The sequence below is a fragment of the Mercurialis annua genome, linkage group LG3 (genome assembly GCF_937616625.2).
Source record: "Mercurialis annua linkage group LG3, ddMerAnnu1.2, whole genome shotgun sequence".
Taxonomy (NCBI): Eukaryota; Viridiplantae; Streptophyta; class Magnoliopsida; order Malpighiales; family Euphorbiaceae; genus Mercurialis; species Mercurialis annua.
The window spans coordinates 10,621,009-10,693,097 of record NC_065572.1 but is presented as its reverse complement, the minus strand read 5'-3'; the positions used below and the strand labels follow the sequence as shown (position 1 = coordinate 10,693,097).

Here is a 72,089-nt window from a genome sequence, read left to right as displayed (position 1 = left end):
AGTTGGTATTTCCTTGATTTCAAAATTGGAAAATTGTATTTTTTTTAAATTTTTTGACAAATTAGATAACTTTGTCCGCGAAATAAACTAAATAAAATAAAATTTAACCGAGATTAGATAATTATATGTTAGCATTATCATATTGACATGTTGTTGATTTCTTGTTGATATTTTGTTAATTGTCACAGTTTTTCAAAAAATTATGTTTTATTTTATTCCTTATGTTGATTTATTGTTGATATTATGTTGATATGTATTTCAAATTTTTTTGATTTTCAATTTTATGTTGACATGTTGTTGATATACTGTTGATAACATGTTGATTTTTCAATCATTGAAAGAAAAATAAAGTTAGTCTTAAATTGTTGTATTAATGAGCTATTGACGTGTTTTTGATAATATGTTGATTTTTTGACTTAAATCAATCAATGTTCTCATTTTACAAATATCTTGACTAAATTAGCATTAATTGTTGATATCATGTTAACATTATGTTGATAATTTGTTAATATGATAATAGTAATTCTATTAAAGAAGAATAAACGTACAAAAAGTTCAAATAAATGAACCAAAATTATCAGAATAATTACTCAAAACAATATGAAAAAACAACAACAATAATTCAAATAAAAATGCAAAATCATCCTTACAAATAAAAATAAAATAATATTATACATACAACCAACACAATAGTTCGTAAACTAAAAAAATCTATTTCAAAATTTTTTGCTTCCTCAATTCTCTTTGCAGCTGAACAGTTACTTCAACTTCACTTGTGTAATTGTTTTTCGTCTTCCATCTCTCCTACTTAACCAAACTTTGACAAATTCGGGTACGATACAATTCCATTTCACAAAATAGAAAAGATGAAATACCTTAATAAAGACATCATCCAAATCCTTTTCAGGTTTACTATAAGGTTTCTTTTTCGAATAACTAGAAGTTGACTTAGTTTTAAGTGACTGTTACAGTCAACATCATATCAACAACATGTCAACAAGTGAAAAGATAAAGATTAAAGTCTTTCAAAATCAGCAACCTGCATATAAAATCAAACCATTACAAAATAAAAAATATACAAATTAAAAAACTAATTTAAAACATAAATTACTATAAATAAAACATAAAAAAAGAAAGATAAACACAAGCTTGAAAATGCAATATACAACATCAACATAAAATTAACAACACTGTAACATTACAATAATTCAACAATCAATAATCATCAATAAATCGTTTGCAGAATAAAAAAAACGCAGAAATACAACAAAACACAAAAAAATTCAGAATAAAATAATTTTATTACATAAAATCACAAAATTATATACATAACATGAAATAAGTATTAGATTATTTTGAAAATACTTTTTATACATATTTAATGGTGAATAAACAGTAAAAGATAAACAAATTATAGATCTGAAAATGAAAAAAAACAACAAAAAATTTCAGATCTAAAATCAAAAAGATAAAAGAAAGATGGTGCGTCGAGACAAAGGCGGAACGACGGAGGCGAAACGACGGAGATGGAAAAACTAAGGAATAAGAACGTGGAGAAACTGTGCTGGAATCGTAGAGAAGAAGAACGAATCGCCAAAATTCAAGAGGAAAAGAAGAAACAGTAGAAAAATAAGAATTTAAAGAAATTAGGTTAAAATTTTAATTTTGGATCGTATGAAATATAAATTTTAGCTTTGAACTGTATAAAAGTAAATTTAGGCCAATTTTCAGTATATTGGGTAAAAAGTCCTTATAAATACTTGGCCTGACATCTGTTTGATGCTTTTTGCTTTATGGTGGAATGAAGTCACCCAAAATTTGTTGCTAATTCTTTCTTGAAGATGGAAGTTAAATTAGGCTGAGAATTTTTCATTGGTTTGATAACGAAGTTTTACACATTGGAAAGTTGATATCAATAAAAGGCTTAACCTATTTTAAGGACTCTGTACTTTTTATTTTTTTTTACTTCGTCCCTATGCATTTTTATTTTTTTAATTGATCCGTATTTTCGAAAATAATTTTATAAAATTCGTTTGTTTCTTTACTTAATCCATGTACTTTCAAAAATAATTTTATTTGGTCCCTCGTACTTCTTCACTTTTATTAACAAAGAGACTTCATAAAATTATTTTCAAAAGTACAAGAATCAAGTAAAAAAACAAAAACGCCTAGAGATAAAGTAAATAAAAAATGAAAAGTACATGGACCTCAGGATATATTTTGCCTAAATTAAAGCTGATTTATAAAATTAATTAGATATAAGTTATCTCAAAGATATGAACTAATGGTAATACTCAATTTGGTCAGAATCAATGAAAGAGTTCGGTTGATCCTCTCAATTATATAAGTGTACTAGTCGTAAGCCCCCCATATTTACGCGAAATCAAATTAATATTTATTTAAATAATAAATTTATTAAAAAACATTTATAAAAAAATGCAAAAATAATTTCACATGCAAACTAATAAAATAAATCTCTATTTTAATGTTAGTAATAAATTATTTCGAAATACTGACTATCTCTAATATTAATATTCTTTTAATGATAACTTTTATATTCCGTAAAAATAAAATAAACTATAATGTTAAAATAAGAAACATTAAATAAGTATATTATATAAAATGTGAGTTTGTCAAAATTTTAGAATAATTTTATTTTTTAAAAAATGTTATTTAATGAAATAAATGATTTATATATATTAGAAGTTAATATATATTAAGAACACTATAATGTGTAAAGATTATAAGTTAATATAGATTACAATACTCACTATAATAAATATAATTTAAATAAGTAATTTAAAAAAACACAGAAACTAATAGAAATGCTATATTTGGTGAAAATGAATTTGTTGAGAATCAATAAACGGACACCATTGGACCTCTCAATTATATAAATGTATAGATATAGATATAAATATATATAAATATAGATATAAATACAAATATAGATATATATAGGTAGATAGATTTATATATATAGACTTTGTTATGTTATGCTTATGTCTATGACGACCAAGTAATATCAGCTTACAAAAATTGAAATAGATTATGCCGTGAAATACCAAATAATCTCAACTTGTTGATTCAGACTAAAAAATCACACAACTCTTGATTTTTGTTGCTTTGAGTGCCTCCATTTATAGTTGCTACTTCTTAAAGAAAATATATAGTTACGTATAAAATTTAGGCTTAATTGCGTAAAAAATTACAAATTTTAGCGTGTTTTGCAAATTTAACATAAACTTTCAATTTTGGCAAATTAATACACAAACTTTTGATTTTTGGCAATTTTAGCACCGATCAATTTTTCGTGAAAAAAATGCTGATGTGTACACCGGAATAACCACTATTCCGGCGTCCACATCAGCATTTTTCTCTATGTTTTTGAAAAAAAATGATCAGTGCTAAAATTGCAAAAAATCAAAAGTTTGTGATTTAATTTGCCAAAATTGAAAGTTTATGTTAAATTTGCAAAACACGCTAAAGTTTATGATTTTTTACGCCATTAAGCCTAAAATTTACCATAATTATCACAATGTAACTATTTCATTTTCTATCAATAAGCAGTACCTCAAATGCAAATAGGCGACGAAAATTGTGTCCAAGATGTAGGGGAGCTGAAATTATAGACCATGTTTTTAAAAACTGTACGCGGGGTGAGAAGATTTGGTTTGCTTGTTCCATGAGTCGGGACACAAATCGTCTGCCAGATGAAGGTTTTTTTAGCTGGACTGATTTTTACGTGCGTAATAGAGAAGTGGAGAGTAGTGAGTTGCTCTTGGTGGCGTGTTGGGCCGTTTGGTTTTCTTGTAATCGATTTTTTTTTCCAGAATAATGTCATGCCTTTTGAGTCGATTTTGCAACTTGCTTCTAAAATACTCAATGATTTCCAAAGTGTCAACTCGAGAGGAAATGAGACTGGTATAAAAAAAAAGATAAAGTTTGGGTTCGTCCTCGGAGTGCCTGGATTACGATGAGTACAAATGCTGGTAGAGTTTGGGGTTTGTGTGTCGTGATAGTAACGGTGAGGTGAAGAAACTGGGCAACAAAAAGCTCAGATAATGTGCCGGTGTCGTTCATGAGAGTAGAAGTGGAAAGTGATAATTCTCAACTGATTTTTGCTTTATGTAATGGTACATTATTATTTAACTAATCTGGGTAATATTTTGGACGAGATTAAATCTATTGTATGCGGTTTTAACGAGGTTAGATGTTTCTTCTCGTGATTCCAACGATCACTCTGGATATAGTTCTTTTAATATCGTGACATTATTTCTTTTCACAATTGCTAGTTTTTTTAAGTGATAAAAAATATCCTGCTTGTACACATAGTGTTAGAAAAAAAAACATATATAATTCACATGGTATAATAGCTAGATAGTAATCTGCTCGGCCATGTATAGATTGCTCCCACAAACACTGCCCTTCACCAATAATAAAAAAAACATATTACCTTATCTAAAGGTACCCATCAATTCGTCTTTATAGTAAAAAATATCAAACTCAGACAATTTTTAAAAGGAATAAAATTCATATCTAATAGAAAATATAAGACTCAATTTGATTTGATTTTTCAATTTTCCAAAGCCATGCTTCTTTATTTTATTTTTAAAAAATAAGAGATGTTAAAAATTAGAATTCAAATATAAGTCTAATTGTAATATTTCATATATCATATTTTAGTCCTCTGGCTCTTAAATAATGATATTATTTTCAAAAATATTACTCCAATTGTACTAATTATATGTATCAACCATTAATGTATTTATTTATTATGTAATATGTCAAAGTATCACTATCATCTTTTTCTCTATCACAAAAACTTTTTTAATATTTACTCCTCATAAGCCATATTATGTGATAAAAAAATAATAATACTAATATCGTTTTAATGCGAGTAATATTTTCGATAAAAAGAGAACAAATAGATGGAAATAAAATTACAATTGACAAAGAAAAACATTAATTTTCACATTTGACAAGTCAACTTAGTTAGAGGTATGACTGTTATTTAGTGGGGTCCTTTGAAGGCTAACAAGTGAGAAGTAAGCTCCAGTGGGTCCCTTTGCCAACAAGGACGAGTGGGACCCTTGCTCTACAATTTGCCCTTTACTCAAAACGGCAATCGTGTCGCAGTTTTGTATGGTACTAAGCCTATGTGCAACCACAACACTCGTCCTTCCAACCATCACGCGCTCAAGCGCGTCTTGCACCACTTTCTCCGATTGACTGTCCAGCGCACTCGTTGCTTCATCTAATAACAGAATTGCAGGATTTCTCAGTATTGCACGCGCTATTGCAACGCGTTGTTTTTGCCCACCTGAAAGCTGAACTCCTCTGTCCCCACACCACGTGTCGTATCCATCTTTCAATGCTGCGATGAAATCGTGAGCGTTGGCTGCTTTAGCGGCCTCGATTATTTCTGATTCATCTGTACTGTCTGATGTACCGTACGTGATGTTATCCTTTATAGTACCAGCAAACAATGTTGGTTCTTGACTGACTAATGCAATGTGCTTCCTTAGTGATCTTAGGTTAAATAACTTGATATCTCGATTGTCTATTTTTACGGTCCCTCCGATCGGATCGTAAAATCTCTCGATTAATCCAATGATTGTTGATTTGCCGGACCCGCTTTGTCCCACCAATGCTGTTGATTTTCCCGCTTCGATTTTGATTGAGAAGCCTTTAAAGATCATCACATTGGGCCTAGCCGGATACGCGAAGTCCACGTCTTTTAATTCGACATGGCCCGTAATCTTTTCGGGCTCGTATCCTTCCGGGTCATCAGGTTCAATCCTCGTGAATCGGTCTAACACGGCGAATACGGAACCAACAGCGTCCGCACCTTTAGCTAGGTCAGTCGTCATGCTTCCGGCATCGGCTATGACGCGACCCGTGCTGACCAAGATCATGAACGTCTCAAATAGGGCTTTCGAGGAGATATAGCCTTTCGAAATGAGCCTACCGCCGTACCAAAAGTCGAGAGCCCAAGTACATGACATTAGGCATTGAGAGGTACCAAGCCCAAGACCAGCATACAATGATTGCCTCATGCTCTCTCTCTGCGGACCTTCTTGGGATTTTTCGAGCATTTTTAGGATCCGATCTTGCGAGGAAAAGGCGGTGATGGTTCGGAGATTGGAGACGGCCTCTGCAGCTAGCTTGCCACTTTCATCTTGGGCTTTAATGGCTTGTTGAGACATGCTTTTGATTAGGACACGCCGGCAATAAAAGCAGATAATAATGAGAGGCTGGACTGCTATCATAACAACAGCAAGCCTCCAAGCAATAACAAGGCCCATTGTGCAGGCTATGGTCACAGCTGAGACTGTTTGTATCACAAGAGCTATTCTGTCACCCACCAATGACCTCACCTGCCCATCAACAAGTCAACACTTTTATTAGTTCTATGCAGTACTAAAATATATAGAGATTGTTTTAGAAAAAAAAATAGACAATTTACAAATATATGCAACTTTTAATAATTAAAAAGGGCTTAATTACTTAAAAACCACCCACCTTGAACTTTTTTTTCGTTTATACCCTGAACTAGGAAAAAATTCGTTTATACCATGACGTATGTGTTTATGTTTCACCTCTACCCTGAGGCACTAAATTAACCTTTTTTCATTTAGAAAAAAGTTTAAAATAGTCCTTCATTTAGAGAAAAATTTATTTATAATTAAATTCTAATTAGCTTAGGTTAAAAATGAAGAACTATTTTAAACTTTTTTCTTAATGAAAAGAGGTTAATTTAGTGCTTCGGGGTAGAGATGAAACATAAATACATACGTCATGGTATAAATGAATTTTTTCCTACGTCAGGGTATAAACGAAAAAAAAATTCAAGGTGAGTGGTTTTTAAGTAATTAAGCCAATTAAAAAGAGTACTAACACAATAAAATATTTTTCCTAAAAATAGAAAACAATATGTTTATGTTAAAAATATCTTTGCCGGAGTCAAGCCACCGGTGAATTTTTGATAGATTTTAATATTTTAGTCATGTACAATTTAAAAATCATTTAAAATACTCTTAAGATCTACACATATAATATTTGGTGAAAAAGACAACAAATGTTAACGGGTTAACAATCAACATACCACCATAATTGACCACGTCGGCCGACTACAATTCCGACCAGAATTCAATTCTAGTCATTCCGGTGACCGGCCACTACTTCCCGCTTCCGGAACCACCACTATCCCATTTTCATTAAAATTATAAAAAATAAAAATAAAATAAAGTTAAAAATGTTTAAATCATAAAGTAGGATGTTTGATTTTTGAAAGTTTAAAGTATATTTAATAATAAATTTTAAGAAGGGGGAAACCTATATTTTTCCTCAAATAAAAAAATTCAAAACATCAAAGACTCTATCGAAATAATATTTTTATACAAATATAGTATCGTTATAGAAATACAGAAATGCTTTTAGTACAAAAAAATGAAATGTCAGAATGTTTTAGGCAAGATTTTGCATAAGGGGGTCTTACTAAACTAGTTTTTCATATTTCATGCATATAAATTCCAATAAACAAATTTCCAATATGTGACATTCAAACAAGTTAGAAGAAATTTATTTTAAACAATTTAAAGGTTCCCAAATTAAAAAACAAAATTAGAAAAAGGGAAAATGAACTGTAGTTCTGACTAATCGATATTTAGATGTGGATTTCATGAATCATCATCAATTTAAAATAATAGCATTGACTAAATCTATGATTATTAAAGTAAGAAACAAGTAGTAGAAAGTAGTACTAGTTAAAATCAATAATTAAAAATATACTAGTAAAATTCGAGAATAAAATTAGAAAAGTAAGAGAAAAACTAAAGAAAATATTATAAAAATAAATAATTATAAATAATTGACGATTGAGGAATTTTATGAATATAATTAAGGTGCAATTATTAGTTGATGGAAGACAAAAACTAGGATATTATAAGTGGAGTCCATATAGTATAGGCTTGTCTAATTCATACCCAACAAAGCTAAACCTCAAAGCTCAAATCAAGTTGACTTCCTACATTTATATGTGTTATTGCCATGTTCTCTACATATCCTAACTAATATCAAACTTTTTTTTTTATTAAAAAAGTTACCTCTTTATGTTTATTTAATGTTTATTTTTTTCACCAAGATAAAATCCTAATTTTAATTTAGATTATATATCTATATGAGATAACATATTCAGGAACAAAAATAATCTTTCTGAGTTGTACATTCATTTCAAACTTAACCAAATTGAATATAAAATTAAATTATCAAAATCAAATAAAAAAATTAGATGAATCTAGAACATTTCAAATCAAATTAAATTGAACCGATTACTTTGGTTTACTTTAAAAGTGAACTAAATTATTTTTATTTTAAAAATTGAACCGAATTAAAAGATAATTTTTAATAAATTGAAGATACGTACCACATTAGCATCTTTGGCAAGTCTAGCGCAAATTGCACCACTAGAGTTCTCATCTTGATCGAACCATCCAATTTCAAAAGTGAGCAACTTCGAAAGCATTCTTTCTCTGATTCTCTTCGTTAGCATCTCACCCATATACGCAAAATTATAATGCTGAACAATGTTGATGATCAATGAGAAGATCGCTAACCCCAAAAAACATAACGAGTAAATCCGTATTTGCTCCTTGATTTCATTATGATCACTCAAAAAATATATCGATATCATCGAACCCATCACAAATGCGTACAATGGCTGCACTCCGCCGAATAGAATTGCACCTAAACATCCGAAACTAGCTTGTTTCCATTCCGGCGAGTTCATTGCTAACAATCTTCGAAACGACGGTCTTTTAACACTCTCCTCCGCGAGATTTTCTCCATTATGTTGATCTCCGCCAAGTGAACCTCTGTTTGGAGCCGTCATTGAAGAATCCGCGGAGCTCGACCTACTAACAATCGACAATCTTCGACTACTAGCGTTGTTCATGTCCATTTTCGACATCAATGAAGAGAACGACGTGGCATGATGATCATCATCGTCTTCGACGGTTTTTTCTTTTTCTGTTTGTTGAAGACGGACTAATGACGTGTATAGACCATCTTCGTTTTTAATTAATTCGTCATGCGAACCGGTTTCCATGACCTGGCCAGTTTGAACTACCGCGATTAGGTCAGCATTGCGAATGGTGGAGAGACGGTGCGCTATGATGATCGTGGTTCGACCCACGGCAGCCTTGTCTAGGGCTTCTTGGACTATACGTTCAGATTCGGAGTCTAATGCACTTGTTGCCTCATCAAGAAGGAGAATTTTTGGTGCTTTGATTATTGCTCTTGCTATGGCAATTCTTTGCTTTTGTCCTCCGGACATTTGAACTCCTCGTTCACCAACCTGTTAATCAAGCATGTATATTTTATTATTATAGTGATCAGGAAAAATGAATTTACAAATCTAAAATTTTAATGAATTTATTAAATATATCATAAATAAATTTTTGATTGTTTGTTCCAGAAATTTTATTATTTGTATCAATTATTTTTAAGTAGTTAAGAAAAGAGATTATCTGATAAAATAAAATATATTTAGTTAATTAATTTATTTTTATGATAAATTAGTCCATATGAACTATTTTCTCATACAAATAACTTAAAAGATTGAATTTTATCATATTTTTATCGGTTAGATACTTCTTTTATTCATAAAAAATATACTTTTTTTTATTTATTTCTTCAATATAATTAACCCAACATGTAAAATTGCTAGACCAAATTATTCATTACTTTAATAATATTTATCGCTTATAAGTGTGAATATTTTAATTCATTTTATCTAATAGTTATGCAGGGAGAATTGGTTCACAACTTAACATTATAGTACTTATATTTAATTAATAACATATTGTTGGATTATTTATCAAAAAAACAACAACATGTTGTTAGATTTTTAATTACTTTTTTGTACCTTTTATATTTCATTTTTGAAAAATCTTTATAATGTATATTTCACTTCTATATTTTTTATTTATTTTATCATATATTTATCAAAGTTTTATCATAAATTAAAATTAAAATTAAAATTAAAATAATAATTATTATTATTTCTATATAGCTTATTAATGTTTATAATAGGGTATTATAAGACACTAATAGAATATGTATTTTACCATAAGGGACAAATGGAACTTCAAATTTGTTTTTTACTGCAAAATAGATAATTCAAATTATATTTTGAAGCTGTTCTTAAATTATGAGTTAGATTTTTCAATTATGAAAATAAATTTTACTAACTCTAACTGAAAATTTAAAAAATCAAATTGATTGGAAAAATTAAAATTGCAACGGAATTATTAAATTGAGATAAATGTAGAAACTGTAAATTATTTTTGAAAAAATTATAAGCGCTGGCAGCAAACTGTTAGGTCGTGGGTTCGATTCCTCCCACAAGCGCTCCCTCCTCCCCAATTATAAAAAAAAAGTTAAATTTTTTTAAATTTTTGGCAGTCGAGTCAAAAGGTTTTAAAGTTAGAAAAATTACAATGAACAAGCTGATTTAAAGAAATAGATATATATGATGTGTGACATTTGTGCACAAATACTGAAGTTGAAATGCATAAATGGTTTGGTCATAAATAGCTTGCAAAGCAAGAGATATGGTGTGGGTGATTCCTATGTTGGTCCAACTTAGCATTTATTTGTGGTGGAAGGATGACCCAAAACAGGTTCCCACTTTCAAAGGCATGTATTCTTTATCTTCCCTTTAATAATTTCATTACACAAATTCTTCCATTAATTTTATCCCTTAATTTTTTTCATCTATTAAATATTAAAAATAATTTTATCTGTAGAAATTAAATTTAGAGTACATTAATTTTAATTATCCCTTTATTAAGAAAGTACAACTTATCAATATGTTTTAGAAAATTATTTTCAAGTTAAATTTTAAATATTTTTAAAGAAAAATAAATAAAATGATTATATTTCAATAGTATTTTTTTTTTAAAAAAAAGCATAGTACTCTTAAATTTCTTAAAGTGAAAGTTGCTTAGATAAAGGTTTTCCAAAGAGAGTAAAAAGAATTATGAGTGGTGGTAATAGAGATCTAAAAAAAGTAAAGGAAGACACATGGGCGCCCATTTTTAGGACTTGGGAAAGCAACAATTCTTGCAGAAGAGGAATGGGGAAAAATTTAATAGTTCGTGGGTCCATACATTACATAAACAAATAAATTGTTGTCATTACCTGAAATAATCTGATAAGGTATCCACAACAACGTGTTGCTTCATTGGTTTCAATTTGAGTTTTGCACGATCAATCGAATTCGATTCCAAATTAAATCCTTATCTAATCAAATACTATATAGTTGTTGTAGTAACTTATAAAATGTGATACATATATTTAAAAGCAATTTTAGTTATTTTAAAGTTCTTTTTCAAATTTATTTAAATATTTAACCTTTTCTAATTAAGACGAGGTATGCTAATTAAATTAAATTTTAGAAACAATTATTATTAAGAGGTGTTTATGCCAATAGTCTGGTTTATTGAACTTAACTATTGTTATGAATAAAGTATAGTTATGTAAAGAATATTATTTATACGTTAGTTCAGTTAAATTTTGTTACAAAAAGATGTAAATCGAGGATACTAAATTACATCTTTTGTTTTAAAAAGTATTCTAAATTATATCTATTTTTGTAATTTCAACATTGCCATGTAAAAAAGCGTTGCATGTAGAACACTCCGTTATATATGGGTGACCTCCTTTTATGAAAAAAAAAATGCAAAGACGAGTGACCTTTTTTATAATAACTCTTTTTATAACAAGAGGTAAGTCTAGTGATCCAGAGTTAATATCCATTTTTCTGATATTTTATTTCCATACACATTAGTCCGACTTCATACACTAAATTTTAAGACGAAAGGATCATTTCGTTTTGAATTTATGTACTAGCTAGGATCAATTAATTCACACTTAATTCACGCGTTAGGATCAATTTATTTGTTCATCATCAAGCAAAGAAAATTATATGTTCTAAAATGAGAAGCAGAAGAACTAACCTGAGTATCATAGCCATGAGGCAACAAACTGATAAAATCATGAGCATTAGAAGCTTTAGCAGCTTCAACAACTTCCTCCATGGAAGCATCTTCTTTCCCAAAAAGTATATTTTCTTTAATGGAAGTTGCAAATAAAGCTGGTTCTTGACTCACTAATCCCATCTGTGCCCTCAGCCACTTAACTTGCAATCTCTCAATTCCAATCCCATCAACCAATATTTCCCCATCAAGTGGATCATAAAATCTTTGTAATAATGCAATCACTGTTGATTTGCCTGATCCACTACCTCCCACTAAGGCTATGGTTATTCCTGGTGGGATTTTTAGGTTAAAGTTTTTGAGAATTAGGGTTTCTGGTCTTGATGGGTATGCAAAGTCTATGGTGTTGAACTCTACTTCTCCTTTTATGTTTTGTAGTATTTCCCCTTCTGTGTTTTCTATGTCTATTTTGGGTTTTCTTTTTATTACTTCCATTATTCTTTCTCCTGCTGAACATGCTTCTGATAGGTATTTCACGTTTGATAATCCAGCACCCAGGGATCTGATCAACCAAAGAAATAAGGAAATTACTTAAGATTTTTAAAAATAATTTAAAGTTTTTAAACTCATTTATTAACAATAAATGTGAAAAATGAGGAAATTTTCAATGTTTGTCATCATGCAAGGCATTAATTAGCACCTAGAAAACAGAAGCCCCACAACTAGTCTTTTTATATTATTATTATTATGTACTTGATCTCTTACTATTATGATAGAATGAAAAGATAACCCTTCAGCATGAAGCTGTCCATTTTTTCTCAAAAATATAATAAAAAAAAAAATATTTCCTCCGTTTCATTTACAAGTCTTATTTTTATTTTTAGAAATTTTTTATATTGAAATTCTTTTTCTCTTCTTTAAATCACTTTAAAAGACCTTAAAAGAAATGATATGTAAAATTTCACTATCATTAATAAATGCGAAACAAGAAAAAACATAGTAATTAATGTAATTTTTGCGTTTTTTTAATTTTTATGTAAAATGAAATGAGATTTCTAAAATTAGACGGAGGGAATAATTGATACTGTAAATTCTATAATTTTTCTCTATATTTGCCATTATATCTTTATCTAATATCGTCAGTAATTATTTCTTGACGTATTTTAATAAATAATAATAAATTGCGAAAAAGTGAAAGAAATTAGAAATGAACTTACAATCCACCCACAGCAATAGACGCACCAACAGCAAAAACAGTACCACCACGAGAATTATCATACATCACCATTCTACTCCCATAGTATGACATAAATGACCAAATTGCAAACACAACTCCATTACTTCCGATCGCCAATCCTTTAGCCAAACCCTGCCTCAACCCTAATTTCACCGTACAATCCAGAGCTTTCGAGTATTCCGATATGGTTTTGTTTTCGCCCACAAAAGCATACACGGTTCTTATAGAAGATATTGCCTGTTCTGCTATTGTTCCTGCTTTTGTGTACTCATCTCTCATTTTCCGTGCTAATCCCATCAATGTTCTTCCGTACATTAAACCGGGGATTATCAGAAGAATTATAAATGGAAACCCGACTATTGCGAGCCTCCATAGCAGTAAGAACCCGACTAGATAGCAGCCGAAGAACATTGAAGCGTTCATCAAGAAATTTGGCACCTGAATTCACCAAAACAGAAGTTGGAATTAATTTATTTGCTGGGTAATTGATTCTAAGGGTGTCAAACTATCGATTTTTAACTTTTTGATAACCAAACTTTAATTCATTTTAAATTTGATCCTTTTCAAGAAAAAGTTTTCGATCAAAAAATGCATACATGTCCGTTTAATTTTCTTTTATTTTCTAAAAAATTGACATATATGCATAATTTGCCTGGAAGACTTAAATAACAATATTTTAAAAAGAAAATAAAGTAAAAACCATGTGACGAGGCTGTCACCTCAGTAGCCAGAAAAAAATAAAATTAAAGTCTAGCAACCAAAAAGACAATATATAGTAAAGGTATCAAAATATAATAAAACGACATTTTGGGTATCTTAAGAATTTTTTTTGCCAAATCTTAAGAATTAATTACCTTTTATTTGTTAAGTAGTACTATAATTTATAGTAAATATTTTTAGAATAGTTGTTAGTGTATTGTACCTTTTCACTTAGAACATCTTGAATGACAAGGCTATCATTGGAAACACTTGTGATGACTTCTGCTGTACTTGTGACATGCAAATCAAAATAACCAACTTCTTGTCTTAATACTGCTTTTAAATATCTTGCTCTCATTCTCGTTGCTTGTCTCTCTCCTGTTCTTGTCCAACAATATCCCTCTGAAAAAAAAATCCAATTGATCATACTTAATATTAAACTAAAAAACTATAATCAATTATTAAATATATTGCATAGAAATTTCTCGAATCTTAGGTTTCAAAGTTTCATTTTCCTACCCAAAAACGCTTTTAAAATCCTAAAACTCTATAATCTATATTTTGTATTCATGAATAGTCAAAATGTTTTTATACACCCATAAATATATGGTCCATTCATTAAATATATTACGATTTTAAAATTATACCAATTTGATCAATTATTTAAATATATATATGTCTCCTTTGCAATACCAACAAAAATACTATTTGGAATGATTTATACTTAAATCATGCTCAAAGAAAGTAAAATATAGAATAAATAATAAATTAAACTGGCATAATTTAAAAATTATTTTATATTTAACATATATAGTATAATAATTTTAACTTGCCTTACAAATATTAGTAATTCAAGAAAAGGAAATTTACCCACCAAGAAAACAAACAACCCATTGTCCACAAGCCACGTAACAAAGAGACAGAGCATTCTGCAATTCAAGAAAATCAAGATTGAAACCCTAATTTATGAGAGAGAAACAAAGAGTTAGAGAGAGAAGTAAAAAAAGTAGTACCATATTTATGTTATGAGAGAAATCAGAAGAAGAAGAAGAAGAACCGCCAAGATTATTCATCAATTTACTAGTAACAAACAACACAATCGGTGTAGAAAATCCATCACCAACAGATCCAATAAACCCAAGAATCATCAACAACCAGTCTATATAATCTGCATGCATCAAAATTGTCCCCATAGACCAAATATTATTACTTCTCTTCTTCTTTATGTTGCTCGAACCCATTTCTTGAACAAAATTTAAACTCAAAAAACAATTTTTTCTATGGAGAGTTGCAGAAACTGGGAAAAATAGAAAAGAAAATGAAAAATTAGAGAATATCAGCAGAGAGAGGTCTGGTTTTGGTGTTTCCTCTCCTGAAAGGGTTAATAGAGAAGTTGTATATTTATAATGGTTTTCATAGCCATGTGTTTGTTGAACACCTGAGTGTGACCAATGAAATATAGTTGACTATATTTATAGTAGTATCTATCCATCATGGTAGATTTAAATTATTTGAAAGTAATATCTAATCAAGAAAACATATTTTGATGATTGATTAGTACCCGAAAAATAAAATTAAAATAATTTATTCATTCGGTATAAATTGATAAACAGTTTAAACAACTAGTACAATTTAACAACTTAATTTAGAGTAAATTAATTATTCTTATTATAATTTACGTTTTTATCCCTCTTATTTACTATTTTATTCTCTATTTTTGTTCCAGTAATGTTTTAATTTTTCTGTTTATTTTTAATATAACTCAACTAAGTCAAATGATTTTATTAAAAAAAATTTAATTTGCTTTTTATCCACAATACTATCTTGTTCAAGAATATATCTGCGACTTGGCTGATGTAGCATTCCATGGTTTCTATAGAATTGAGCATCAAATTTAGCTCTATTGTCTGATATCAAAACTTTAACAGCTTTTGAGAATTGAGTTTGTACAAAATTAATAAAATTTTACAAATGAACTCTAATTTCTAATTTCTTCTTTATAAAATAGCTATGTGAATTTAGAATGATCATCAACAATTGTTTAAAAATATTTTATAACTATTTATATTTTTTTTAGTTTTAAAAAATAAATAAAGTAAAAAAATTAAAAAATAAGAAAAATTAAAGTTAGAGAAAGAAGAATAGTTTTAAACTTCAATTCCTCTCTTCACGTAAGAATTTCTCCCTCTCTTGATATATTGTTGAACCTAACCATGTCTATTAAAAATAAATAACACTTTTAGATTACACAATAAAAAAATTATTTTTCAATTATTTTTTGTTTAAAACTTTTTAAATTAAATAATTAATACTAGTTCCATATTCACCTCGATAATAATTGATGGATTTCTTATGATTTGTTGAGTCGGTTTCTAGTTCTAACTTGAAAAATTAATTAGAATCTAATATCCAAAGTCCATTCCAATAGTTTGACTTTTTTAATTGCATTCCTATACTTAAATTAGTAAAAGTCAGCAATAAATTATAGAAAAAAATTAGACAAATACCTAATTAGAGAAAAAATTAGTATTTTATATCACTCATTTAATAACTTTATTATTGTAGCCTAGCGTATTCCTCGATTACTTTTTTCTACCCGGTACATTTAATTTTTATACCTAAATTTTACTCCACGTGTTTTCCTTTCTTACAAACTTCTTCTCCTCTAAAAACCTTCAACTCATTTTCAGCTCGTTATTTCTGTCAAGATCTTCATTTTTATTATCAGCGATTTATTTCTTCTATATTCTTTCAGATCCGATCTCCAAAAATAAAGAAAACTATAATTTATTAATTTATTTGTTCTCATTAAAATTTATTAAAAACGGTTTCAAACAGTTTCAAACACAGTTTCAAATGCAGTTTTAAACGGTTTCAAAAGATTTCTAAAACACAGTTTTATTATCATTTAAAAAAAGTTTATAGAATGGTTTCAAACAGTTTCAAAAAAAAAAAAAACAGCTTCAAACAATTTACAAAGGTATAAATTACAAAAATTTCAAACAATTCTATACAATTTTCAAAATCACAATTTACAACCTTTATCTAAACACAATTTCAAACAGTCTCAAATATTTTATAAATATTTCGAACAATATATAGAGATTTCTAAAAACAATTTCAAACAATCCTAAAAATAACAGTTTCAAACGGTTTCAGATAATAGTTTTTAACAGTCTACAAAGGTCAAACAGTTTAAAATAATTTCTAAAAACAATTTCAAATAGTTTCAAAAATAACAGTTTCAAACGGTTTACAAAGATTTCAAACAATTTCAAAAGGTTTCTAACATCAAATTAAAAAACGTTTAAAAACCAGGTTAAAACATCATTAATGAAGAAAATGACGATTTCATAATTTTTTTTTGAAAAAATACCAGAAAACGATATAAAAAGAGGGGGAAGAAGAAGATTCTGAATAACAGGATATGTGATAGCATGGCGGACAACTTCGTTATTTCAATTTTTTGAGACGAATCTGATCGATTGTTTCATCGCAAATTCTTCTTTACTTGTATTTTTTTCTTGTGTTATAAATCGAAAATATAGATGAATTTTAAACGTATTAGATAAAATTTGTTAAGAAATTTCATTAGAATGAAATAAAAGAAGAAAAAAAGAAAAGATGAGGAGGAAGAAAAAGAAGAAAAAAAAAGGAGAGAGAAAATGTTGTATAAAGGTTTTAAAAAAAGAGAATAAACATGCTAATAAGTTAAATTTGGTTGAAGATACAACTAAAAACAATTAAAAAAATCAGGTAGAAAAGCAAATTTTTAAAAATGAGGTATTCATATAAAATAAACTAAAAAAAGAATATTTTATATAAATTACTCAATGATATAAGCATCAGATAACAAATTATTATGTCGTGTGTTCAAATTCTCCCACAAGCGCTCCCCTTCTAAATTATATAAAAAAGAAATCAATAAAAGTCTTAAAAAATAATAAATAAATAATCAAAATTAACTTTGGAAAATTAAATAGTCATCTTCTATGATAAGGGAGCGTGTTTCTAATTTGTATGGAGGTTTTCATCATTTATAATCCCACTCCAAATCAATAAACTTTAGATTAACAATATGTAATTCCGGAAATCTATTAGGGTATACGAACAATTTTAATTTATATTTTACAATTAAACGTGGAGTTATACTTTGAATTGCTAATTTTTTATAATCTTAATTGTTGAAAAAATTCATGTTTTTAAAATTTTGTATATACATATTTAACAATCCCAATTGTACAAAAGTCATCAACTTTCGCACGTTTTTGATATTTAATATAAACTTTTTTTTGGTATATTTAACATTAATTTTTATTTTTTGGCATATATGTCCACGAGACCGTTTTAGATATAAAACGATGCCGTTTTGTTTTAAAACGACACATATTTTCAAAGGAAACGCAATCATGGACAAATATGCCAAAAAATGAAAATTAATGTTAAATATGTCAAGAAAAAAATTTAAGTTAAATCAAAAACATGCAAAAGTTTATGATTTTTGGTGCAATTAAATCTATTTAAAATTTATTAGTTAATTTTATCAATAAAATATTCTAAAGAATAAGAAATGTTTAAATACAGTAAATTTTAAAAATCAGTATCAATAGTTATCATTAGGAGTAATAGAGTACAAATTTGGTAGAGATACTGTACAACAGTAAATTGACTCAATTGTTAATTTAAATGACATTAAAATTGATAAGTCATAGAAATTAAAGTTTTAATTTGATTTTAATTGTAAAAATATAGATATACATATACTTTTTAAAAGATATCAAATAAAATATTAAATACTTTTTAGGCTTAAATGCACAAAAAATCACCAAATTTCGCGTGTTTTTGGTATTTGACACGAATTTTGAATTTTGGCATAAAAATACATGAACTATCAATTTTTTGCATATATGACCAAGTTTCCATTTTAGATGAAAAACGGTGCCGTTTTAGGTATAAAACGTTGCCGTTTTAGGTTAAAATCGGTGTCATCTTATGTCAAAAACGGTACTCGTGTTATATATGCAAAAAATTAATAGTTTGTGTATTTATATGCCAAAATTAAAAGTTCATGTCAACTACCAAAAACACGCGAAAGTTGGTTATTTTTGGAGCAATAAAGCCTACTTTTTAGGATAGATTAAATTATTCATATAAAGTAGGCCATATTCTCAAAAAATACAAAACCTTTGCAATTTTTGTCAGTTATGACCAAATCTTTCAAAATTTATAAATATAACCCTTTTGTCAAATTATATTTTTTTATAGCCATTTTTGAATCGGTTTGTTTTTTTTATTGTGATTAAATCTTTTATTATGACATAACACATAAAAGTTTGATATTTAATGTGATTAAATCTTATATACATGGTTGTCATGTTAGCAAGAAAATCGGTTTGGTTCGAATTCGCTATAAAAAGAGCATAATTTGCCAAAACGGATTATATTTGCTAATTTTAAAAGATTTGATCATAACTGATAATATTTGCAAAAGTTTTTTTTTTTTTGAGGATTTTTGCCTATAAAATAAGGAATATAAATATATTGATGTAAACTCAATTCCGCATACTAGATATGATGAGTCGAGTCTTATAGCATTCGCTTACCGAAGCGAACCTCATTACTCGCCGAAGAATAATAAGTTAAGACGAGATGAACTCATAAATAGAAACTAACTCATACTGGCGAGGCCGAGTCCAATGAGACTCGCCCGTTTAGAACGAAGTCTGTATGAGTTCGCTAAAAAAGCAACGACCGAATCTTATAGGATTCGGTAAACATGGATAACTCCAAAGTATAATAAGATCTAATATGAATTTTATTCGAAGATCTGTAATCCAATTCAACTATAATATAGATCTGAAGATTCTAGAATACTCTTATCTTCTAGAAGAACAAGAAAGACATTCCTATTCGGAAACACAATCTTATATAGGAGTATATTCCTATTCGGACTCATACCCTTTATAAGAATCCTTTTCCTATTCAGATTCTATTAGGTATTCCCCCATTACCACTATATAAGAAGTTTGAGGCGTGCCTATACGCACACATTATTATAATTACTCTAAACTCTCTTAACTTCAATACTAACTTAAGTATCAGAGTGCTCATCAGACAACCATCGTCTTCTCAGCAGTATAACCTTTATTTTGCAGGTTAACCCGTCGCGAAGACAGACTCCATCAATTGGCATCGTCTGTGAGAAAGTTTATAAAAACTTCATTGAAGGATCTTTCAACGACCTAAACAAATTATCATTAATAGATAGTCCGACGGGACTGACCCTAAGAAAAAACAACTGATGGGAGCAAATAACTCAAAGATGATTCCATTACTAGTAGAAGGAACATTCAACATGATATCAAGCAATTATCATCACGAAAAGAAACGAAGAAAGGAGAAGCTAGATTTAATGAAATTACAATTACCAATAATAACTTTCAACACGGAAGGCTTTGAACATGTTAAAAGTCCACATAATGATGCCCGGTGGCAAAGATGATCATCGAGAATTAGAACATGGAAATGATGTTGATAGATGAAGAAAGCGTAATAAAATTAATAACAAAAAAGGAATCATCATAACAAGAATAAACAAAGTCTTCATCCCACTCTCCGGATTCAGAAGACCACCGATTAACCCTCTGGATATAATAGCCCTAACAATAAAAATTGGAAAAGAAAACAGGGACAAGAAAATCGCCAGACTAAATAATTTCGTTGATATCAATCTCCCTTACAATGCCATTGTGGGGAAGCGTTTTCTCCATAATTTGGCGGCTGTAACCAGCATAAGGGCACTCGCCATGAAATTATCAATTGAAAAAGGAATCATCACAATAAGGAGAGACTCATGGATGACCAAAATAAGTTAAGAAAAATCAATGGAGGAATCCTACGAGACTCTACCGATCGAAGAAATTCTAAATCATGAAATCAAAGAGAAGGATTGGGAACCTAAAGGCCAAATGCTGAAACTAAGTTGGGTGAAGAAAAAAAAAGTAAACTTGAGGGTCGGTATAGCCCCAAAGTTCAAAGATGGATGTTTTAAAGAAAAACATTGGAACATTCACCTCAAAAGCCTAAGAAATTATTGTTATTAACCCGCATATTATAACCCACGAGCTTAATATAAACGAAGGTGCAATGCTTGTGAAACTAAAGAAATGAAAATTCTCAGCAGAAAAACAAGAGACAATCACCGATGAAGTAGAAAAATTGATGAAAGCGAGATTCGTTAGTGAAGTTCAGTACCCAAATGGGTAGCCAACGTGGTGATTATAAAGAAAGCAAACAGAAAAAATTGGATGTGCGTAGACTACACCGATCTGAGCAAAGCATGCTCAAAGAATAGTTATCCGCTACTAGACATAGATCGGCTTGTTGACTCAACCGCAAGACACACCTTGTTTAGCCCAACGGGCGCTGCATAAGGCTACCAGCAAATCTCCATGAAGGAGAAAATCAAGGAAAAACATCATTCATCACCGATGAGGGAACATATTTCTATAATGATATGCCCTTCGGTTTGAAAAATGCTGGCACAACATACCAAATACTCATGAATTAAATATTCAAATATGAGACTGGGAAGAGAGTTCAGGTGTACGTAGACAACTTGATAATAAAAAAAAATAAAAAAGCAGAAACTCATGCAAAAGACTTAGAAAAAACATTCAAAATTCTAAACAAATATGAAATGAAACTCAATTCAGAAAAATGTGTGTTCTGGGGTTCATGATATCCCAAAGGAGAATCGAGATGAACCTAGAAAAAATCAAAGCCATGGTGGACATGAAACCCCCAAAAAATATTAATGAGATCAAGAAACTTAATGGGCGAATAACCACCCTCGGGATTATGTCATTCTCGGCAAAGAGATGCCTGCCTTTCTTCAAGGCACTTAAAGGCTCTCAGAAATTCAAATGGAATGAAGAGTATCAAGAAACATTCGAGGAATTGTAAAATTCTTAACTTCTTCACCTCTCCTAAGCCGACCAATATCGAAGGAGACTCTATACTTGTACATCTGTGCAAGGAAGAAACAATCAGAAATGTCCTAGTCAGGAAAGAGGACGAAGACCTAAATCCAATCTACTACATTAGCCGACTGCTAAAAGGAGCATAATTACGACACTCGGAGATAGAAAAAAAAGGCGCTAGCAGTCATAACTACTGCGAAAAAACTAAAATACTACTTCCAGGGCCACACAGTGGTAGTAAAAATAAATCAGCCCCTAAAAAGCACTTCAAAGACCCGAGACCTCTAAAAGGCTTTTCCATTGGTCGATTCAACTAAGCGAACACAATACTCGCTACGAACTAAGGCAAACATTGAAAGCTCAAACGCTAACAGATTTTGTGGCTGAAATCACGCAAGGAGAAAAAAGAACTAAACTTAGACCTCCTTTGGGAGTTATACGTCGATGAAGCTTCAAATAAGAAGGGAGCCGGAGCTAGGGTCATCTTGAAATGACCCTGGAAAATTAGAATAGAATATGGAGTTCACATGAAGTTTAATGCAAGCAACAATATCGCAGAATATGAAGCACGAGTCACAGGACTCGGCCTAGCACTAGAAACAAAAAATGAAGTCCAAAAGATCCATAGTGATTCACAATTAGTGGTAAATCAAATCAAAGGTAAATTTCAAGCTAAGGAACCTAGAATGAACAAATACTTGACTAAAGTTAAGAAGATGCTCCAAAAGTTAGAACAACAAGGAGGACAATGGGAGATCCACCAAATTCCATGAGAAAAGAAAACAAAGACTTATTCCAAAGCCAAATCTGCCTCCGAACTAGGAGATTTATTCAGTAAAATGCAGGTGAAGGAAACATTGGATTCACCAAGTACCGAAGAAGTAGAGGTCATGGCGATTGACGAAGAAGAAACATGGATGACACCAATTATCAAATATTTAGAGAATGAAGAGCCACCAATTAGAAAAAAAATGAAGCCATCTGGATCATCCGAAAAGCTGCCAACTATTCATACTACGACAAAGGTCTAACGAACCTTCCTGACCCATTCGTGGTCAAAATGCGTATCACCTTAAAATGGGGAACTGATCCTATAAGAAATTCATGATGGAATATGCAGAGTTCATGAAGGGTCTAGCAAAATTTTATAAAAAACTAATGCTACAAGGCTATAAGTGGCCCATAATAAAGAACAATGCTAAAACACTAGTAAAAAATACGACAAATACCAAAGGCAAGACAATGTAAGTTACCAACATACCACACAACATGGTTCATTAGAAAGCCCTTGGCCGTTTTCCATCTGGTGGATGGATATAGTTGGACCTTTTCCAACAAAAAAAACCATAAGAAATTCCCTATCATTGCAATCGACTACTTCACCAGGTAGAAGCAGTCTTCATGATAACTAAAGTAAGAATGGAAGAATTCTTCAAAACAAAAGTAATATTCAGATCCCATGATAATTTTAAAATTCACATTTGAGGCGCCCCCGCAGACCAACATAATGACAGAAGTCACCAACCAAACCCTAGTGCAAGGAATCAAGAAGAGGCTAGATGAAGCCAAAGGAAACTAGGTGGATGAGCTGTATTGTGTCCTTTGGGCATATAGAACTACACCAAGAAAAGGAACGGGAGAAACATCATTTAGACTTGCCTACGTAACAGAAGCTGTAATTCCAATAGAAATCGGAATGCCGAGCCTAAGAGTAAAATATCTGGAAGAATCATTGAACGAAGAAAAAATAAGACTATTCATTGACTTGTTTGAGGAAAGAATAAATCAAGCTAGAATTTGAGATGAAGCTTACTAACAACAGGCTGCTCGATGTCATAAGAAAAATTAAGTCAAGGAAATTCGAAATAGAAGACTTGGTCCTACGAAATGCCGAGATTGGAAGAGGCAACGCTGGGGTCAAAAAAATCCAACCAACCTGGGAGGGACCTTATCTGATTGAAGAAATAACAGAAAAAAGACTTACAATGTAAAGATGTTAGGAGGATCACCAATACCAAGATACTGGAATATTGAACACTTGGAAAGATATTATCAGCAGGTATATAAAACCTACTTGTATTATTTGTTAAGTTAATATTTGTACTCTCTTAAATTAGTTTGTACATACATTCCTATCAATGATAAAATATTATTTTCCCCTGATAAAATAGACTCACCGAAGTCTAGACTAAAAGACTCATCAGTCTTAAGGATTATAAATTCAGAAATCATAGATAAAATCTAAATTGATTTTAAACAAAAGGTTTAAATTAACCTTAAAATTTAGAGTTTATACTAACAAAACAAAAAACAAACAAAGAGTTTATATTAACTCTATAGTCGCAAAAGTCAAAAAGAGATCTTCATTAAAATATTTGAAAAAAATACAAAGGCAACCAAACTAGATTAGCCTAAAAAAAAATACAAAAACAAAATAAACTACGAATTGGCCTTTGTCTATAGAGAGCATCAATTTTCTTTTTTTCCAGCTTCGCCATCAAGGTTTTGGCCAAGTCTTTGGGATTCAGCTGACGCACGCCAGAAAGTTCCACCCCCGAGTTCTGCTCTTATAGTTTCGCCCCAATGGCGGTACTCAAACACCATCTCCGAAAAAAGGACCCGGTATCCGAAAGCTGTATATGAAGCTTTTCCACTTTGGACTTCAACATGCCTCTTTGCGAAGTAACTGAAGATAAAGAAGCCTTTAAGGACTCAATATCTTTAGTGAGAGCTCTAGTACGAGCCTCTAAAGACTCAACCCAATTCTCACATTGCGAGTATGCTGCTTTTAATGTTAAAAGAAGAGCATCACGTTCATTGGAAGAATACTAAAGGTTCGCCTTCTCAAATTCAGAGTCGGCAAGAAGTTTTTTTAATCTTTGCCAACTCAGCTGTAGCAAACTAGCAACATCCTTAAAAAAACCAATATTTTATGGACCAACTAAAACGAAAGAAAAAACAATTAGTAAAAAAAGAGAAACTAATAATATATAATAAGCAAAATACAAAACATATCTAGAGACTGTTGAAACAGGCAGTGCGAACAAGATCCTCACTATTTTTTCGATCTATATTTTTTATGTTCTCGGTTTTGGATAAATTTTCCATGTAAGCGTTGAGGACATCATAGTTGGAGAGTCTAGGCCGATCCTACCTTTCAACCCACCATGCCAGATTTAGCATCCCATCCAAGAAGGGCCCTCTTTTCTGTGATTTTTCGCAAGTTTTTTGGGATATTAAATTCCCTGGGTCACTAGGTTTACCTTGAGTTACAAAATGATCAATAAACTTTATTTTATTACAAAATGGTCACTAAACTATACCTTTTGTTACAAAGGGGGTGTCACTCATATAAAACTGCAATGTTTTTGCTTTCATGGTAAGCCAAAATTATAAAAAGAGACATAGTTTTGTGACCTTTTTATAATTCATGAAAAGTTTATTATTCATTTTGAAGAAAATTTAGTGTGAAACGGTGCATTTTATATGGGTGACACCCCTTTATAACAAAAGGTATAGTTCAGTGACCATTTTATAAAAAAATAAAGTTTAGTGATCTTTTTGTAACTTAAGATAATCTTAGTGATGTAGGGAGTTTACTATCCATGTTTTTTGCGTCTCTTTGGAGCATGAGGTTCCACTCCATCATTGAAATTAGGGCGAATAAGGCTAGGAATGGGGTTAGGAAGATTGAGCTCGTCGGAAACAGACTACCTTAGATCAACATGAGACTCATTAGGAACTTTCGAAGCTTCTTGAAGGGTTCATCAGTGAAAAGGTCAGCTTGAACCGGAGGAATACTGCTACTTTCCTCTCCCATAGGAGTAGACATGTATGCTTCAAAACTAGAAAGAAGATCGTCAAGATTTATAGTCATCCTTGGAAATGAAAATAAAAAAATAAAGTTGGAAAGAATACTTTCAGGGTTATCACAAGGATCCACTAAAAACAAAACCCGATGGCTGAGATAACTATCTACCAAAATAGAAAATGAAGGCTTATTTGCCTTACATTTTGACAGCAACTCAGAAGTAAAATTAGACTCATCATTAGCCGTGGAAGACAGAGTAAGTGAAGCATTTAAAAGGAAAACACCTTGAAGAAATTAACAAAAGAAGAGTTACGTTTAACAATGAAAATTTTAAAAGTCATGTTCTTTAAAAACTGGGAAGCTTGAACAAGGATCGCCCTGGTCTACCACCGGCATAATTAAACCTCTCATCTTTACATTTCGAAAAGACATAAAAATGGTTAAAAACACTCAGCGAAGGGATTTGCCCTTGAGCCCTATAAGATTCCAAAAAAGAAATGAGGATCAAGACAACGTTAGCGTGAAACTGCCCAGACGAGATGCCTAAATCAAGCAGACTTCAATAATAAAGAGCTCTAAGGGGTGCCTAAGTCCAGCAACGAAACATTCCTCAAATAAAACCATCTTATTTGACAAACCCGGACAATGATGAGCCCTAAAACGTTTATTAGGTCTCATAAGCTCATACTCTACTAGGAAATCATACATAGAAGAAATTTCTTGTATTTGCTCAAAAGAGAAATAACCAACAATATGGTCTATATCATTCCTAGCATTTTGAATTTTTTCGGCATATCAGCCATTTTAAAAGTTGAGAGGGAAAAAGGGAATAAACAGCAAAAGTCAAAAGTTTACAAAGACTGATGGATCAAAAATCACAAAACTGATGGAAAAACGAAAAGAGAAAATCTAAAAACATCAAGAACACGAAGAAATAGAGATTCAAATAAGAATAACAAGGAAAAAGCCACAAACAAAAAAATAAAATACCTGGCGATAAGATATATTGATCAAATGAGAGGTATGGAGCAACTTGGAAACGAGAAAGCTTGAAGTAGAAAGATTTAAATTTAAATAAAAAATTTCAGTTTAGAGAGAAAGCTTGAGAGAAAGTTTGAACAGAAATGAAGAAGAAGACCAAGGAAGAACATGAAATATATATGCCCACAAATTCAAAGTCAAAGTAATGATGACTGTTAAAGGTTGAAACCCTACGACACACATGTACATTTCTAAAAATAAAGAACATATGGTAATCATCTGGACACGTGCCAAAGATCGGGGAACCATCACAACACGTGTCAGGTGATGGAAGCATTACGAGAATTTGAAGAGACTCGCCGATAATTTGTAAAGACTCGCCAAATAGAACCAGGAAAATCTCATAGGAAAAGTTAAAAATTGAACAAGACATAAATACCAGACAATTAGATTTCTTGTGGGGGAGCTAATGTTGGCAACTCAATTCCACGTACTAGATATGATGAGCCGAGTCTTGTAGGATTCACATACTGAAGCGAACCTCAGGACTGGCCGAAGAATAATAAGTTAAGACGAGATCAACTCACAGATAGAACCTAACTCATACTGGTGTGGCCGAGTCCCATGAGACTCGCCTACTTAGAACGAAGTTTGTATGAATTCGCCTGAAAAAGCAATGACCGAGTCTTATAGAATTCAGTAACATGAATAATTACAAAGTATATTAAGATCTAGTACGAATATTATTCGAAGATTTGGAATCCCAATTCAACTGCAATACCATTGATTCCAGAGATTCTAGAAGACTCTAATCTTCTGGAAGAATAAGAAAGATATTCCTATTTGAGATCATATTACTATTCAGGAACACAATCTTATTTAGGAGTTATCTTCCTAGTCAGGCTCATATCTTTAATAGGAATCCTTTTCCTATTTTCATTCTACCAGGTATTCCCTCATTACCACTATATAAGGAGTTTACGCACACATTATTATAATTACTCTAAATCTCTTAAGCTCAATATCGATTTAAGCATCAGAGTGCTCATCAGACAAACACCGTCCAATTAGAAGTCTAACCTCTGTTTTGCAGGTTAACCTGTCGAGAAGACAAACTCCATCATATATCATAAAAAGTTTACGGTAAATATTTCATTATAGAAATTGTTTTAGAGTAAAAGTATAGATATTAAACGAATATTTTTTATTTAAAGGTATGCTACTTACTACACTAAAAGTTAAAAAGAAAATAAAATAAAATTTTGGTTTAAAAGTTAAATTACGGATAAATTGGTCTTATGTTATTATTATGGGTTGTGATTACAAATCAATATTATCAAACTCGGCCATACCATTTAACCGGCGATAACAGAGAGCAAAGGGTTAGAGGTTCAACCGATTGTCAAAAAGAATAATATATCTAATAAATGTTGATGTAATTCTATGAGAAATAAATATTTTATATGATAAAATGTATCTAAAAATAAAATTGTATACTGCATAAATTATAATATATTATTAAAATAATAAATTAGATTTTTTATCGGAAGAGTTAAATACAAAACTTCAAACAATCTCTAATTAGAATTAAAATCGTATTATAGAGGGTTAAGAATTTAAGATCAAACCGATATTAAATTCGCATTATAAAGTAGGTCAAATACTACATATAATGAAAGAAGTATGTGGATTAAAAGAATCATTAATATAATAGATATTATATAAATAGAATCATTCGACATATAAGACACCAGCTACTTTCATTTTTTAATAAGGATTTTATATGTTTTTTTGGTTATCCGACCGTATCGGAGCCAGGTTAACTGGTTTAGTTGTTTTATTTCCACATATATCTGGCCGGTTTGATAAGAAAAAAGCGGATCTCTGTTATTGATGCAACCTGAACCGAAAATTTGATCAGTTTCTGGTTGTTCGAGACAACCGGCCGGTCCAGTTTGGATTTACCAACCATATATAAATAAATGCAATTGAGGTGAAAATTTCCACCCGTTTATTTTTGTGAAATTTTTAATAAGGTGCATGATAGAAATATATTAGTAATAAAAATAGTCACTAAAATAAATAAAAAATCTGATTGACTTTAATCATTCTGTTTATATATTTTTAGTTTTATTTTATTGGAAGCACCCTGTTTATCTGATAATCAATAGATCGTCATTAATGACGCCTACTGGATTCTTGAGCATTATTCAGCTAACCCAAAAAGTTGATAATGAACCAAATAATGAAATAATTAAATATTGAATGCCACATCGTGTTATAAAGACTCATGAACAATAATATTTTATTAGAGCAAAAAGTTAAATTGAATACTTATAGTTTGGGCTAGCTTACAATATTTAACTTTTTATCAGAAAAAAAAGCTTACAATATTAAACTCTTTTGAAGAACAGACCGTAGAAAAAAATACCAACCCATATTCTCCAAAAAAAAAAAAAAAATACCAACCCATAATGAACTCATATGAATGCTATTAAATAAGTTTAATGGCAAAAAAACCCAAATCTTTACGATTTATTGCAATTATATCCAATTTTTTAATTTTTACAATAATATCTAAATTGCATTATTTTGTTATAATAATAACAAAATTGTATTTTTATGTGATTTTTTTTGAGTTTTTTTTACTATTTTTTGGGATTTTTACTATATTATTATACTTTAAAACATAATAATAGCGTAATATCTTAATTGAAAACAACAAGTTTAGCTATCAATTTGACTATTATTGCTACAAAAAATGCAATTTGGATATTATTACAACAAAAAAATGCAATTTGGATATTATTGCAAAAATTAAAAGGTTTGGATATAATTGCAACAAATCGTAAAGATTTGGATTTTTTTTACCATTAGACCTATTAAATATTATAATATTAAAATATATAACTAAATCACTTAACATGAGTGTTTGATAATAAAAATATTTGTTGTTATTATTATTATTTAAGTTTTTTTTGAGGAATCTATTATTATTTTTTAAGTTGATGAATGGTATATACATTTGGTTTAGACGTAATCACCAGAAAATGCCAAATTTATACATTTTGTGTCGGTTATAGTCAAAATTTTAAAAATCACTAGATTTAACCAAATCTTATATATATATATTCTGTTTTGTTTAGCTATTTTTAAATCGAACCGGTTTTCTGACACTCTGTCGTTCACGTCAATGCCACTTAAGCAATTGTCTGACATGACAACTGCCATGTTTAAATTAGATTTGGCTAAACTGACAAAAAATGCATAGTTTCAGTATTTTAAGGTGAATAAATCTAATTTTAAAATCAAACTAATTTTTAAATTTAATAATTAATAAATTATATTATAATAAAATTTATATATATTAAAAATTAATATTTTTTATTTAGGCCTAATGCATTAAAAAAATCCTTCACCTTGTAGCCTCTTTTCAAATCTACCTTAACGTTGGAAACTTGTCAATTTTACTCTATTTTGCATTTTATCATTCAATTGTACTCCAATTTTTGTATTTTTTTGTCAATATTTTTACTTAAATGATGAAATCATTCAATTAAACCATGTTTAAAGATAAAATTAAATTTATTTCCATTCGAAAAAGTATAAATAAATCCTTTTTTAAAAAAAAAACTAATTAAAAACCATAATTAAATTAAAACTAATTTAAAGTTTTAATTAATTCAACTAAATTTAAATAAATTTTAATCATGTACAATTGATATATGCTATACATGGAGAACGTTTTTGATTTTTTTTGCAAATGAAAAATACGTCAATTTAATATTTCAGGGTACGATTGAAACGATAAAATGCGAAATAGAGTAAAACTGACAAGTTTTCAACGTCAGGGTAGGATCGAAAAGGGGTTACAAGGTCGGGTTTATTTTAAGGTATTAGATCTTTTATTTAACGCTAATTAAAATTAATCTAATTTTTAAACTTTATTGATTCTAATAAATTTGTTTTATAATATTTGATTGATATATAATTAATATAAATTTTATTGAAAACAAAATATGTCATCCATTTTAAAATTTATGTTTTCAAAATTTCAGTCGCTGGTTCGTCGACACCACCACCGTGTGAGACTTGATGGAAACCAAATTCCAGCATAACTATAATGCAACAGAGTTGCATAGGATAATACCCCATGAGAGAATCCTAGCACTCCCCCAAAAGGCGAAAGGCTGATAATATCAGCACCCGAGTCCATGAGATTCGCCAAGCATGAAGATAAAGGAAGATTCGTCCGAATCCCCAGAAGGAACGACATACCCGAGGACTCGGAGAAAGCGCGTCGCCAAAACGATTCGCCAGAAGTCTAAATATACGAAGAATGTTTCCTTGAAGACCGAATATATGGGATCTCTTTTCTATTCGGATACAAACTCATATCTAGAAAGATAAGCTTATTCAGAAAAATATTCCTGAATAGGACTTACTCTTGAATAAGGAATCTCTTTCCTATTCAAACACGATCCTACTAAATAGAAATCACTTTCCTATTTAAAGTCTATTAGGTATCACTACTAGAAATACATGAATTGGCGACGGAAATTAGCGACGAAATCATTTTCCGTCGCTAATTTGGCTAATCGCCGACTGAACTGGCGACAAATTGTTTATCAGTCGCCAAAATTAAGAGAAAATATTTGCCGACGGAACTTCTGTCGGTAATCTGTCGTTGTTTTGGCGGGGTGAGGGAGGGAAGAATTGGCGCGTCTTTATTTACCAAAATTAGCGACGGAAAGTAATATTCCGTCGCTAATCGCACAATTATATAAACACAGAGTTTCATTAAACTAATTAGGGACAGAAATTGATGGTCGGTCGCTAATTAGTTTAATGAAACTCTGTGTTTCATTTATCTTGATGTAATACCCCAAAATAATTAATTAGCTAATTGGACCACGTGTCCAGTTTTGAGTCGCAGAAGTGGCGATATTGGAAAGTTTTCCGATAAATAAGTTTTAGTAGGTCGGTTTTAGAAAAGACTATTATGGAGAAAATTTATATTATATTTCAATTCTAAAGTTAGAATCGGAATTTAAAGGAAAAATGGCAAGAAAAGTCCAAAATAGGGCACAAGAACCAAAGTGGTAATTTAGCCACTTTGTGTCGAAAATAGAAATATTGGATTTTGACGGGAAAGTGTTAATGTCGGGCTTTGTATTATTAATAGGATATAAATAATACGTATAAGTCGTAATAAAAGAGTTTATCGATTTAGTTATGGACTAAATCGTACGATTGAAAAGTTTAAAAGATAAATGATAATAAAGAAAAAGAATAAGGATCAAAGTGAGCTTTTAACCTTAACATATAAGGTTTTAGAATTGAATCAGAAAGAAGTAAGAAGTATCCAGAGAGAGCGAGAGAAATTCATTCGATTACGTCGTTTCGCCGCCGTTTCTCCGTTCAACGTCCGATTCGAGCGATTCAAGCGGCGATTTCTTCAGAACCGAAAGCTCTATCATTTCCGGTCATCAAATTAAGGTAAGAGGTCGGGTTTTGGTATGAAAACGATGGTTTGTTGGCTGTTTTGAGTTAGGATTAAGTTTAAGTTGAAATTTGACGTTTTTGGGTTTATTATGGTGTTTTTGAAGAAACCGTGATATGGGTATCGATCATGAGTATGTTTAGCACGTCGGGATTATGGAGAAACCCCGGAAAATCTGATTTCCAGGGCTGTGCACGACCGTGCACCACGGGTGCACGAACGTGTACTGGAAGTACACGAACGTGTACCTAGCAAGGTACACGATCGTGTACTGAAGTACACGAACGTGCACTTTTCATGGTGCACGAACGTGTACAATAAGTACACGAACGTGTACCCCTGTGGTGCACGAACGTGTACTTGGTTGCACGATCGTGCACCCACCAAAATGCACACCCGTACACCCCAACTCTCCCCCACTCGAATACAAGCTGTAATTGACCTAGGTGTTTGACGTTTAGAGTAATTGGACGCGAGAGGACGGATTTCGGACTTGGAAAGTTATTAATCTCGAGATTATCTCGACATTTTAAATGAATAATAATAATGGGAAACGTCAAGGACGTTAAGCGATTCTCAATCATGAGAAATAGTATTCGCTAAATCGTTTATACTACTCAAGTTATTGAATACGTAAATAAGTATAAAATGAAACTAAATCCTAAAACTTAAAAGTATTATACGTATAGGAATACGAGACTCACGCCTAATCATTAACAATTTATCAGACGTGTCAGCAAGTAGTGGAATCAGTAGAAGCGGACTAGCGAGAGCGTACCAACAGATCGATCATATCATTTCTTGGATTGCAGTCACTGTGAGTTGTACTTTTACTTTCATGTATTAAAACTATTTGATGTATATATATATATATACTGTTTTCACGCATCGCACTATATATAATTGATTGAAATCTTATATGTTTATTTAATTTCTATATATGAGAACTAGTATGCGATCCGAAGAAACTAGCTACCTATTGGGTGTCAATAGGCTGTGTGATCACCAGTATCGAGTCAGTCTAGTATGTTTGCATTTGAGAAATGATGTGACTCAGCTGGGAGCTGATGATGATTATGAAATTTACGATTGGGTTTATGATTTCGATACGAGTGAGCACTCGGCTACGGTGTAGTCTGGAGTCCCCGTATCTAGTGGCTGGGCCACCAGCGAGTTGGACTCGCGATTGATATTTACGATTGGGTTGAATGATAATGATTATTCGAGAAATGTGTCGCATGCTAGGATATTAGTTTCACACGGATCAAATACCTGTCTATATGTTTTATATTATTGTTTTCTTGAAATGCGATGCTATGATTTTATACTAATACTGTTAGTAAATGACAACTCACTCAGTATTTTCCCAAATACTGACCCCTCACCTTTGATGTCTTACAGGTGCTTAGTTTGTGGACCTAGCTAGAAGCCAGTTTTGAAGTGCAGAAGTCATCTATATATGTTAGTTTATGACTTCTGTAAGTGCTGCAGTAGTGGTCCTGCGTCAATAGAATAGTAGCCTAGATAGCAGTTCATTTTTGATTGTATATATTAACTGCTGTCATTGTTTAAATGCTTTTTGATAGGCTACGCGGTTAGTATATGATCCACGGCCCCAGATGCCGGTGTGATGTTTTGAGACACTAACTGATGTATATAGTACCGCGAGGCCAGTTCGTACATGGTACGGTAACTAGAGCCCGCGAGGTTTTGAAACAGTTAGTGTATATGTTTGATTACGTGATATATATAAATGTGTTGCTTCCGTTGGTTAATGTTTAATGTATTCATTTATTATTTGCAAAAAATTAATTGTGATTTTAGGCTTGCTACGGGTTCCGGAGCTACCACTCCCGTTCCCTAGCGCCGGTTGCGGCTCAATAGTTTTGGGTCGTGACAATGTTGGTATCAGAGCAGTTGGTCCAGTTACCACTGCAAGTTTGTTTCAATGTTTGTTTGAGAACAGTTGGTCCAGTTACCACTGCTAGAATTGTTTGACTGCTTGTTTGACTGGGAGTATTTGTCAGTAAGTATACCTAGGAACTACTGCAGCAAGAGTCAGACCGTAGTTGTCTGTTATTGTGTGATATATGCCTTGGTAATATGTAGTATGACGCGCGCGAACCAGGACAATTAAGTTAGTAAGTGAATAGTATTTGTTTATACGGACGACGAAAACAACTAAGTATTTATTGCTTATACTAGGAGATAGAAAGTGGTTATGTGGTTGCAAATTATGGATGATTGAGATGGTAAAAGTGTTTATTACTTGCGCTGAGGTTATTAAATGGATATTTGTTGCGAATTACGTGCGACTGGATTAAATGCTAAATGGGTACAACATTTTATAAGCTGATTTTGGAATTGCGTGTGAAATGGGCTCAGATGGTCGCTTACGTTCGAAATTGTTTCTTTTCAGCATGTCTGGGCAAAACGGAGCTCAGTCGCATGCTGAGGAAGAACGGGAGGAAGCGCCTCCTATATTTCAAAACGGGTTTCATAATGAAGTAGGCGAACCATCTGGGGTCCATCAGAATGGATTCCACGCAAATATTAGAGCATCACCAGAGATATATCAAAATGGTTTTATGTCTGTGTCAGAGATAGGTAGTTCTTCTGGAAACAGAGTTAGAGAACATTCGCCGGAGATTGAATACAGCGAAGAAGAGGAAGAGGAACCGGAGGAAGATCCGGAAGAGGATCTTGAAGAAGATCCTGAGGAAGACCCTGAGGAGGATCCTGAGGAGGATCCAGAAGAAGAATTAGAAGAAGAAGCAGAAGAGGAAAATCCTCAGGAAGAAGAATATGAAGAAGAAGAGTTAGATGAATTAGATGTCGAGGAATACAGAGGTGACTATTTCTGGTCAAGTGTGCGGAGATACCGCAATTTGAGGGAAGATGCAGACATAGCTAACGGTCAGGCGCAAATAGCCCTAAATCAGGTTAGAAGGCAGATGCGTTCATTTTCTAGAGGGATGCTGACTGTAGGGGCGTACTCTACTGATTTTCTGCGGATGGCAGAGGGAGTCCCTGATCTGAACGAAAGCAATATAACTATTAATCGTAGATATGTCAGGGGCTTAGGACCTCAGTTTGATGAGCTGTATGAGCACGTGGACGAACATTTCAGTACGCTTACTACAATGGCCCGTAGGATTGAAACAGAGCATGAATGGTCGGGTGATCCGGTACGACCTTATTACTTTAGACGTGAGTACCACCCAGATTATGTCAGTACGTCCTCCAGAACTACAACCAACCCTTATTTTGTGCAAAGAGGTGGAAGAAACTCTGGTAGAACAGTTAGGGGCCGACATACAGGCGTAGTTATTAGGGAACCTAATGTCCCGCGTCAGGCACCTCCAGGTATTAGCAATTTATATGCTTTCAGTAATTGTGTTTATGTGTTTGTATTACTGTGTTTATATATCTGTTGCATTGCATAATAGAATGTCAATAATAGGGTATGCCTACAGGATAGATCCTCGGAAAGCGAGAACATATAGGAAGTGTTGTAGTTAAACACGCGCCTAATAAAAGAACAGATAAACATAACTCACAAAAACAATAATATAATATACACCACATAATACATTTGTAGTGAACGTAATTCCTATATTACGTTCTAGAAGCTGTAAAGGGAGAAATGGATTGCTTACAGGAAGTCGATGTGAAACATCGGTATCTGCGTCTGTATATGACGTAGAATAGAATGTTGCAGAAGTGGATATGATGATTACATCAATATAGAATTTTGAATTTAATTGAGTTATCGGAGATATAGAGAAAGAAGTGATGTGACATACGAACAGTCTGTAAATGACAGTAATATAAAAATATGGCAGCAGTACAAAAATTTGAAATATATCCAATAAGTATAAAGAAAGTCGTTAATAGTCGCAGAGCGTATAATCTAGAGTAAGACTTACGATTTTATGAAAATGTTGAAAGCTTTTATGATTTTTCAAAGTACAATTGTGCTCAGGCATCGCATGTGACATTGCATAACCACGATAGAAATGCATAAAAGAAAATGATTTTTAAAATGTAGATCATGCATCATATCTTTACAATGCTAAAGGAAATGTGATTTTGATAAACTCCTTGGTGATGAGAGGTGACATCACTCTGAGCAACAATTGTACTAACGATTTTAAATGATTTATGAAAAGTGATTTAGAAAGAGCTGCGCAGCCAAAAGAAGTTTTGAATTTTTTTTGTTCAGTAAGTAAACTCGGATATAAAGCCCTGCGACGAAGAATAAAAGATTCTTATTAAATAAGAATAAAAATTATAAAAGAAACCTCAATAACAGAATAAAGCCATATTAATAATTATTGCAACAAAGCTAGCGGAACCAAAGAAGAATGTGAATAAGGAATTGTTGCCAGAGAGCATACGCAGATAAGCTGCAATGCACTGGCCATACTTAAGGATACAATATTTATCCTTATGATTGAACAAAGGATGAAATGACAGAGAGTCGTGTTAAAAGAAGAAGTATAACGAATACATAAGAGTGATAAATGTAATGATTATTCTTATGTTGAGATAAACGAAGTAGCAATCCAGAGTCATAATTGGAGGAAAGAGATTAAAAGTGTGAAGGACGAAAAGATGATACTATAAATGATGAAGCAGGTGATTTTGCAAGATATGAAAGTTAGAAATTTGATAGATTAAAAGAGATAATGATGCTATATGACCGATATTAAGTAAAGTTACTAATATTAGTACTAAGAATTATAAGTTGCATTAACAAAAAGGAGAGAGGCACACGTATAGACATACGTGTCAATAACTGTAAGAATGGTGGATGATATGAAGAAAAATGTAAGGGTAAAATGCAAATACCTCAAAATTTAGTAAGGTGATTAGAAAAGTGAAAGTTCTAGAAATACGTCATAAGGTTTGTCAGAATAGAACAACAGCAATAGAACTGCTATAAACGAAGGAAAGACGTAACAAATATAACAAGTAAAAGACAAGACAAGAGTCGATACTAGTACAAAGAGATCAAGATATAAGTGTTAAGGAAGCATAAAGCGTATAGGACGACAGTAAGTTGAAATTATTCCTTGACTATGGAAATTGTAAAGTAAATGGAGTATAAATATTAGAAAAAATCGGAAAACCCTTCAATAGAAGACGAGAGATAGAATAAGAAAGAAGTTAAATGAAGGTTAGCTAACGAGAAGGATTCTCGAAACAGTTAGACTTAAAAGAAACATGCGAGATTCTTATGAAGTTATTATAAATAGGGAATTGTGACATAAAGAAGAGACATTTTTGACTGACAAGTCAAATAATGACTCGAGAAGATTTTTAAGGACTAATCAGAGAAAGTCAAGAAGATAAAACTACCGGTAGTATAGGTCAACGAAGACGATCGTATAATCTATACGGTTAAAGTCAACACAAAGAGAAGTACATATAGCAATGGGGAATGTACGAAGGATCACGACCAACAGAATAACATAAAGTTCACAATAGCTTAAACAAGGTACAAGTTGAAAGAGATTAACTAATCAAGAATGAAATATTAGATAACTGCAGAGAGAAATAAGAAACGACGATAAACAGCTAAGGAAGAAAGATGATATCGCTAGATGATAGCAAGGATTAAAAGTCAAAGATTGTACTTATAAGAGAAAATACTCATAGAAGTATGAATGAAGTAAGTACGTCATTAAAGAGGTAGCCAATACGTCGTGATTATTCACAAATGGCGACCCGATGATGATTAAGAAGGAAACAGTTTACTTGGAGAATACCGAGTGAGGATTAATCGACGCTAATAAGGACAGAAGAAAGATCACAACTAGTTGCACAAGACATCAGGATTACGATATCGGTGATACGCCTTGAGCCACACTATTTTAGAAAGACGACCAATAGGACAAAGGTAACAGTAAGAAGATTCTCAGTTATACTACGACAAGAGACTACTATGAGCAAGATAGATAATCGATTAATGATAAGTACGAAGTCACAGCTATACGTGAAGAGCTAAGAGCTAAGTAAAAGAAAAAGACATGACTGACGCGTAGTAATGAATGTCAAGGAAGGTATAAGAATAATTGTAAGGTCCCAACAAGTTTTATGAAAATTCGAGGAAGAATTTTTATAAGGGGGGAAGAATGTAATACCCCAAAATAATTAATTAGCTAATTGGACCACGTGTCCAGTTTTCAGTCGCAGAAGTGGCGATATTGGAAAGTTTTCCGATAAATAAGTTTTAGTAGGTCGGTTTTAGAAAAGACTATTATGGAGAAATTTATATTATATTTCAATTCTAAAGTTAGAATCGGAATTTAAAGGAAAAATGGCAAGAAAAGTCCAAAATAGGGCACAGGAACCAAAGTGGTAATTTAGCCACTTTGTGTCGAAAATAGAAATATTGGATTTTGACGGGAAAGTGTTAATGTCGGGCTTTGTATTATTTATAGAATATAAATAATACGTATAAGTCGTAATAAAAGAGTTTATCGATTTAGTTATGGACTAAATCGTACGATTGAAAAGTTTAAAAGATAAATGATAATAAAGAAAAAGAATAAGGATCAAAGTGAGCTTTTAACCTTAACATATAAGGTTTTAGAATTGAATCAGAAAGAAGGAAGAAGTATCCAGAGAGAGCGAGAGAAATTCATTCGATTACGTCGTTTCGCCGCCGTTTCTCCGTTCAACGTCCGATTCGAGCGATTCAAGCGGCGATTTCTTCAGAACCGAAAGCTCTATCATTTCCGGTCATCAAATTAAGGTAAGAGGTCGGGTTTTGGTATGAAAACGATGGTTTGTTGGCTGTTTTGAGTTAGGATTAAGTTTAAGTTGAAATTTGACGTTTTTGGGTTTATTATGGTGTTTTTGAAGAAACCGAGATATGGGTATCGAGCGTGGGTATGTTTAGCACGTCGGGATTGTGGCGAAACCCCGGAAAATCTGATTTCCGGGGCTGTGCACGTGGTGCACGACCGTGCACCACGGGTGCACGAACGTGTACTGGAAGTACACGAACGTGCACCTAGCAAGGTACACAATCGTGTACTGAAGTACACGAACGTGCACTTTTCATGGTGCACGAACGTGTACAATAAGTACACGAACGTGTACCCCTGTGGTGCACGAACGTGTACTTGGTTGCACGATCGTGCACCCACCAAAATGCACACCCGTACACCCCAACTCGCCCCCACGCGAATACAAGCTGTAATTGACCTAGGTGTTTGACGTTTAGAGTAATTGGACGCGAGAGGACGGATTTCGGACTTGGAAAGTTATTAATCTCGAGATTATCTCGACATTTTAAATGAATAATAATAATAGGAAACGTCAAGGACGTTAAGCGATTCTCAATCATGAGAAATAGTATTAGCTTAGTCGTTTATACGACTCAAGTTATTGAATACGTAAATAAGTATAAAATGAAACTAAATCCTAAAACTTAAAAGTATTATACGTATAGGAATACGAGAATCACGCCTAATCATTAACAATTTATCAGACGTGTCAATAAGTAGTGGAATCAGTAGAAGCGGACTAGCGAGAGCGTACCAACAGATCGATCATATCATTTCTTGGATTGCAGTCACTGTGAGTTGTACTTTTACTTTCATGTATTAAAACTATTTGATGTATATATATATATACTGTTTTCACGCATCGCACTATATATAATTGATTGAAATCTTATATGTTTATTTAATTTCTATATATGAGAACTAGTATGCGATCCGAAGAAACTAGCTACCTATTGGGTGTCAATAGGCTGTGTGATCACCAGTATCGAGTCAGTCTAGTATGTTTGCATTTGAGAAATGATGTGACTCAGCTGGGAGCTGATGATGATTATGAAATTTACGATTGGGTTTATGATTTCGATACGAGTGAGCACTCGGCTACGGTGTAGTCTGGAGTCCCCGTATCTAGTGGCTGGGCCACCAGCGAGTTGGACTCGCGATTGATATTTACGATTGGGTTGAATGATAATGATTATTCGAGAAATGTGTCGCATGCTAGGATATTAGTTTCACACGGATCAAATACCTGTCTATATGTTTTATATTATTGTTTTCTTGAAATGCGATGCTATGATTTTATACTAATACTGTTAGTAAATGACAACTCACTCAGTATTTTCCCAAATATTGACCCCTCACCTTTGATGTCTTACAGGTGCTTAGTTTGTGGACCTAGCTAGAAGCCAGTTTTGAAGTGCAGAAGTCATCTATATATGTTAGTTTATGACTTCTGTAAGTGCTGCAGTAGTGGTCCTGCGTCAATAGAATAGTAGCCTAGATAGCAGTTCATTTTTGATTGTATATATTAACTGCTGTCATTGTTTAAATGCTTTTTGATAGGCTACGCGGTTAGTATATGATCCACGGCCCCAGATGCCGGTGTGATGTTTTGAGACACTAACTGATGTATATAGTACCGCGAGGCCAGTTCGTACATGGTACGGTAACTAGAGCCCGCGAGGTTTTGAAACAGTTAGTGTATATGTTTGATTACGTGATATATATAAATGTGTTGCTTCCGTTGGTTAATGTTTAATGTATTCATTTATTATTTGCGAAAAATTAATTGTGATTTTAGGCTTGCTACGGGTTCCGGAGCTACCACTCCCGTTCCCTAGCGCCGGTTGCGGCTCAATAGTTTTGGGTCGTGACACTTGATTTTAGCGACGAAATTACAGTCCGTCGCTAAAATCAAGATAAATTAAATGCATAAGCTTTCATCTTTCTCACCATTTCAGAAACCTAATTCTAAAAAAAAAAGAACTGCTGCCACCGGTCACCCCCGTCTTCTTCCATCTGGTCCACCGGTCACCCCCGTCTTCTTCCATCTGCTGCCGCCGGTCTGCCTCGTTGGTCTCTCTCCTCCTTGGGTCTCCCTCCTCCGCTGTTCCCCGCTGCTCCTCCTCTTCCTTGCTGCCGGAGCCAAACCGCTACCCACGCCAAGCCGCTGCCGTCCTCCTCTCACCGGCCACCGCACAACTGTAAGTTTTTTTTAATTAATGTATTTGTTAACTGAATTTAGGGTATTTTTAGGGTTTAATATTGTTAAATTAATTGAATTGTTAGGTTAGTTTAATTTATACTATTAAATCAGAATTAATTTAGGTAAATTTATGTTTAATTAGTTTAGTTAAATTATTGTAGGGGTTAATTTAAATGTTAATGAAATGGAATTAGTTTAGGGTTTAATTAATTTGTTAGATTAAATTAATTTTTATTATGTTAATTGGATTATTATAACTAATAATGTTTAGAATAGAAATGTTATAGAATATAATGTTTAGATTATAATTTTTAGTATAATTACATTATAATAACAATTTTTAAAATTTGATTATTAAAAATAGCTTATAATTATTAGAGTGTAATTTAAAAATATGTATTGGTGGTACGTTAGGAATTAGTTCGTTAATTTAGGATTATTTAGTTAATTTAGAATAATAAAAGAATTAGTATCTAATAATTTTAATTAATATAAGTGTAGTTAGTATATTTGAATTTGATAAAATTAAAATAATTTTAAAATTGTTTACTATATTTGTAATTATAGGATCAATTGGTGTGTTGGATATTTTTTAAAATGTACTGTTTGCTTGCAGAATTTTCCTGAAAAATGGGTGATGCTCATTTTAAGGGAAAATGCTGCCGAATTTTCAACAAGTATATAATAACTATTTGATTTAATCAGTAATAGTATAATTTTAATTATTTAATTTTAGTGTTATAAAAAAACTAATTTAAACTATTATTGTAGGTTTCTGTCTTGTTGTATGTGTACATCGCATCTAATGTATTCATATCTCCTTTTTATTGCGGTTCTGCTCTTCAACAAGTAAGTATTACTGCATTTTTTATTCAATTTTAATTAGTTAAAGTAAATTGAATAACAATTAAATTTCTTTAACAAAGATTTTATTCCCACCGAATAAAATCTTTTCTAGCCGTAGAAACTCGTCCCGTGTGTTTAAGAGATTGAACGATACGGGATTGTACGTGTGTACAGTTTGTGAAACTGCCGTCGTCTGCGTAATTTGATCACGAAAAAAATATATGTATGGATATGGTATAACAATATTTGGTAGTTTTCTGGCGTATGTTCTCTGGGTTGCTATTTAATATAGGTTGTGTAACGCTTATTCCATACGGAATATAAAATGAGTGTTACAGACCCTATATTATATAATGCACCTGGGAACGACGCCGGAAGGCTGCCGAATATTTTCACCGTATTCATACATATATCGTGATCGAATTATGGGGCGCCAGTTTTACGAATGGGATAGGACCCTACCCTTTTAGCAGTCAATTACATTGACTTTGCTACGTTGAGCTTATGAACCAGTACCTAATTGTACGTCTTCTAGAAATGAATCCGGACTGGAGTTGGATGTATACAAGGCATGACAAAAGCTTCCTGCCTCCAGATATTTTCCCTAATCTTGAAGATTTTGTGAATTTTGCTATACAACATCCAAAGTGTATGAGTGGGGAAGAGATAAAATGCCCATGTTATAGGACAAAGTGTAGAAATACGAATTTTCGAGATGTAGAAGTTGTGAAACTACATGTCTTGCAGTCTGGGTTTGTTCCACATTACTATGTCTGGATTCACCATGGTGAGGTGAATGTCCCTCCTATTGTTCAGCCGCCTAATGAATACGATTACTATAATGAGGGAGGGGGAGATTTAAACTCCGGTTAGAGAATGGTTATTGATGCTGCTGGTCCTGAAGTTTTTGAGGAAGAGACCCTGAATGAAGAAGCTCAAAAGTTTTTTGATATGATGAGTGCGGCAGAAGAAGAAATATGGCCCGAAAATAGCAGACACTCACCCCTGTCCGCATCTGTTGAAATTTTGGATATTAAGTGTCGACATCAGGGGTCGATATATTTGATTGATGACACCTGCCGTTTATTACAAGAACTGCAACAAGAGAATAACAAAATGCCAAAACATTTTGCTAATATTAAGAAGCTGGTGAAAGGTCTCGGGTTGCCGGTTGAGGTTATTGATTGCTGTTTGCACAACTGTATGATTTACTGGGGGGCGGACGAGGATTTAACTCACTGTAAAGTTTGCACATTTCCTCGGTGGAAACCTGTTACGAAAAGAAATTCGGCCAAAAGAAGGGCTAACGTTCCGTATAAAAATATATTTTATTTCCCTTTAACTCTGAGGCTGCAAAAGTTGTATGCTTTCAAAGCCACGGCTAAACATATGACATGGCACGCCGAACATGAAATGGAAGACGAGAAGATGTGTCATCCTTCTGACTCTCCGGCTTGGAAACGGTTCAGTGAGTTGCATACAGATTTTGCAGATGAAACAAGAAATATCAAACTAGGCTTATGTACTGACGGGTTTCAACCATTTGGTTGTTATGGAACACAATATTCTTCCTGGCCAGTCATTGTGACGCCGTATAATCTGCCTCCTGGCATGTGCATGAAGGACGAGTTTATGTTTTTGATAATACTTGTCCCCGGACCCGGAAATCCAAAAAACCATATGGATATTTTCCTACAACCGTTAATAGCGGAGTTGAATCAGTTGTGGGAATCTGGAATCCGGACGTATGACATTCAAAAGAGGCAGAATTTTCAAATGAGGGCGGCGCTTATATGGACAATTAATGATTTTCCCGCTTATTCAATGTTGTCTGGGTGGAGCACATCAGGAAGATTGGCATGTCCGCATTGTATGGAAAATACCGAGGCATTCACGTTGCCCGAGAGTGGTTAACAATCCTGGTTTGATTGCCACAGAAAGGTTTTACCTATGGGTCACCATTTCCGTCGGAACGTTTCTGAATTCCGAAAAGGCAAACAAGTAAAGCACAAATTTGGAGGTGTGAGGACTGGAGAAGAAGTGTTAGCAGAGGTAGATGGTCTGGGGTTTAAGAGGGCTTATGAGAATAATGCTAAGGCTACGAATGCTGAATTATCTAAAGGCCGTGGTTGGAATCGAAAGAGTATCTTTTGGGATTTACCGTATTGGAAGACAAATGTAATCCGGCATAATCTCGATGTCATGCATATTAAAAAAAATTGACAACGTTTTCAATACCGTGCTCAATGTACCCGGTAAGACGAAAGACACGGCAAAATCTCGGGCAGAGTTGAATGGGATTTGTGATCGTCCCGGCCTAGCACAAGATCAGGAAACCGATAGATATCCAAAGGCTTTGTATGCTTTGGATCGGGATTCAAAAAAGATTTTGCTCGAATGGATTCAAAAGTTAAAGTTTCCGGATGGTTACGTGTCCAACTTGTCAAGGTGTATTGATTTAAACAGTTTGAAGATGATGGGCATGAAAAGTCTTGACTGTCACGTCTTCATGCAACGACTTTTGCCAATTGCTCTTCGGGAGCTTCTTCCGCCAGAAGTGTGGGAGCCTTTAACAGAGTTGAGTATCAACTTCAGAGAATTAACTGCCACATCGCTGAAAAAAGCAGATCTTGAGAGATTGGATCTTGATATCCCGAAGATACTGTGCAAGTTGGAACATATTTTTCCGCCGAGTTTTTTTAATTCGATGGAACATCTCCCCGTACACCTTCCGTATGAAGCTATGATGGCAGGACCTGTTCAGTATCGTTGGATGTACCCATTTGAAAGGTAATACATTTACAGTTATATTTCCTTGATCGAGCATTTGGTACATGAACTAATTATTTGATTATGCAGGTACCTGAGAAAACTCAAAAATAAGGTCTCGAATAAAGGCAGAGTGGAAGGAAGCATCAGCAGTGGATATCTATTAGAGGAAACAGCAAAATTTGCATCTTTCTATTTCACGGATGGTGATCCGATGCTACCATGTCGGATTCAAAGAAATGAAGTTTGCGATATGGACGTTGATGACGACGTCGACAGATTATCTATTTTCAAACCGAATGGGCGACCTGTAGGTGCTTGTTGGAACAGATATCTAGATGATGCTGAATATGTTGCTGCCCGAAACTATATTCTTCTAAATTGCCCTGAAATCAAACCTTACAGAGAGTAAGCCTTAATATACACATTTAAGTTCAATACTGAAGAATCTTATCCAAATTGTATTAATTTGCTCGCATTCTTGTAAATAGAGTTTTTGAAGGCGAGTTGTATGAAATCAACCCCGAAATCACACCGACCGAAGTTTTAGTAAAGTTGGATAGTGAATTCGCCTTTTGGTTTGAGCAATATGTAAGTATTGATGTTGTTTTATTGTCGTAGTTGTTCATATTATCGTGTTGATCCGTATAACTGCTATTGTGCTACAGGTGAAAGACCCCACTGTCTGTATCAATCCTTATATTTTAAGTCTTGCAAAAGGACCGCTTAGATCGGTCAAAACATTCAAGGGGTACTGTGTTAACGGGTTTAAATTCAATACTGAAGAATATGGGGAGGATCGGGTTACCATGAACAACGGAGTCTGTGTAAAAAGATCACTCTACGGTCCGGTTGAAAGCGACTTTTATGGAGTTTTAATTGACATTATCGAGTTAGAGTATCCAGCTCTACCAATTAAAAGGACGGTTTTGTTTAAATGTAATTGGTTTGATCCTACAAAAAAGGTCGGTATGTTAGTCCATCCTCGGTATAACATAATGGATGTTAATCACAGAAAGAGGTATAACAAATACGAACCTTTCATTTTAGCTGAACAGTCCGATCAAGTACATTACTTACCCTACCCAAGCAAAAAACGGGACAAGAAAGATTGGTGGGCAGTGTGCAAGATAAAGGCTCGCTCTGAACTTGACATGCCCGAAAGAACTGTCCCAACATTTCAAGATGATAGTGCAGAACATCCGCTCGATGTCAGAACTAATGAAGATCCGACAAATTTAGTTGATGTGAATGGCGAGGCCGACGAGGATGCACTACACAACCCAACAACATTAGAGACAGAAGCTGATTATCCACCATCCTCATCGGACGATGATGACATTGGACTGGAAGATAATATAGATATTGCGTTATTTGTTTCATTGTCATTTCTGTAGAATTTTGACTTTCCGTTACGTTCATTGTTGTATTGACTTTATTTTGCTATTAAATTATGTGTTTCAGCTTTTATAATGGATGTGTTTATTTTTTTTCGTGTGGAATATTGTTTTATAATCTTTTTTGCAGCTATGAGAGGCCGAGGGGGTAGGGCCACAGGCCAAGGACGCGGACGCGGCGACCCGAATCAGGATCCACCTGAGGTTGAGCAGCAGGTGGCAGAGAGTAGACCCGTGCAGCGGAGAGCGGCTAGACAGCAGCAGCCACAGAATACGCTTCCAGCAACGGATGACTCCGGTAGGGTTAGAGTTACACCTGATACTGCGAGGTATGAATGACAAGTTATTTTTAAATGTTATTATTTACTAATTGCAGAAACTAAGTGTTTTTTTTAATATTTAGGGAAAAGTTGCTGGATAGTAGGAACGATAGTGGGACGGCATATAGAGCGATCTTGCCCATTTTCCATTCTTGCTGGTTTGCTGAGGGTTCCTCGTGGAAGAAGCTGACAGCAGAGCATAAGGGCTTCTACTTCGAGGAGTTTAAGGTTATTAAATTCATATATTTAATTTTAATTTTAATTTCTTTTTGATTACTAATTTGTTTTTATTATTGGTTTTGCAGAAGGGTTTTTGCTGGGATGCGACCTACTCCGACGATCTGATTCGAGGGGTCTTTTACCGCCATGCAGCCAATCGGTACAAAGACACTCTCCACAACATGAGGCCGGATAAAAAAGAGGGCAGTGTTAGTGCTGACACTTGGGCATCGTGGAAGCGTGACTGGGATACTGCGGAGGCAAAAAAGAAGTCTGATATAGCACGAGCTAATCGGATGAGTGAGCCATCAGGAGCTGGGACCAGACCGGTTCGACATACCGCAGGATCGCGATCGGCTACGAGGCATAAGACAATAATGATATGTTTTAAATATTAATAGTAGTGTTATATTTTCTTTTAACTACTAATTAATCTAATTTTTTCATTTCATATACTAGACTCAGGAGCTCGGTCGAGAGCCCACTCTGGCTGAGTTGTATGTCAGGTTGCACCTGACAAAAGATGATCGGACGGTCTTCGTTGACAAGAGATCAAAAGATAAAAATGTAAGTTTATTTAAACTTTAAATAACTGTAAAGAGTTATAGAATTTTTATAAATAAAGAAACAGTTGTATAGTTTATTGTAGGATGTTTATGTGATTGTTGTGACTGTTGTTGTGAATGTTGTTGAGTATAGTTGAAAGAGTTGCATGCAGTTGTTTTTGCAGGTAATCTCTGAAAAATGGGTGATGCTCATATTACAGAGGAAATGCTGCCGAATTTTAGTTAGAAATATAGGTTGAAACTAATATTTGCTAAGTATTTTTACAGAATTTAACTAAACTATGAATTTGCTTTTTTTTTTCCTCAGGACCGTTTCCAGGAAGAGCTTGCTGCAGCGACACAGTCTCAGGCGGCTGGGGAGGGGAGTTCGTCGACTCCCGAGCCGATCGACGAGAACGAGTTGTTTTTCTCTGGAGGCAAGCAAGAAACAGCGAGTTTACGATATTGGTTCAGCTTTCGCATCCTACGTCGGCCAAAGCAGCCGATTGCGTCGGGGATCATCACAGACACAACAATAATCGGCGGTTATCAGTGAGGAGATCGAGCAGCGTATTGCGAGAGAGGTTGACGAGCGGGTCGCGCAGCGTATGATCACTGTGAAGGCGGGTTTCGAGCAGCGGGTTCGTAGTGTAGAGGCGGGTGTCGACAAGCGGATCCGTACTGAGCTGGCGCGGCTGATGACTACACTCCCACCCGAGTTACGCCCGCAGCTCTCACCTCCCCCACCCCCACCTGCTGATGACACCACCAGTTTAGATTAGGCTTTTGTGATACATTTTGACTTATTTATGTGTTTTGTTCGCATATTTTGACTTATTTACGTGTTTTGTTCACATATTTTGACATATTTATGTATTTTGTATGTTTTTTAATGTTTATATATATATATATATATATATATATATATATATATATTACAGATTTGGTTATATATATATTTATTATTTCTTATGTGTGTGAATGGTCTGTTTAACAGGTATAATGTATACTGAAAGAAATATGAAAATATTTTGCAAAAAAAAAAATTATTTGCAAAAAATCAGATAAATTAGCGACCATTTTTTTTAATTTAGCGACAGACAATTCCGTCGCCAATTAACCAGGAGACGACCAGTTCTGACGTTGGCGACGGAAAAGTTCCCGACGGAATTTGCGACGGACTACTCCGTCGCTAGCCGGTCGGCAATCGGTCGGCTGGCTCGACCAAATTGCCGACCGTGAGATTCGTTTTTGGGTCGCTATTGTAATTACCGAACCAAAACGTACCGACGGACTGGGTCCGTCGGTAATCCGTCGCTAATTACTGTTAGCGACGGATTGCAGGTGTTTAGCGATGGAAAAATCCGTTGCTAAACACCTGTTTTCTACCAGTGTATTCTCTCAACTACTATTTAAAAAGCTTGAGGTACACCTGAAAACACTATTACATTTTTATACACAAAACGATGCTCAAGTCTAAACTGACTTTAGCATCAGAGAGTTAATCAGACAACCGCCGTTCGATTAAGTTCTACCCTGTTTTGGAGGTTTACTAACCGGATTAGAAGAAGACTCTATCAATTGACTCCGTCTGTAGGAAAAAGCTTTAAAACTTCAAATTAGAAGGAGTTTTTTCTGAACTCTAACAAATTTCGCATTGATGGAATAACTTGTGACAGATCAAACCTCAAAAACAAGCAAATTAACACGTAGCACTATCCACTGGAGAAAAAGCAAAATATGCGAGAACCCAAAAAATATTACACTCGACGACGATGATTTTGGGAGAATGAATCAGGCACATAATGATGCCTTGGTTGTAGCCATGATAATTGAACACTGAAACATGGAAAGAGTATTAATTGATTAAGGAAGCGCAATCAAGTTGATGACAAGGAAAGCCTACGAAAGTGTCAGACGAGTCACCACAGAGCTAAAAAGGAACACTACTCCATTGACTGGATTTGGAGGAGTTCCCATTAGACTTATGGGCACGATTACTCTGGACGTGAAACTAGGAAGAGAGAGAAGAGTTGAAGAGCTAGCAACACGATTCAGCATCGTAGACATTGATCTACCGCGCAACTCCATCCTGGGGAGACCTTTTCTCCACGACTCGGCCACGGTGACAAGCATAAAAGCTCTCACAATGAAGATACTTACCAGAACATGAATAATCACAATCAAAGAAAGCTAGGCAACTGCCAAAAAAATGCTTTGACATATCGATCCACGAATCCTTTAAAACGATGCCAATTGAAGAAATCTTGAACCATGATATAGAAAAAAACGCATCCCCAACAGCGAGATGAAAAAACTGGAACTAGATGTGGAAAAGAAGGTGAACCTAGGAGTGGACATAACCCCAAACATGAAGAAGATATCATGGCGATGCTAAAAAGGAATATAGGAACGTTCGCCTAAGAAATCATGGCGATTGATCCACACATCATAACCCGTGAGCTGAGTGTGGCCGAGGGGCAAACCCCGTGAGACATAAGAAGAGAAAATTCTCTGAAGAAAAACAAAGAATAATAGCCGATGAAGTAGAGAAAATCAAAAAAGCCGAATTCATAAGAGATGTGCCCTATCTAGAATGGGTAGCCAACATAGTAATTATGAAAAAGACTAACGGAAAAAGCAGGATGTGCGTGGATTACACCGATTTGAACAAAGTTTGCCCAAAAGGCATCTATTGTAATAACCCCATAATTTTAATATAAGAAATTCGTGCCACGAATTCAAAATTTTCGAAAATTGGACCAACTAGGTGGTAAATGAGAACCCGAGTAGGTCGACATTGAAATTTTAATAATGGCGTTCCATAAGAAAATTGGAATTGGGATAAAAAGATAAACAAGAGAAAGTGGTTAAAAGTACACTTTAGCGCAAAATTGTAAAATTAAGCGTTTTTGGCCAAAAATTGTCAAAATTAATCATCGGAAATGAAATAATGAGATATTAAGGTATTATTATTTATTTGGACAGTAAATAATATAAGACTTATCAAGGTGTAAAAATCGGGTATTTAATCAATGATATCGGACATGTTATAAGATAGAAATCAAAGCGGTTTGAGTTGATTTCTTTAAAGATTAAAGAGGGCATTTTGCCATAATTATAAATAGAAAGGAAATTAATTTATTATCAGCAAACACTCTTCTTCCTTTATCTGAAATGAGAAATCCCGTAGCTTTATCATCTCAAAACCTTAAAACCTTGAAATCACCATATTTTCTTCGTTTCTCATCTGAATTGAGCGATTCTTGCGGCCACAGAATCAGAAAAGGATTCCATACTTGAATGTGGCTTCAATTTGAGGTAAGGATGAGCAGATATGGTTAAGGTTTCTTCCGTTTCAGTTCGGTTTTGACGATTAAGTTATGATTTTTGTGTATTGATAATTGATAGGTGATTTAGAGCCTGAAATTGAATGAATGGATGTCTTAAAACCTTCGGCAATCATCATGAAACCAAGTGTATTAGATCGTGCCACATGTCCTAAATTATGAAAATTAGGTCAAGTAGGTCGGAATTGGAAATCGAGTTGAGAATTATAGTCGGATTAAGTTGATTGCGGAATAATAATTTTATTTGGTAATTATTATTCGTTAGAGCGGGTATTAGAGGGACTAAGGAAAAAATAAGAAAATTAGTATAAAACAAAGCGTAGGTCCCGAGCTAATAATTTTTACGCCCTCGTCCGTAAAATATCTTTAAAAATTTATCGGTAAAGTTTCGTGTTATTTGGAGAACGTTTTAAAATTGGACGCAGATATTAATTAAGGAATTGAGTTAAAGTACGAGATTGAGCTGCTTAAGTTATACATTAGCCGTTATATATATATAATCATTTTCATCTTCAAGATGAATTACTAGATACCAAAACCGTAACATTTCTCACGTCAAACTTCGGCAATCCATCGTTTCTCCGTTTCTCGACCAAATTCGACGGTTTTTGTTGCTAAACGATCCTAGAACGAAGGGCTATCAAGGTAAGCTAGTCGTTTTGAGGTTTAAATGGTTTAGTTTGACGAGTTTTTGGTTAAGATAGTTAGGTTACGGCAAAACCGTATCGCGATTACGTATTTGATTCGTTTATAGCGTTTCTATTACGTTTTTGGATGGATTTAGATGTTGTTTTGATGTCGGATACGTTCGAGAGCATTTTAAGCATGACGGGATTGAAATTGGTTGATGTTTTGGAGTAGCGAGGGCTGCATAAGTTTCAGGAATTAAGTTCGACTGAATAAGTTTCAGGAGATACTGTGAAAGACTAAAAAGGCAGTTGAAGTTTACATCAGTAGTCCATCCTCAGACAAATGGACTCGTTGAAGTAACCAACCAAATTATTCTGACAGGGATAAAAAGAGGCTTTATAACCACAAAGCCGGATGGATAAACGAACTGTACCATGACTTTAAAGGAAGATGGATGACCTGAAAGATAGATGGATTAATGATCCTCAACATCCAATGTATTCTTATCACCGCAGAAGGAACACTGGTAGAGTCATCAGCAAACTTTTCAATAACTTCACTAGTCATTTCAGATACAATCGTCTTAGAGAAAACCAAACCACTTCCCGATGTGGAAGTAGTAGCCTGATAGGAGTATTTTACTCCTATTTAGAGTGTCGTTTCCGCATGCTTTTATTATGTTTTATCACGGTTTTATGGTATTCCAAATGCCTTATTACGTGTTTTAGTATTTCAGGTACTTGGGAGCATTGCGGAAGCATTTTGGTGCAAAAGTTGGAAAAGTCGACAAAAGAGATGCGGAAGCTCATATACAAGTCTGAAAAGCCGACCCCGCTGCACTAATTGGCAAATTGGAACCAGCTAGAAGCTTCAAATGAATTTGTGTTCTTCATGAAAGTTAAAGTAGACATCTCAAGCTTTCCACAGTTCAAGAACCGACTCAATCGGACATTTCTACACAAAGTTATGAAGTTTTGAAAATCGAAGCTCCAACCGCAAAGACAAGCTCGAATCGAGCTCACTTAGACCTTAAGGGAGCTCGAATCGAGCTCCATCAAACTGAGTTTCAGAATTACAAGCTCGAATCGAGCTCCTTACTTAACCAAGGGAGCTCGAATCGAGCTTAGGCTTGCATAAGGGTGAAATCTGATTTCAAATACAACAAGACTTGATTTTAATTGCTTTTTTGGGCCAAACACTCTTGTAGTTGATGTTTTCATTTCCTCTTCTGTCTAGTACTATATAAACAACATTATCTCCAAATTAGGTATAGAATTCATAGACAACATTTTACATCATTTAGTTCTCTTTGTAGTTGTCTCTTTTAGTTAGGAGTAGAATAGTTTAGGGTTTTGTGCCTCCATCTTTTCCACAATTGTTGTGGTGTTGGAGCTTTATGATTTGTGTTGAACAAGAGTTATCTATTAATACAAGTCTTTATTGTTGATTCAATTCTTCCAAGTAAGTATTTATTCAATATGATTTCCATTTGCTTAGTAGTTATTAGTGATGTTTAGCATGTTTGGTTAAACCCCCATGTTTGGGGGTTGCTATGAACTCTTAAATGTTGCTTTGAATGGATTTGTATGTATGGCTTGAATAACATGTTTTAATCATTGTTCTTAATGCTTGTTTTAGATTGATCTCCTAAAGCATGATTAGTGTTTGTTTAATGCATTGAGAGATGGTTAAATAGATAGTCATATGTGATTAGAAGTCTAACTCATAACACCGTGAGAGCGGGTTAGGGATTAGGTAGCCGTTGAGTTGGATTAATCATTGCTTGTTGTTTAATTGATTAGGTTTAGTATCACGAGAGTGAGTTAAGCTTTAATTGGTTGCTCGATAGGTGGTTTTGTTGTTCTTTGAGGCTCGAGAGAGCGGGAACGATGCTTTAAAAACAACTCGGTTCTTGTTGAATGCCATGATGTTCATTTCCGTTTGTTGCAATGTTAATTAGCTAGTATAAACCCTCAAACACTTTAATCTTATTGTATTCAATCCTTTTATCATTTAGTTGTTGATTGTTGTTTGCTTTTATAGTTGAATAGTTGATTGCTTAAGTTTAAATTTCGTAGTTGTTAATCAAAAAACCAATCACTCGTTTGCTATCCGAATTGGAGTTCAAAATCATATTTCATTCTCATTAAACCTCTCATCCCTGTGGGTTCGACAACCCGGACTTATAGTCCACTCTATTACAAGTTGGTGAGTAAAATTGCCAACAAGTTTTTGGCGCCGTTGCCGGGGATGAGGTTGCGTTTAATTTATTGAAAGTATTTGAAACTCGGTCGAGTTAGCCTTATTTTTTGTTTTTACTTTTTTTTTGTTAGTTTGTGTTTTCGTGAATTACGCTTGGTGTTCTTGTTTGTGGTTGCGTAGGAAATCTTGGACTTCATTGGTTTACCCTCAAATATTCTTTTTTGATGGAAATTATGGTCGGAAAGGAGTAATGGCTTGGAATCAAAGTTATTTGCCGTATCAAAACATTAAGTACGATTGTGATATTTGTGGGAATTTTAGTCATACCGGAGTCGAGTGTCCTACACTCTATAATTGGAATGACCATGTCAATTATGTGGGTGATCAATGGCAAGTTAATGACCCGTATTCCGGCATGTATGATCCCGGGTGGCACAACCCTCCGAACTATGGTTGGAGCAACAATTGGGAGAGCTTCAATGAAAACTTGAATTTCGATTCAAGCTATCACCCATTTCAAAACCAATGGGACCTCAATTCCAATTTTGGCAATGAAGCACAACAATCACATGGTTTTCAACAAGATGAAATGTTTGATGAATCCAGCAAAATCGACAAGATCATGGAGTTGTTAGATAGAATGGAGGTACATCATGAAATTCAATCTACACATCTTCATAACCTAGAGATACAAGTTGCTCGGTTAGCTAGTGATTTGCAAGAGACAAACCAAGAAGGATTACTAGCCGCAATTGAAGCTCCTCTAACACAACATGATATGGCCATAAAGTTGAAAGATGATGGTGCTTTAGTAGAACATCCTCACACAATGGTTCACATAGAAAGCGAAAGAGAAAAGTGTGAGGATGTTGAACTTGAAGCTCCAATTTCCAAGCCACTTACTTGTCCCAAGAGCGTAAATGATGAAAGTGAGGAGAAATTTGGTATTATGGTACTCTACGAGGAATTCAACAAATCCTTTGATTATAAAGATCCATTCTTGGAGGGGTTTGATTCCGAGTATGACGATAATAATATCAAATATATGAAGATGATTCATACTCCTCATGTTCTTTGTTATAGAGTACAAGCATACTCTATATTATTGGAGTTGTATTTGAAGGAGCCAACAAGGAAAAAGCGGGAGAAGATGCTACCAAGACGACTTCCTCATGTTAGGTTGTATTTTTAACAATCTTACGCGAAAAGTCTAGCTTTGAACTCCAACTAAACCGCACTCGGGAGGCAATCCCGAGAGGTTTGATTTCTTTTCATGTCATTTATCGTTTGTTATTTATTTTTAGTGTTTCATTTAGGTTATTTTCCGTTGATTGAAAAAGATTTGATTCTCTAACCCAAACTCATGCAATTTTCATATATGTTTTATTTCTTAGCATTGAGGGCATTGCTTAGAAATAGTGTGAGGAGGGTTGGAAAATTGAATCTCGTTTGTGTTTAGATTGTTTTAGGTTGTTTTTATGTGTTTATGCTTTTATGTCATTTTTTAATGTTGTGTTGTGTCTCCTCAAACCAAAAATTCGAGTTCCAAGCTTGTTGAATGCTTTTGTACGAATTTTGGTTTGATGGATTTTTATTGGAGTAGGATGCCTTGCTAGGTAGTTTTTGTTGTCTCCCTTTGATCACTAAATCTTTGGCTTGTAGTGTGATAAGCTTGATTAGTGATTTTAGCGTTTTTGAAGTTTTGTCAACAAATGTACTCCCCGGTTAATGAATGAATGTTTGCATCTTTTGTTAACAATTAATAGTGTATGCTTGCCTAATGAAAGTCAATTTGTGTGACTTGTTTTGATAATATTAGGGTGCTACCATTTGTTAAATTTTGACCAACTTTAGCACGATTGTCGAACATGAGGCGGATGCAGGATATGTGTTTCAATTTGGCAAATTTGTGTTAAATTCAAAAAAATATTAGACATAATTGGCATGATTTCATAGGAATTAAGTAACTATATGCATGACACTTCTTCGATTGATATATTCGAGCCTATAGTTTTTATGTATAAGTGTCGGAATTCCTAGAACTTGCTCGGTGTCCGTTTGAGATTATATTGTTGAGTGTTGACAACTTAGATGACTATGGCACTAGGATCACACTATTCAAAAGACAACTTAAAAGCCTATCCCGTTTCCATTAGTTAGCATAATTTTGAGCCTAAACCTTTTCTTGACTAACCACACAACTACACACTTAACCTTTCAACAATTTACCTCTTTAAACACCCGGATTTAACTTGAATAACTTAAAATTAAGAAAAATATGATACTACCTCGATGTATTAGAAAGAAAAGTGAACAAGTGCCAAAAATATAAGTTAATGTCTTGAAGAAAAAGAAAGAAAAATAAAAGAAAGAAAGAATAAAGAAAGTTGAGAAATAGAAAAAGAAAATGAAAATAAATTAAAAAAAAAGGAGAAAAAGGAAGATGAAGGCATATTGAAAAAGGAAGTAGTTCACTTATAAAAAGTTCAGAGTTTATATCATTGTTAGTGATTGAAGCATTTTTGTTGTTCAAGTTAAATTTTAACCAAGTATCCAAATTCCCTACCCAAACCCTTAACCAAGTTACAACCTTTCAAATGTCCTTATGATGAGTAGTCAATTACCGAACTAAGTAGTGGAGACCGGACTAAGAGCAAGCCTATGGTGGATTCCCGCATGTTTCTATGCTTAATTTGCATACCCGAAACACTTGAGCGTTAGAGTGAAACCTTGTGAGAAAATGGTTGCTTAATGCCTATGATTGATATGCCATGCTTGCCATGTTTTGAGTTAACCAAATGTTCGCATGTCCCACCTATGATTGTAATGCATGATTGTTTTGAGTAGCGCTTCATTGACACGGTTGTAGCCTCAATATCATAGGAACACGTCGCTATAATTGAATACATCATTTGTTTGCATGCCTTTTAGTTGTTGGCATTGGATGTTTTGCCTTCACATTTTCATCGGTAGGGAGTGTGGTTGTGACATTTGTTCAAGTCGTTAAGGTCGCTAATCTTGTAGCTTTAGTAAGATTCATTTCTTGCTTGGGGACAAGCAAGGATTTAGTGTGAGGAGGTTTGATAGGAGTATTTTACTCCTATTTAGAGTGTCGTTTCCGCATGCTTTTACTATGTTTTATCACGGTTTTATGGTATTCCAAATGCCTTATTACGTGTTTTAGTATTTCAGGTACTTGGGAGCATTGCGGAAGCATTTTGGTGCAAAAGTTGGAAAAGTCGACAAAAGAGATGCGGAAGCTCATATACAAGTCTGAAAAGCCGACCCCGCTGCACTAATTGGCAAATTGGAACCAGCTAGAAGCTTCAAATGAATTTGTGTTCTTCATGAAAGTTAAAGTAGACATCTCAAGCTTTCCACAGTTCAAGAACCGACTCAATCGGACATTTCTACACAAAGTTATGAAGTTTTGAAAATCGAAGCTCCAACCGCAAAGACAAGCTCGAATCGAGCTCACTTAGACCTTAAGGGAGCTCGAATCGAGCTCCATCAAACTGAGTTTCAGAATTACAAGCTCGAATCGAGCTCCTTACTTAACCAAGGGAGCTCGAATCGAGCTTAGGCTTGCATAAGGGAGAAAATCTGATTTCAAATACAACAAGACTTGATTTTAATTGCTTCTTTGGGCCAAACACTCTTGTAGTTGATGTTTTCATTTCCTCTTCTGTCTAGTACTATATAAACAACATTATCTCCAAATTAGGTATAGAATTCATAGACAACATTTTACATCATTTAGTTCTCTTTGTAGTTGTCTCTTTTAGTTAGGAGTAGAATAGTTTAGGGTTTTGTGCCTCCATCTTTTCCACCATTGTTGTGGTGTTGGAGCTTTATGATTTGTGTTGAACAAGAGTTATCTATTAATACAAGTCTTTATTGTTGATTCAATTCTTCCAAGTAAGTATTTATTCAATATGATTTCCATTTGCTTAGTAGTTATTAGTGATGTTTAGCATGTTTGGTTAAACCCCCATGTTTGGGGGTTGCTATGAACTCTTAAATGTTGCTTTGAATGGATTTGTATGTATGGCTTGAATAACATGTTTTAATCATTGTTCTTAATGCTTGTTTTAGATTGATCTCCTAAAGCATGATTAGTGTTTGTTTAATGCATTGAGAGATGGTTAAATAGATAGTCATATGTGATTAGAAGTCTAACTCATAACACCGTGAGAGCGGGTTAGGGATTAGGTAGCCGTTGAGTTGGATTAATCATTGCTTGTTGTTTAATTGATTAGGTTTAGTATCACGAGAGTGAGTTAAGCTTTATTTGGTTGCTCGATAGGTGGTTTTGTTGTTCTTTGAGGCTCGAGAGAGCGGGAACGATGCTTTAAAAACAACTCGGTTCTTGTTGAATGCCATGATGTTCATTTCCGTTTGTTGCAATGTTAATTAGCTAGTATCAACCCTCAAACACTTTAATCTTATTGTATTCAATCCTTTTATCATTTAGTTGTTGATTGTTGTTTGCTTTTATAGTTGAATAGTTGATTGCTTAAGTTTAAATTCCGTAGTTGTTAATCAAAAAACCAATCACTCGTTTGCTATCCGAATTGGAGTTCAAAATCATATTTCATTCTCATTAAACCTCTCATCCCTGTGGGTTCGAAAACCCGGACTTATAGTCCACTCTATTACAAGTTGGTGAGTAAAATTGCCAACATAGCCCCAGCCACCGCAGATTCTGAAGGAAGTACTGCAATCATAGATTCTTTCACATAATGAACTCCTCCAGCTATAGTATCGATAATAGGCGCGTCAGAAAGTAACCTCTTCTTTGAAGAAGTCTTGGCAACCACCCTCAAACTAAGAGCTTTGAGATCTACAACTAGGAACTTTCCAGTATCGTAGTCAAGACAAAGCTGACGCACAATCCCTATAACGGTGGCGCATAAATTAGTGAGGCAACCAGAGATATAAGCATTAGTGTTCTTTCTGCTCCCTCATTGATAAGAGAGCAACTTATCGCGATGAGCTTTAAGATCAGCCATAGCAGCTTCACGATCAACAACCTTCTGCTTAAAAATCTTATTCTTATCAACAACAATCTGATAAGCATTTTTAAAGTCCGAATTAGATTCACAGTCAGAGCTAGAATCTGCCATATATACCATTAATTAGGACGGGAAATCTTTGAAATTAAAATTTAAACATAAAAAAAAAGTTTAATTGCACCAAAAATCACCAACTTTACCGTGTTTTTGGTATTTAACATAATCTTTATATCTTGGCATAAGAAATCATCAATTTTTATTTTTTGGCATATTCGCCACATAACCATTTACTTTGAAAAATTAGGCGTAAAACGACGACGTTTTAGCGCAAAACAGCGCCGTTTTACATTCAAAACGGCGCCGTTTCACATCTCGTGGACAAATACACCAAAAAATAAAAGTTGGTGATTTTTTATGCCAAGAAAAAAAATTATGTTAAATACCAAAAACACGCGAAAGTTTGTGATTTTATATGCGATTAAGCCTAAAAAAAATAGTTCTGAACATTTTTTAATTTATTTTAATATATGAACTTTTATTTCATTTAAATTTTGACAAATATATTAAATAAATATATTGCCAGATTTTAATCATCATGTGCTGAAAAGACCGGAAACCTCTGAAATCACAAATACTACCTTAGAGAGGTGGTGAATAACGCTATTTTAAAAATTAAAAATTGATTAATGTGTAGTTGAGAGTTTGAGAGATAGAACAAAATACAAGAGGTTTAGAGTGGTTTTAATCACAAACCGATTCTACTCTACTATTCAATTAAATATTGAATTTTGCAATTAATCCACTAATGGGAGTGTTTTAAGCTTAACACCTGACTAATTAAAAAGAGTGTTTTAATAGAGTTAAACACAAACTCATTAAATGATTTTTCAAGACTAATTACAAATCTACAAACACTAAATGATAAATCAAAGTATTCATCAACAACAAAGAAACGCAATCAAATAATTGATGCACAATAAATGAAGAGAGTTTAATTTAATTGTTTATAATTGTTGTTGTTTTTAGAGTGTCTAACCACATACATGTGGTGGTTGTGGGGGTATTTATAATCTCCAACAACTCTTCTCTAAGTTATCAAAGAAGATGACAAAATTATGCTGAAAAGCACTGGATTGCGCCTGCGACCTATGCGGTTTCTGAAAAGGCCGACGGTCGTGCCTCATGGCACCTCTAAATTGAGGCATTCAAAAACGACTCTTGCGGGTTTCAACGGATATGTTGGTCGCGCCCTCGAAGAATCTGAATCGCCCCCTCGATCCATGAACATAATCAAAGGGTTTCTCAAACTTCAGAGTCGCGCCCGTAAAGACATATAGTTGTGCCTGTGAAGAATGTGTCGTGCCCGCGACTGACTAAGGCTGCGGGCGCAAAAAGCTACTGGAAATGTTAAATTTTTAGATTTTTTTATTTTATCTAGAAAATTACTAATTGACCCCCGATAATTTTAATAGGTTCCTACACACTAATAAATAATATTAAATTTTTTAAATTGACCGTGAAAACAAAATTAGAGAGATCAAAAGGACTTGGTTCAACAAGCTCCATATTGCTAAATTTTTTATTGTCATATTAATAATAATAATGTTGGTGATAAGTAAAATTATATATTTGCATATGCGGAATCGAAATGATCAATTATAACCGAAAATTTAATATTTATTTTGAGCAGTACTAACAATTTGATAAATAATTAAAATCACCCTTTTAATACATTTTTTAAAAGTTAAAATACTAATTAAAAAATCAACATCAAAAATCATCTACAAAAGTTTTAAAAATTGTACAAATTCAACTGAATAGGTAAACAAATTTGTAAGGAGGGCGGTTTCATGCTCTCGTTGGATGATCTCACATTCTAATTTCAGCATCCTCTCTCAATTTTCTTGGTTTTTAAAATGAAAGAGGTCAAATTTTTTAAAATAAATTAAAACTTTAATTATTTGTCCTCTTGACTAAGCTAGCGGTGGAGAGAAATTTAAGGAAAAGAGTGAGGTGCACTTGATAAGGTGATAACCCTAAGATAGAATGCACAACTTATACCACCACCCTAAGGTGTAGTCCACTTCCTTTGCTTACCTTTTTAAATATCTTTATCTTTTTGAAATTTAGTTGCCATGTTGAAATCTTGATAAAATTTCACCTATTAGATAAAATGAGTTAATTACGTATAAAATCATGCACTTTGCGTCAAATTTTAAAAATAACATGACTTTTAAAACGTGTTAATTATAGACAACACCTTTTATTTTATTTAAAATAACATCGGCAATTTTTAGTGGTATTTTTGCTGACGTGACATAACATATGGCAGACCCATCGTCTGTCCAAGTCAGCAAAATTTCACCAAAAAATATGCACATGATGAAATTGAAAAAAAATGAAAGGTGGTATCTATAATTGACACGTTTTAAAGGTAATGTTATTTTTGAAACTTGGTGCAAAGGTCATAATTTTATATGTAATTAACCCTTTACTTTATATCTTCATTCTTTTAAAAGAAAGCTATTTTAGATGAATTAATTATGAACTATTCATAAATATTTTAAAAATATTTGATCGACTGATATAAGAAAGTACTAAATAATTTGGTTCAGTGATAATTTTGTTTTATCAAAATTGACTAATAATCACCCATGACCCCTGACCTTTAGGGCTAAGTTCACAAAACCCCTTGATGTTTAAAAACGGACACTAAATCCCCTGATTTTTGTGGCGGCGGTTTTCATGGCGACGCAAATATCCCTGACGCCGTCTTTTTTTTGGCGGCTGTCTTTAAAAACAACAAAATCAAAAATTGACAGCGTCATGTGTCAGTTGACACGTTATCAACAGACAAAAAAATTAAAAATAGCCAAAACACCCCTAAAGATAATATCTAATTAAATAAAAAAAAACTCAACCCAAAATCCAACCACCCGTTCAAACCAAAACCACCCCCACCCAACCACCGCCGCCACCCTACCATTGTCGGAAAATTTCCAGCCATCTTATTCGAGTGAATGATGACCGGAAAATTTTCCGGTCATCCCCAAACTGTGGATCTGATCTGTTCCAAGAACAGATCCATGGTGGGGATGACTTGAAAATTTTCCGGTCATCATTTATTCAGAGAAGATGACCGAAAATTATTCCGGCGGTGGTTGGGGTGAAGGCGGTGGTTGGGTTGTATTGATGGTTGGGTTGGTTGTTGTGGTTAATCAAATGGTTTAGATTAGATTGGGTTGATTTGTTTTGTTTTTTTTTGTCTTTTTCTAAACTAAATTAGGGATATTTTGGGTGTTTGGAATTTTTAAGATATTTTACTGACGTGACAGTTGATGTGGCGCCGTCAGTTTTTTTTAAACACTGACTGCTGACTGAAAAAGACGGCGCTAGAGGTATTTTGGTCATATTCGTGGTTTAAGGGATTTTATGAGCGCCGCCACAAAGATCAGGGGGTTTAGTGCCGATTTTTAAACATTAGGGGGGGTTTTGTGCACTTAGCCCAAAAGTTCAGGGGCCATGTGTGATTATTAGCCATCAAAATCAGATCTATATACTTTTTATCAGGGCTTAATATGAATCGAATAATCATTCATAACCTTCATTTATAAATTGATAATTTAGGGTAATTCCATAAAAAATTACGATTTTTACACGAAATTTCATTTTAAACACAATTTTTAAAAGTTGGTATTTAAAGGCACGTTCTTTCATTTTATTTCAAATCTATCATCGAAGTAAAATTCGGTGTATTTTTTCTGACTAAAAATAATTAATCCTACATACTCTAATTGAAAGATATTAATATTTGGTGTTGTTTTATGATTTGGATGTTTCATTAATGGTTTGGTGAAAAATTTAGTCAACATGATACACTTAAATGATAGATTTGAAAAAAAAAATAAAAAGTCATAGTTTTATATGACAAATTTTTAATGTTGTGATTAAAATGAAATTTCGTATAAAGGTTGTGAATTTTTTTTATGAAATTAACCCTTAAATTTAATACATCTATAATTTAAGATGATTAACCATTTAACCGGTTAATTATTGCAACTATTTGAGTTTTATATTTTACAGTTTTTAACTATATAGTCATAAAAAGATCTAATTCAATCCATTTAAATTTTATATGGGTTACTTACATATAAAATCTCCACCTTTACACGAAATCTCAAAAATAACACGATTTTTAAAACGTGTCAATTCAAGACAACCTTTCATTTCTTTTTAAAAACAACATGGGCACGTTTTTAAATTAAATTGTGCTAACTTGGACACCCGATGTGAGTGCCATGTGTCATGCCACGTCAGCAAAAACGCCACTAAAAATGTGTACATGTTGTTTTTGAAAAATAATGAAAGATGGTGACCTGAATTGATATGTTTTAAAAGTCGTGTTATTTTTGTAATTTCGTGTAAAGGTGATAATTTTATATGTAATTAACCCATTTTATAAAATAAAATTGGGCTTTTTAGCAAAATACCTAAAAAAATAAGAATATTTGTAAAGTTTAATTAACCCCTAAACCAAAATTTGATGTTTATACTCCATCATGTTGTCAGTTAGCTTTTGCACTCTTGTGCTTTTAAATTTACTCCATCGGCGTGTTTTTGAAAAGAGAGTTTAAAATGGTTTAAAAGACATACTTTAACAACCATTTTTCAAAATATAGTTTATTAGAAGGTTTAAAATAGTTTCAAAAACATATTTTGACGGCCATTTTTCAAAGACAGTTATACAGGGGTTTAAAACGGTTTCAGAAACATACTTTGACAACCATTTTCCAAAGGCAGTTTATAAAAGAGTTTAAAACGGTTTTAAAAAAAATACTTTGACAAACATTTTTCAAAGACAATTTATAAAAGAGTTTAAAACGGTTTCAAAAATATACTTTGACAACCATTTTTCGAAAAAAGTTTATAAAGAGATTTAAAACTGTTCCAAAAACATACTTTGACAGCCATTTTCGAAAGAAAATTGTAAAAGGGTTTAAAACAATTTAAAACGGTTTTAAAAAATATTTTGACAACCATTTTCAAAGACAGTTTATAAAAAGGTTTAAAACGATTTTAAAAACATGCTTTGACAGCCATTTTTCAAACACACTTTATATAAGGATTTAAAACAGTTTCAAAAACATACTTGGACAACCATTTTTCAAGGACAATTTATAAAAGTCTTAATACGTTTTCAAAATATATTTTGACAATCATTTTTTAAAGACAATTTATCAAAAGAGTTTGAAACAGTTTCAAAACATACTTTGTAGCCATTTTTCAAAGACATTTTATAAAAATGTTTCAAACGGTTTAAAACGGTTTTGAACAGTTTACAAAAGTTTCCAACAATTTTAAAAAACAGTTTCAAACAGCTTATAGAGATTTCAAAATTGATTAAAAATGTTTTAAATAGTTTACAAAGGTTTCAAACAATTTATTATAAAGGTTTCAAACAGTTTCAAAAACACAATTTGCAACATATATTTAAAAACTATTTCAAATAGTTTACAATGATTTCAAACATATGAATAATATTCTCAATAAAAATTGAAAATTAACAGTTAGAAAGATAGAAAGAGGAAAAAGAAGAATACCATCAATTTTTTTAATCGGTGATTTCTTATTTGCTTAGTATTTTTTATTGTTTGTGTTATTTATTGAAATTATTAGATGAATTGTAGAAAACTTAGATTGAATTTGTTAAACAATACCATTAAAATGAAATAAAAGAAGAAAAATATCAAAAGAAAGGAAGCAGAAGATAAAGAGAAAGACGACGAAGAGAGAGAAGAAGAGGAAAGAGAAAAAAAGGAAAAGGAAGAAAAAAAAATATATGCAAATGTCAAAATGAGATATTTTTTACAAATAAAAAAAGACTTAACTAGAATACTACTAAAAACAATAGAAAAATAAAGTAAAAATATAAATTTTCAAAACTGAGGTATCTAGAGGTAATAAATTAGAAAATGGAGTATTTTCCGCAAATTGCTCAATGAAATTATAGATGTAATCCAATAAAACTATATAATCCTATTTCTAACAAGTCCGTCTTTTGTTAATTTGTTTTCTTAATTGATGGAATGCGATTACCGAAAAAAGAATACGGATCCCACGTCGCCCAAATGGAATAACGAACACACGCTCGTCTATAAATAAGTCATTCCCAAGCCACTAGAGGAGATCCGGATTTGATCAGTACATCTAGCTATAATCCTAATCACAAAATCGGATCAGAGGTTCATACCCTCAATTTGACCCTGTTCTCAATGCAAAAACCAATAAGGGAATCCTTGTAGAAATCTCCATATCTATCATTGGCACCGTCTGTTGGAAGTCAGTTCTTAAAACAAATTCTATTGGTAGGAGCAAAGATAAGTAATGAGAACCTAACAAACCCACAAACTCGACCCGAAACCTGGCTAAGATGGATACACCAGAGGAACGCCAAGCAACTTAGAGAAAGAGATAGATGGGCACGGATGTCCATAGGTATGGCTACTAGTGGAACAGAACCGCCATACCAACAATCGAATCCAATGTAGCTCCTGAGCCACGACAAGAGAGGCGGGAAGGATCCTTCATGGTAGCGGCCGAAGCAGGAGGACGAGAGGTTTGAAGGATATTGGTGGACCCGGGAGCGTATGCCAACAGAATCACGTAGTAAGCTTACCAGACCATGGGAGGAAGTATCATCCGAATAAGAAAACAACTTGAAGATCTCCGAGAGGTGGGGAGAGCAAGGCTCCTGGCAATAGGGGCGACAGTAATCCAATTGCTCTTCAAGTATTTAGAAGGGCGAGAAAGGATGATCGCCTCCTCGTTCTGGATAGTGAAGAGGAGACTCCCATACAACCTGATATTGGGGATACTATTCCTCTATAAATTAGGAGCGGCAGTTGATATCAGAAACAGGACAATGATGATCCCTACGCAAGAAAGAACCCTGGTGGTCACGAGAAGCCAGAAGGAGAAAAAAAGCATGCCACCTGGTGGCGCTAGTTGAGTTGCTACCCATATATAAAATACTAAAGCTTTCGTGCGAAGAATCCATGGCAGAACCGGTCGGAGAAACGAAGCTTTAGGAAATCCACCTAGAAAAAGCCATGAAAATGGGCACCAACATTAGGAGCTCGACATAAAGCGAAATCAAGAAGGTGCTCTATGAGTTCCAAGGAACCTTTGCCACCAAGGCATTAGAAATTAGGGTAGTAGATCTAGGGGTAGCATTGCCATGACCCACGTCAGCACAACTATGAAACCAGCTCGACAAAAAAAGCGAAGACACTCAAAAGAATGGCAAAAAGCAATAGCGGAAGAGGTGGAAAAGCTTCTTTGAGCAGGTTTCATCGAGGAAGCCAAATACCTACAATGGTTAAGTAATCGGCTGCACATCTAGCTATAATCCTAATCACACAAGCGGTGGAATTTTGCTGACTTGTACACCCGATTTGTCTGCCGCATGTCATTCCACGTCATTGAAACCGCCCCTAAAAATTGCCAACGATGTATTTGAAAAGAAATAAAAGGTTGTGTCTGTGATTGACACTTTTTAAAAGTCATTTTTCTTTGAAATTTCGTGTAGAGGTCGTGATTTTATATGTAATGAACCTTGAAATAAATAAATATTTATAAACAATGTAGTACTAAAACTAAATAAAATAACAAATATTTTTAAATATATAGATTAAAATATAAGAAAATTAAATCTCATTGTATTACCAAGAAAACCAACAAGCATGCCATCTCCTACTCTTCCAACAATTATAACCCTAGCCTAATGTCCATTGAAAATCACCTTAAAACCAGCCAATCACTCAAACCCATACCCTCTATCTAACCATGTTTATCAATCTTGAAACTTTTCTAGGTCTTTGACTTCTCAACCTTCAAAGAGCCTTTGAGAAATACGACCTTTTCAAAAGAATTTCACTTGCAAGAAAACTCAATTCGGCTAATCATTGTTTCAGATTTCTACATATCGATTCACATATGGACATTGATTGGATATTATTATGGGTGAATACGATCTTAATTTTAAAATACAAATTGAGAGCCTTCGTTTCTAGGTTTCCATAGTAATCTCAAAAGTCGTGTCCTTCAATAAAACCTTCAACTGTTTCTAATGTTCAACTCAAATTGATGCAACCTACAAAATGTGCAACTCAGGATAATATGAGCTATGCAGAAGTTATCCGTAATCCTTCAACAGTTCAAACATCTAAACCCGTAACCCAAACGATGGCATATCATGGTCTGATTAATAATGGTGTTATTGATTGGATTTCACATTTTGTAGCAATTTGCATGGATGCATCAACATCAATTCCCTCTATGGGTGAGTATTTATTGCAGCTGAACATCAACTTTGAGAAATTTTCTATTTCGGGAGGACGCAATATAGTGATTATCTTTCATACTATGGATGAAGTTGATTCCTTTATTATTAATAGACTCAAGATTGTTGCAAAGCCATAGATTTTAATAAATCTTCTAACAGATTAGCTTGGTTTAATATCTTGGGTGCTCCTTTATTGTTATGGTCAGAAGATTACTTTTCTTTATTGGGAACTCAGCAGGTGAATCGATTATGGTTCATAAAGATATCATTATAAAAGACAGATTAGATGTGGGGCTTGTTTTGGTCTCTAACAAAGGAACTCGTATTAATCACAATATGAAGATTAAATTTAATGATCAACACTGTTTGTTTAATATTTTGGAGACAAATATGGGGTTTTTGTTTAATGTTTTTGGATGTTTTGGAGATACATGATGGCTTTTAACGATCAAATTAATCAATTACGTATAACTAATTATGATATATTATGATACATTATGATAAATTGACAGTTAATTAAAATTTTAGGAACAATCCTAATGCATCAAAAATCTTCCATTGTTAGCTATATACGGTAGGAAAAAAAACTAAACCAAATGGGCACCTAATTAGCATTGTACTTCATCTTTTACAAAATCAGTGGTATTATACTGAATATCAATCATTTGATTTGTATTATTTGGTCGTGTAATTCATTTATATTTACCAAACATATACCACTAAATTATTAATTATTAATCAAATCACAAAAGATAATTAGATTTCAAAAATTTCTCTGTTCCTCTTTGTTAGAAAGAGACCAAAACATTCGTACTCAAATTCATTAAGGCACCGTTTGGATTGAGGGAATTCGGATGATTAAAATCCATAGCTTTTACACAATCTATAGATTTGAATAAAATCCATCGTTTGATATAATAAAAAGTGATTAAAATCCATAGATTGTCACAATCCACCATCCTCCAAAATCCTTCATTTGATTTCCTATCTAAGAGGTGGGAAAATTGAAATCCACCATTTTTTATACATGATGGATTGTTAGAATATTTTATTATTCCAAAATTATCCCTATAAATCCATTGATTTTAGGTTCTATCCAAACGATGGAATTTGTAAATTCACCAATTTCATATTCCATAGATTTTATATCCAACGATTTTAAAATACTTCAATCCAAACGGTGCCTAAAGTTAAAACTTATTTTGGTGGCAAAAGAAAGTAGCTGAAAAGTGTTGTTTAATTAGTTATTACTTTAGTAATATCAGAAAATTAATGCTTCTTGATCACCTCCTTATTCTTTTCATGTCAATTAAAAAAGCTAACCTACAAAATACAAGTTACCATTATAAAAAATACAAAATAGATTTTTATATCCACCACAATTTAATATTCTATTCAACTGAATTTACAAATTAAAACAATTATATCCAAATTCTGCTTACAACTATATAAAAAAAAACTCTGATTACACCTATTTAATAAAATAGCTAAAGCAATGGACAAAAAAAATCAATTTTCCTTATGAAAATGCAAGAGTTAAAAAAAGTGTAGTCGATGAAATATTAATTTAATATATTACTGATCTAATTTTCAACTCTCAAAACACAAATCATTGGTTTGTTGTACATCACACAACAATTGCGTATAACAATTATTTAAAGTTGAAACACATGCAAATTTAATTGAACTAGACTAAAATTATTGAGTTACTTTTTAATGTCTGTTCTTTTTAATTGGTCTAAAAGCATTTGAACGTGCAAAAACAAATTCTAAAAATGTGATGATACATGCATTTTTATCTTTTTAATATTCTGTCTATATGTAGACCCCCATATTTCTTAATAAAACCATAAGAAAATAATTAACTTACAACTTCTCACAAAACTATTTAATGACTTTAGAGTTCTAGCATAATTGTAAAATATACGATTCGCCCGTATTATACAACATACAAGGCCGATAATGACAATATTGATTGACTATTGATGGAATCTGCCTTCTGATTCGGTTGAATGATATGCAAAACAGGATAGAAGCTAAGCGAATGGTGTTTGTCCGATTAACTCGACGATACTAAAGTCAGTATTGAGCTTCAGCAGAATTTTGTATATATTTTATAGGCCTAATTACTTAAAAACCACTCACCTTATAACTTTTTTTCATTTATACCACCACCTAGGAAAATTTTCAATTGTACCCTATTTTCGATTTTTATGTTTCGTTTGTACCCCAAGAATAATTTTTTTGATAATTTAATTAATTTAAAGATAAAAATATTAAAAACAAGATACATAAATGATTAACATTAACGTTTTATTAAAATATAGGTTAAAAATGAAGGATTAATTTAAACTTTTTTCAAAAGAAAATAGGTCGATTCAATTCATTAGGGTAGAGATGAAACATAAAAATCAAAAATAGGGTACAATTGAAAATGTTTCTAGGTCATAGTATAAATGAAAAAAAGTTACAAGATAGGTGGTTTTTAAGTAATTAAGCCTATATTATACTTGTGTGTTTAGACATATCTCAAACTCTTTTTATAAGAGATGATAATATACATTATATAGTTGTAATAGGAAGTTAAATCCTACTTTATAGAGTTTGACTCTGATTAGAATTGATATTCCTTATTCAGACATGAGTCCTATTTAGAAACGTATTTTTAAATAGTCTCGTCTGCCTAAATTAGATGTTATCTTTTTAAGTTGGAGTTTGTTTCCAAATAAAAAAGATATTCGAGAATATTCAGTAAATCTGGTAATTTGTCTCAGGGTCGACACGTTTTACCCGAGTCCTCAGGAATTCGGTATTCTTCCTGTTAGATGTGATTTTCCAGCCGAGGCGGATCCTATGGATTCGGCCGCTTGCTTCGTCTGGTTTGGCCATTCGGGCGGGAGCCCAGTATCGTTTGAGAATAAATCTCCTGCGACTCGGCTCCGTTATACTTTAGATAGGATTCGGTATCCATCAACTATCATTAGCTTTTCTTATTCTCTTTTAGGAAAAATTATAAAAATAGCCTAAAATATGCTTAACTTTAAAAAAAAATTGAAAAAATATTCAAATTTATGTGTTTCATATTTTCATTTTATACTTTGCTTTGTATCTATACCAGAGATATATCATATGTGTTTTAATTTTGTTTAATATGTATATGCAGTAAGTTTTTTTATATAAAAATAAAGAATGTAAAAAGGACTGAAAAGCTTGATTTTTTTCTTTATCTTTTAGATAAAAGTGGATATAAGAAAGGTTAATAATTTATAATATAGCGGAATTACATAATGTTTGTAATAATTCGTTATTTTAGTGTGAATTGAAAAATAAATCATAAATTTTAGCGTGTTTTATAATAACAACACTAGTTTTAAACCTTACCAATGTTAAATACAAATTACCAATATTTTTCTATGCATAACATCGATAAATTTTATGTTAAAAAAGTTGATATGAATATGAAACATACATTGTCCGGTTTGTTTACAGCCATATACACAAAGCTAATATTGACATTGATTATAAATTCTTTTCTAAGTTTTTTAAAAGTAAAAAAGGACTAAAAAGTTTTGATTTTTTTCTTTTTATCTTATAGCTCAAATGAAATTTTTTTAGATAATAATTTTTTACTAGAAGAAAATTTCAAATTTGAAACTCGTACATCACTTAGGCATGTGTGAGCTAGCCATATACTAAAGAAATTGACCTCTTTGATCAAAAATGTTAAAATTTTATCAAGAAACTTCAATTTTACTAAAAGCTTAATTATTTAAAAACCACCTACTTTGAATTTTTTTTTTATTTATACCCTGACCTAGAAAAAAATTCATTTATACCCTGACGTATGTGTTTATGTTTCACCTCTACCCCAAATTTCAAAAAAAAAATGATTTATTGAAAACAACTAAATATAAAGATTATTTTATACTTTTTTCTATTAAAAAAATACAAAGAAATATTTCATCTTTAAAAATATTCAAAAGTAAGGATTATTTTTCTAAATGAAAAGAGATTAATTTAGTGCATCGGGGTAGAGGTGAAACATAAACACATACGTCAGGGTATAAATGAATTTTTTCTTAGGTTAGAGTATAAACGAAAAAAAAGTTTAAGGTGGGTGGTTTTTAAATAATTAAGCCTTTACTAAACTATTTTAGTTGAATAATTTTTTTCATAAGATATTAAGAGTCCTTGATATAAAAAAAATTCAAATCTCTGATTAATCATCATATTATTAATTAAATGTTTCAGAAAAAATTTATTTATTAATTTTTAATCTAATATGCATCATCGTACACGGGCGTACTAGACAAAATGATGCATTTATGGGAACTTTTAACAGTAATATATTTTAATCGTATTTCCAGAAACCTAAAAACGCATGCCATGACGTTATACAGTTATATTACATAATCAACAGACTATTTAAATAAGCTATGCTATTGGAAATGTAAATAATTTTTGATTTTGATGAATAAAAAATGTAAATAAATTAAAAGGTCAACCAATTTATTATATATGTAAAATAACTACATAAAATCTATTTGATGTAGATTAACATATGTATATAATTTTGGACAGCAACGTTTGAGAATAGCAATGCATAATAGAACACACTAATAAAAACTTTAATATATACACATAGATAGGCTTAATATTTTAAACATACCAATAATGTATGAGTGACATCAATTCTAACCCATATCTTAGAATCGCACCATTTAATCGGGTCTTCTGTATTTGTTGTATCAACTATTATGACAATTTTTTGAAAAACAATTAAAATTTTGGAACATGTCAATTATATTACAGCTAAGTCAACATAATTTAATAACAAATATTGACATGTCACTTAAATATTGAACATAATTATTATTTTTGAGAATCAACCGAAATCTATTCAATAATCCAGAGTAGTTACATCTGTAAGAAACTCAAAACAGTTGACCTGAGAAGGAATTAACGGGCATTTTGTGCTAGCACATGTGCAGCCTGATTCGCAGATCGCCTTAAAAAACTAAAAAAAACGTTGCTAAACTGCTTTACTAAATTAATACAATCATCAACAATAATATCCGACTCTGCAAGACTTGGATTTCTGACTTCCAACACAAGCTCCATAGCATCAGATTCTACTATCAACTTATTACACCCCTTAAGCCAACTCAGTGTCTCCCTAATACCCAAAGCTTCAGCCATTCTCGGTGAATAACCTCCTTCCCACCAGACTTGAC

At 32.9% G+C, this 72,089-nt stretch overlaps 2 protein-coding genes across 2 annotated transcripts; one reads left to right on the top strand and one right to left on the bottom strand.

Annotated features, from left to right (window-relative positions):
* Positions 1 to 4,886: 4,886 nt before the first annotated feature.
* LOC126673445 (ABC transporter B family member 15-like) lies at positions 4,887 to 15,376 on the bottom strand. The gene is made up of 7 exons (XM_050367597.2): positions 14,952 to 15,376; positions 14,813 to 14,867; positions 14,162 to 14,340; positions 13,220 to 13,677; positions 12,024 to 12,564; positions 8,429 to 9,358; positions 4,887 to 6,380 (listed from the first exon to the last, which is right to left on the bottom strand). Exons 1-7 carry the CDS (start codon positions 15,177 to 15,179, stop codon positions 4,992 to 4,994), a joined length of 3,780 nt encoding a protein of 1,259 aa, XP_050223554.1. The 5' UTR covers positions 15,180 to 15,376; the 3' UTR covers positions 4,887 to 4,991.
* A 27,564-nt stretch (positions 15,377 to 42,940) lies between these two features.
* LOC126672242 (uncharacterized) lies at positions 42,941 to 46,230 on the top strand. The gene is made up of 8 exons (XM_050366191.1): positions 42,941 to 43,027; positions 43,115 to 43,265; positions 43,644 to 43,959; positions 44,002 to 44,242; positions 44,325 to 44,797; positions 44,924 to 45,241; positions 45,325 to 45,424; positions 45,502 to 46,230. Exons 1-8 carry the CDS (start codon positions 42,941 to 42,943, stop codon positions 46,228 to 46,230), a joined length of 2,415 nt encoding a protein of 804 aa, XP_050222148.1.
* The last annotated feature ends 25,859 nt before the right edge of the window (positions 46,231 to 72,089 follow it).

What these genes read in the sequence shown, in the direction of transcription:
- LOC126673445 (XM_050367597.2), bottom strand. Translation starts at nt 15,179, where the DNA reads ATGGGTTCGAGCAACATAAAGAAGAAGAGAAGTAATAATATTTGGTCT. An exon ending in ATGGGTTGTTTGTTTTCTTG is followed by an intron (nt 14,341 to 14,812) that starts GTGGGTAAATTT and finishes TTTTTTTTTCAG; the next exon opens with AGGGATATTGTTGGACAAGA. An exon ending in TTGCCAAAGATGCTAATGTG is followed by an intron (nt 6,381 to 8,428) that starts GTACGTATCTTC and finishes GTTGATGGGCAG; the next exon opens with GTGAGGTCATTGGTGGGTGA.
- LOC126672242 (XM_050366191.1), top strand. Translation starts at nt 42,941, where the DNA reads ATGGTTATTGATGCTGCTGGTCCTGAAGTTTTTGAGGAAGAGACCCTG. An exon ending in TACCGTATTGGAAGACAAAT is followed by an intron (nt 44,243 to 44,324) that starts GTAATCCGGCAT and finishes GTACCCGGTAAG; the next exon opens with ACGAAAGACACGGCAAAATC. An exon ending in GAAATCAAACCTTACAGAGA is followed by an intron (nt 45,242 to 45,324) that starts GTAAGCCTTAAT and finishes TCTTGTAAATAG; the next exon opens with AGTTTTTGAAGGCGAGTTGT.